We start from the raw sequence: 70971 nt of genomic DNA on the forward strand, positions 1-70971 counted from the left end.
TGCTGTTCTTTCTCTAGCGCGTTTAGGTGTAGGGTTAGGTTGTGTACTTGAGAGTTTTCTTGTCTCTTAAGAAAGGCTTGTATAGTGCAATCATATCTTAAGTGTCATTTCCTCCGTAACTTATTGGCTTCTACTTAAAAGCCTTCTTTTATTTCCTCTAAACTGGGGATTCTTAATCTTTGGTCCCAAAGACTCACGGATAGAATTCTTGGGTGGAAAAGGGAGGATATACATATGTTTGAATTTGAATCGGGAAAAAAATGGCATTTTTGCTGTTGAGGGTGGAGAGTTTATCGTGTGCAGTAGTTCTCAACCTTGATTTACATTAGAACCACCTGGGAGCTTTTAAAATTTATTTTATTTTATATATTATTTTTTATTTTTATTAACATATAATGTATTATTTGTTTCAGGGGTACAGTTCTGTGAATCATCAGTCTTACACAAGTCACAGCACTCACCATAGTACATACCCTCCCCAATTTCCCCATCCACCCCTCCTCCATCATCTCCAGCAGCCCTCAATCTGTTTCCTGAGATTAAAAGTCTCTTATGGTTTGTCTCCCTCCCCAGTCCCATCTTCTTTCATTTATCTCTCCCTTATCCCCAAGACTCCCTGCCCTTCCTCTCAAATTCCTCATAGCAGAGAGATCATATGATAATTGTCTTTCTATGATTGACTTATTTCACTTAGCATAATACCCTCTAGTTCCATCCACATTGCAAATTATAAGATTTCAGTTTTTTGATGGCTGCATAGTATTCCATCGTGTGTGTGTGCGCGCACGCGCGCACGGATACATCTTCTCTATCCATTCATCTATTGATGGACATCTAGGTTCTTTCCATAGTTTGGCTATTGTGGACATTGCTGCTATAAATATTCAGGTGCACATGCCCCTTCAGATCACTACATTTGTATCTTTAGGGTAAATACCCAGTAGTGCAATTGCTGGGTCGTAGGGTAGCTCTATTTTCAACTTTTTGAGGAACCTCCCTGCTGGTTTCCAGAGGGGCCGCACCAGCTTGCATTCCCACCAACAGTGTAGGAGGGTTCCCCTTTCTCCGCATCCTCACCAACACCTCTCGTTTCCTGACTGCTTAATTTTAGTCATTCTGACTACCACCTCGGAGCTATTAAAAGGGCTCCTCCCTTAAGATGAATGAAGAAAATCACAGTCTCTGGGGATGGGTCTGGAGCATTAGTACTTTTTTTTTTTTTTTTAGGATTTATTTTATGGCTGCCTTTTTAATCCTCATAGCCGTCCTACGAGATGGATACTGTCATTATCCTCATTTTACAGATGATTAATTTCTGCATATTTCACTTACTCCTGAATTTGTTACATGGCATTGAACATGTGATTTATTTTTTTTTTTTTTTTTTTTTTTTTTTTTGAACATGTGATTTAAATACATTTGGTTCTCCAAAGTACCTATCACAGTGCCTTGCTCTAATGAACTAAACTTTTTTTTTTAAGATTTTTATTTATTTATTTGACAGATAGAGATCACAAGTAGGCAGAGAGAGAGAGAGGCGGAAGCAGGCTCCCCGCTGAGCAGAGAGCCCGATGTGAGGCTCGATCCCAGGACCCTGAGATCATGACCTGAGCCAAAGGCAGAGGCTTTAACCCACTGAGCCACCCAGGCGCCCCTGAACTAAACTTTTTAATGCTTACTAAAATAATCACTGTACTCAAGATAGTCATCTTTGGGTTGCTATAAAGCAGTGACAAAAAATATTAAGTACTTGGACAGGTTAGTTTTCCAGGATCCTCCATGAACTAAATTCTGGCTATTAGGAATGACAGGTTGGTTCACGGGTAAAAGTTCAGGATCACTTTAAGGGCTGACTCAGTCCAGAGCTCCTCTGGGATCAGCTGAGGCCTTCACTGAGACTGTGTTGTGGTTCACTCTTCTCCCTTTGCCCATTCTTCTTCCTTTACTCTATCTCAGGGCTTGATCTCAAAGACTCTCTCCAATAAACCTCCCGCACACAGGTGTCCATGTCTCCATATTGAAGGACCCAACCTAAGACAAAAGGAGCCTAAGAAAGATGGACCACATTTATTAACTTTATGTTACTTTCATAGACATGGTATGTGAGAGTAGAAATTGTACATGCTTTATGGTCAGAAAGATCAACGCTTATTTGGGATCAGCTCAGGGAAGCTACTTTCAAAGATCCAGCTCCTCATTTTGTTGATTTGTTCTACTGTTCTTTTGGTTTCTATTTCGTTGATTTCTGCTCTGATCTTTATGATTTCTCTTCTTAACCATTCCGCTACTCCATCTTCCAGAAGCTTGAATAAGCAAGAACGGTATCCTCCCGATTCATTCATTTAACTCATAATACTGAAACTTTGCTACTGTGAGCCCAGGACTCGGGTTTAAAAAGAAATAATGCTTTATTTTATTTAAGAGTAATAATAACCCAATTCCCTTGGATGCATTCATTCTTAATTCCCCAAATGTTCCTTCATAGAGTAAAGTCACCTTGCTTTATGACAAAGGAAAGAGGTTCAGAGAAGGCATGTTGAAGAAGCAGCTAGCTCAGTTCTCACCAGTCTTGGACTGATGGGAGCTGGAGAGAGGGCCTGCCAGGAGAGACGGGATGTGAGCCCTGAGTCACCTGTGACAGAGCACAGGAGGAAGAGGGGGCTACCTATCACGTGTATAAGAAAGCAGCTGTGTTTCTTTAATAAGTCACTAGAGGTCAAGTGTAGGCTCCTAGGAAAGGTGGAGCCTCTGGGAACCACAGACACTAGGAGTTTCCACCCACTCTGGATTCTTCACTATGAACACCCATCGGGGCCATGAGAAGGACGGAGGCAGGGCCAGGGCCGGAGAGCATCATTCCCTCAGAGGTGCCAGCCAGCTGCAGACAAGTTGCGAAAGATCACTCAGACCCCTTCCCCTAAGAAACAAAAGCCTTAAGTTGTCTGTGGGAGGGCAGCTATCCCTGTCACCCCCAGAACAAGAGTAAAGACCCATTAGGACTGGGGGAAGGAGAGCAAAGCTCCGCTCCTGGGTGGAGGAGAAGGGGCATCCCTGGGCCACATCGGTAGAAGCACTCTCTGCTGCTGGTGGGGCAGGACCAAAGGGAAAGACCCACCCCGGCAATCTGAGCCCCAGGACATGCCTACGAGCAGGTGGCAACAAGCATCAGCAGTCTGGTGTTGGGGACGAGGGGGAAGCAAGGAGGGGGGTCCGCTCCGGTGCATGAGCACACGGAAGAGCAGGCGCTGCAGGGGTGTGTGTGGCGCCAGGACGCTGAGGTCAGCCCCCACCGAGGATGAGGCCAGAAAAATCTGAAAATAACCACAGCAACATCAAAAGGTAAATCTTTCCCGGGTGGCCTTTGGGCTTTTACTCATCAGGTCATAAAAATGGCGTTGCCTCCCCTCCATTTCCATTCTGGATCTCTGACCCTTAGCCAGTCATCCCGTCTGCATCGTCCATACACTGGCATTTTCCATCCCACCGTGTCTCTGAGCTGCACCCCGCCTTATTTCTGCAAACCTCCCCTTGACGTCACGTCTCCTCTCAGCCGCACGGAATCTGCTGCTTCGACTGCCCGTGAGCGTGTAGGTGTCGAGTATCTCACTGTTGTAGAGAAGTTCTGTACGCTCCTCTTTGACTGTCCCTTGTCATCTTACAGTCTCTTATTCCTTGCCCATACTTCTGGCACTCCTTTTACGTATTTAAACACATCAAATATACACATTTTATAAACTGCTACTAATAAATCCAGTATCTGAAGTCCTGGTGGGTCTGAGTGCACAATCTTTCTGCTGGCTCTCATTCATGGCACCACGTTTCATCCATGCTTTTTGGGTGAATTATTGTTTGATTTAACTTTATGGGAAAGGGGTCCTGCTGAAAATATATTCTTCCATAAAGAACTTGTTTTGCTTTAGCCGGAGGATGGCGGGGGGAGGGCTGCTGATGGAATACCACCTAAAAATAAAATTTCAGTGTGAAGGTTTTTTTTAAAATTACATAGGTAATATAAATTAGGTATGAAACCTTTAAGAAGGCCAGCTTTCAGTTAAAAATTCTTGGGAAACAATATTTTTTCCTTCTCCATCTATGGCTAAGTATAAGGCAGATAATTTTCCTTATAGATCCTCTTTGTGGAGTCCTCTTCTTCTTCTTTTCTTTTTTTTTCCTTTTAACCTAGTGTATTCTTTTGTTGAGAACAGGTGATCCTTTAGCATTCTGGCTTTTTTTACCCTCCTTAATTGAGTAGGTTCCTACAACACGGGTAGTCACCAGGGTAGTCACCAGGAATGAGCTGATCGTTTCCAGGATAGCTGGTGGTTTAGAAACTTACTCTCCTTTTGGATTCCTGTATTTAATTTGTTTTCAACAAGCTGAAATTGCTTATAAAAAATAAAGGAGCAGAATGTCCTAATCATGCCTGTTAATCTATTCCTGGGTTTGAATCCAAGGTCTGCTCTCTTAATTATTGTGCAACCTCGGGTAATCTATTTGCTTTCCTGAAGTTGTTTTGTCATTTGTAAAACATAAATAAATAATACTTAGCTACATGTTTGACTCCCACGCAGATTTAAGAATAATGAACCACAGTGCCTAGAACAAAGAGATCTTGCCTGGCACTTAACCACTGGCAGTTATTACAAGTTTTGTTAGCAGACTCCCTTGGGACATTTCAAAATGTCCCGAAATCTTTAAAAAACTACAAACTGGTCATTTCCAGGCAGATCTGCTGCCCACTCAGCCCAGGGTGAGAATAATGAAGGAGAAGCGTGATTTGGAGTCCACAGGGCCATACATTAAGGGTGAGGGCGGTGGTAAAAGGGATTTTTCTTCTTCTCCATCTTCCGTGTATCATGCTGTGTCCTGACCAGAAATGATCCTGTACCAGAAATGATGATGTACCAAGGATTGCCTGTGAAAAGAAAATGGTAAGTAGGGTAGGGAGACTCTCACCCAAAGAGCCAACTACTGTCGTTCAGCAACATCTTGAAAACAATGGGAGTGTGAGCTCGGTGGTGTTTGGGCTGTGAAGCCAGCATTCCCCATCTGCCAGGTGAGGCCCTAATGATTACACCCACAGCATCCAAAGAGTAATTTAATTCACACAGTCCTGATCCACTTACACTAATGTAATTTGAACCTGGCCTGATGTACACCGCGTCATGCCCAGACTGCCCTCTCTCCTTCTGCTTAATTTGTCCAGAGGAAAATTAATGAGAATTTAATGTCCCTTTGAAAATTGTTAGGCCGATTGGAGAATTTAATGTCCCTTTGAAAATTGTTAGGCCGATTGGATTTCCCACGTGGCAAAGCATCTCTAGTTTGAAAGGATTTTTAAAGTTTGTCAACTGATGGTTATGGGATCGTGGTCACTTTGGACTTTTTTGTTGACGGTGCCCTACAGCGATGATTCAAAAGCCTGTCTTTCAAAGAAATAATGCATTATGGCAGCATCATTAATCGGAGGCCATCCTCTGTCTTATGAAACAGTGACCCATGAAACTATGGAAAGGGGTCATGGTCCCCGTTCCGGCTCCTCCCCTGAGCGACGTTAGATTAAATGGACAAGACAAGACTCTACAGGCAGCTCAGCCTCTCTCCCGCGCGTCCGGCCTTCCACAATCACTCCGTGAGTCCTGCGACGCGCGTCTTCGCTTGAGCTCGCCGGGAGACAGACTGAAGTCCAGATGCGCGGGCAGGTGTGCCGAGGAGCGCTTTCAGGCTCGGCGTCTGGGCGTCGGGAAGCAGACCTGGGCCGAGGCTGATTCTGTCAGCCAAGGCCCCGCGGCCCCGCGGTGCTCGGAAGCCAAGGGTGGGCCTCCGGAGCCGGCCCGACGGAAGGCGACGGCCCGTCCTTCCCGCCGGGGCGCTGGCCAGGCCTCACGCTGCAGCCGCGGACTCGGGGCGAGGAGCCGGCTGCCTCCGAGGCCCTTCCTGGGGCGGCACTGAGCTGGGGGCGGCCGCGGCCCGCGCGCTCGGCGGCGGGGAAGCGTGTGCCTCGTCCCGCGGTGGGGCCGGCGGTGCCTCTCGGCTTCCCCTCAGGCCGCCGTGGGTCGGTGAGCGAAATCCCGCAGGGCCCGGCTTCTCGGAGCCTGCGGTCCGGTGGGCGCTCGCGGCGTTTCTCCGCTTCCTTTGTCTGGACCCTGGAGAGTCACTCTCCGTCTCGCGCCTGGTGCCGCCGCCCCCCGCTCTGTCTTATTCCAGCTCGTCCAGGTTCCTTTTGCCCGCGGCGGGGGAGACAGTTAGGATCGTGGGTAATGAGGGTTGGGGCGGCCCTGGGGCACCTGCCAGTGCGAGCGAAGGGCTCCATTCGCTCCGTGGCTCGTTCCCAGTGGTTCGGCTTCCCGCAGTCCTCGGCGTGGGGGGCCAAAGGGGAAGATGGGACAATGACTTCCCTGATCCTCGTAAAGAACAATCAGCGCCGGAGAAAAGAGGTTACACGTTCCGGAACGGCCCTGGATGTCATCTCAGTGGCCAGAACGTTCCTCCCTGAGCCACTGTCCTTTACAGTAATCAGGCACAGCATCTTATGAAGCTTTTGTAAGAATGGATGAGACAGGCAGGCGACCCGGGTTATTTCTATTCTGCGGGGGAGGAAACGGAGGCACAGACATGCCCCTGAGCCGCTCGCCAGCGAAGCGGTGGGAACGGTTCGAACAGTGACGCGTCACCAAGAATCCACTGTTCGCCTCACGGTCAGGCCAACGTTGTCATAAACGTGATCACCGTTTTCACCTGGACTCTGAGGGGTACGTGTTAGCACAAGGCTGAGAGGTGAAGTGACTTGCCGAGGCCACACAGCAGTTACGTGACAGGATCTGGGACCTGCCTGACTTGTTCCAGAGCCCAGTTCTTTGCACTCGCTGGCGGGCAGGCATCCCGGTCTGCGGCTGAGAACGGGCTGTGAGGTCGGGAGGCAGAAGGGGCCTTTGGAGGACGCGTGTGGGGTCTCAGAGAAGAGTTCCAGGCGAATTCTGCCTCCGGCCTAGACTGCTGCGAAAGCCGGTGATCCCGGCACAGCCGGTGTCGCTGCGCTGCGGAGGGTCGCGGCCCGGGAGGAGGGGGCGCGGGGCCTGCCCCCGCTCCGGGGCGCAGTGGGGCCAGGACCCGTGCTGGGCTGGAGGAGGGGGCGCCTTGCCCCCCTCGCGAGCATCCTGCGGGGACCCCGGGGCGAGCGGGCAGCTCCTGCCTCCTCACAGCCCCGCAGACCGGTTGTGGGTGTCGCACCCGCCGCCTCCACGGCTTCCCCGACGGGAGGCCCGGCGCCCGACTGGGAACGGGGACGTTGTGCCCGTCGTCACGGCGACCTGAGAGAGCTGAGATGGGACGACACGGTTACCATATGGTGGAACCCCACTTTTGACCTGCGTCTTCTGGAACGGCTGGGACTCGGACAGCCGGGTCGCTCCCCGGGGCGGGGGGGACCGAGAGCAGCCCGGGCCGGTCGGCTGTGCCCCGTGCAGGCCAGGCCCAGCCTCGCTCCGGCTCTGTGGGAAGGCGGCGTGGCTCGAGCTCACCGGCTGGCGCTGGCGGTTTCCACCCGGCCGCCTCAGAAGAATGAGGCCGTGAGGACAGGGACTGCCTGGGGCCAGGTCACCTCCCGGCGTGGGGCCCCGCCGCCGCGCTCCCAGCCCGGGCAGCAAGCCGCTGGGGGGCCTGGAGAGGCCTACGGGGCGCGGGCACGGGTGGAAGGGGAATCACCCGCCTCTCAAGGCCTCTTGCGAGCTTCAGGCGTTCCCGACGGCACCCACGGTTTTGAGCAGGGCACAGAGCAGTCCCCGCCTGGCAGATGGCCTCCTTGTGTGCTGCCTCCTGACCTGCAGGCTCTCGGGGCACGGCTGGTGGAGAGTGACGGCCTCCCGATTCCAGACTAAAGGGAGCGAGCGCGACACCGGAGCCTCCACGTTTTCTGTTACTCGGGAACCTTCAGCGCTACTGTAATTTGCAGTTAAGGGGTGACCTGTTTCTCGCTTGCCCTCGACCCTGACTGAATGCCCTCTTCTAGCCCAGCACGAACCGCTCGGCCCAGGACGCCGGGGTCCCGACTGAGCCACAGCTGGCGACGGGCTTGCTTTGCCCGGCTTACTGCCCCAGCCGCCTTCGGGCCCCTGGACGTCAGCTGCCGCGTCTGTAGAGTGGGAGCGCCGTGAACCGCACGTGGGGTCCGGTCCGCGAACTGTTCTATTATCGGTGTGGTCATAATGAAGAGCAAACAAAAAAAATTGTGTGTACGCGTGCATGTGTGTGTCAGCGTGGAATTCAGAGACGCCACGACTAGGAAGGACCGCGGGATGCAGAATTACGGAGAATGACCTTAAAGGCATTTATTTCTGCCAGATGGTCATGCTGGTGCCGACAGAAGTCAGTCGGCCAGCTCCAAGGGGACCTCAGCTTTAGAACCGCATTTTAACAAGAAGGATTTTTAACTTCGTTATCATATGGCTCTGGGGTGTTGGTGATAATTTCATTCATTCCACAAATATTTTTACTGCCTACCATGTGCAAAGTTTTCCAAATAAAATAGCTGCCACATTCAGACAAGAGTGACACATACAATGTCTTGTTAACCGGTCAGAATCCTGTGGGGCGATGCTACAAAGAAGGCAGATTGCCCCGTTCCGTGTGTGCTGCTCTCCCAGCACCCCCCTTGCTCCGGGAGCCCTCTCCACCCACCACATCCCGCCTGGGCGTGGAGGCCCTCGCTCGTTTCTTGGGGTCTCCCTCCTTCCCTCATGCAAGTCAGTAGACGCTTCTCCTTGCTCATCCCATCCTTGGCTTCCTCAATGTCCCAGCCTCAGCGAGTTCTGGAACATTAAACTGAGAGACCGCATTTCACATTCTAGTAATGACCATAATCCCGCTGAAGCCTTAATCATTCCAGAAATACTTACAGTGTGAAGAAGGGCGGGTTGGGCGCAGAGCACCTGGACCTCGGGGGCTGAATCTAACGGGACTGCGGACACCGCTCTGGGAGAAGAGGCACGGACACAGAGTTTTGCTTCCTACTCTGACAGTTTTGCCAGAAGGTGGGAGAGGAGAATCTGCGGGAAGAAATGGGCCAGACGTTGACTTAGGCATTGGGAATAAGCAAGCGAATAATAAGACAGTCTGAACAAATGTCTACGTAGGAAAAAATGAAGTGATTTGAAAGGTGCTAAGATACCTAATGCTTTTTCCTCCAAATAGAGACTTTAGCCATGCCATGACTCTGACATTTTCTTGACATTCTCCCCTCTGCTGGAATCTCCAGGGCTTGTCATCTCCCACCTCCCACCCGACTTATCTCCTGTTTGACCTGTCGGATGGAATCTTGAAATGCCCCAGGTCACTAAGCAGATTTTTACAAGGGAATTTGTGATCATGTGAACACCGTGCTTCATCAAGTGGTCACTCCTTAAGTCTGTTTTCCTGGCATTTTAAGACAGTGGTCACATGGGGTGGTTCCTTCAACCAAATTCGGCCAAAGGGCTTTCACAGAATATTAGTTTTCATCAAAATATGATTATTTTCTTTGCTTATATTCATAGTCGGGGATCAAAATATTTTTTCCCATGGGAATTCTTTCAAATCATAATGCAAGTAGGAAGGTTAATTCATTAGGAAAATTTAATTTAGTTTACAAATATACAGAAAGAAAACTAAGGCTTATAATCTGAACCTGTTTGATTAAAAATTTGTACTATTCTATGGGTGGAAAAGCAAGAAATACCAGATTCTCAAATTTTAACCTGATCCTCTCTGAAATATTGAATCTAAAATTAATGTCTTGAGGGCAGGAGTAATGCCCGTGTGGTTTACTCCCTCCTGTAATGAGTTCGTGGCCCTATAACATTAGACGAGGGAAGACAGTACCCGGAGAGTGTCCTTTACAGCGGGGACCCGCAGTCTGTGGACGGATTCAGAGTGCCCACAAATTCCCCAGAAATGTATGTTAAAAGTCTAATGTGCATGTTCTTTTCTGGAAAGAAATTTCAGTATTTTCACCAGATTCTCCAACTTGCCTATGATCTTCCAAATGTTGAGAATCACTGTTGGAGGAAAACTACATCAACCCTCATTCTAACAGGTGGGCACCTGCCCGCCCCTTCCCAAACCTGAAGGGTAAACGACCTGCCTAACTTCTCCAGGAGTGTAGGGCCGACCTCGGGCATGGACTGCCAGGAACGTAAGAATTAAAACCATCCCCACCAGCCCCAGTATCCCCCCGGGCCTTTCAGGCAAACAACAGATACTAAATTTAGCTTTTAAGAGATCATTTCCACCATAACTTGTAAATGGCCCGTGAACATTGATGGGGAGCCGGGACCAGATCAGGGAAACCCTGCATTGCCTCCTGTTCGGTTCTGATTTAGGACAGGGGCTGCACAGGTCCTTGAACCAACAGTCCCCCCTCCCTTTCTCTAGACCTGCATCCCGCTCACATGCTTGGTCTCCTTTGATGACGCTCCTTTGGGGAGATGCTGTCTGCTTTAGTTTCATGGAAAAGTACTCCCACATCTGCCGTGACACCTGAAACCCCATCCACGGCTCTCATCCAACAGGTCTTTCAGGCATCAGGCCTTTGCAAAACAGTCTGTTGGATAATAACAGAGAAGATAAAATTTCACAGATAAGGAGGAAGTGGTGGGAGTGGAAACCTAAGGGGTGAATTTTGTACTCCGTGCTCCCCTCCACTGGTCTCCACCGCCCTCCAGCTCTGGCCCCGGGACCCCTGCCTGTCCAGACAGCTACTACAAGCTGCAGAGTCCACATATACTAGCTGTGAGCCACCCACCACGAAATGCTTCCTCTGCACGTGCAACGTGTAAACTGCTTTGTCATGAGCCGTTGGGAGGAAGCAAAGCTGGGTTTGAAGGGTTAAGCTAAATTACCGGTCAGCCTGACGTGGGGCTCGATCCCAGGACCCGGAGATCATGACCTGAGCTGAAGGCAGAGGCTCACCCCACTGAGCACCCAGGCGTCCTACCTCCAGGCTTTTAACCATGACTGTCCCTTTGCCTCCTTCCTTTCTCCAACCCAGGACCAAAAGACAAATTTGAGAAAATCCTAGATCCCTTCCATCGAGTTGGCTTCCTGTCGTTAGCTGGAATATTGTAGGTTGAATTACCCACTGACAATGGGAAAGAAATGGGAGTAGTTAATTCGCACCATCGCCTCCCAAAATTCGTACCACACTCTCTACGTTACACATGAAAGAACTCACACTCAGCGAAGAACCTTGGTTCACGTCAGAGAGTCATGAGACAGAGTCAGTGGGGATGGATTTGTCGTGGGTGATGGAGATCGGCTCCCCGTGAGGCGCCCCACGCTCCCATACTGACCCCCGCCTCCTCGGGCGGTTCTTTGGAGGGACGCACAGTCCGAATTCGTAGATGGTCCCTTTCTTCCTAGTTTGGAATCGGGGTCTTCTATTCTTTGTGGGACTTGGGGAGCGTGTGTTGGACTTCCCTTTCACGGTTCCTCACTGAGGTGCTGGAGCAGACCCCGTGGGAGGCCCCTTTCACAGCCCAGCTCTACAGAGGAGGCGAGGAAGGGCCCCAGGATTGCATGGCCTGGGGGAGACCTGCAGAATGTGCTTCCTTCTCCGTCTCAGAGAGGCGAGAACAGCATGTTTCTCAGCAGGTCATGGGGTGAATGTCCAAACGCCTGTCAGGTAGCCGTGCCATGCTGGTGATTTATGGGGTGGATCTCAGAGGACAGCGGCTCTCAGAGAACCAACTGACAACTGCAGTGTGACAATCTCACTCAGAGGGACTAACCTCTTACACAACGCTGTGTGACGGAAACCCCGTATTCTCTAACAGCGACCTGCGGATTTATCGGGCACCTATCCCTGGGCCAGCTGCTCTGTGAGAAGCGGATGTAAGGCTGAATAACGTAAAACTTCCACCTTACGATCTGGAAGCGTCTGAAAAGCAAGCAAGCAAGCAAGCACACTCGAGTTCGGGACGTGGCGTCATCGGGGCACTCGGAACAGGAATGCCCAGGGTGCGTTGTCCAGATGGGAGGGTCCGGGAGGGCTTCTCCAGAGAGCTTCACCAAGTGGGAAGGGGAGATGGAGAGGCCTTCCTGGGCCACCGCGGGACATCACAAAGGCCATCGCGTAAGAACGATCACGGTGGTTTTAGAGAACTGGTAGTCATCCGTGTGGCCGAATCATACAGCTCTGGGGAAGAAGCAGGGGGAGACGACCAGATGACATCTCCTGTCTTCTCAGTCACTGATTATTTTCCATAATCAATAAGTTAATGGTGACTTCAAAGTTTTAGAGACAGAAGCTTTGTCAACACTACACAAAATATTTATTTTTTTGAGATTCTATTTTAATACTTTCCAGATTGGAAAGGGCCTCTCATCCAAGGCCATCCCCTTCTGTAACATGTGAGGAAATGGAGGCTCTGCGAGGCTGGGTGAATTATCCAAGGCCCCTGACAAGCTTTAACACATGCTTTTGCTTTAGTGAACGTGCGAGCGTAGTACATTGCTGGACGGAAGGACGGCGTATTGTCGGAGGGAATACCTTTTCCAGATCCAGGTGTAGCATTCACACAACCCCAACTCAGCTCACGAATGGTTATTCATAAACAATTCAACAAAGTCACTCTAGAAATCCGAGACCCTGAAGTCCTCCAGTCATTCGAGGTACTTGTCTACGCCATAGTACATTCTGTTGTTGGCTTGTTTGTTCAAGAGAGAATGCACACACGTGAGTGGGGGAAAGGATGGCCGTGGGGGGAGTCTTAAGCAGACTCTGTGCTCAGCACGGAGCCCGACAGGGGCTGAGATCATGACCTGAGCCAAAACCAGGAGTCAGTTACTCAACTGCCTGAGCCACCCAGGCTCCCCTCCATAGTACATTCTAGACAGAAAGGTCGAATGTTGGAGATATGAACCCTTTCCTCCTAACACGAGGTACTTTCTCGTGTCATATCCGCCTTTTAAGGAATGTGAGTACATGCTGAGGACACACCCCCGGGGAAACGCTCTTGTCCTTGGCACCGTCCGTCCGTCCGACTGCCGTCTGGCGAGCTGACTTGCGGGCGAGCCGAGCCATGCTGACGTCAGCCACGAAAGGAAAGCAGCCGAGGCTGCGCCCGTGACCCTGACGAGAGCCTCCACTCAGCCCTGAAAATCCTGTATTAGCTCTTCTTTCCAACCGCAAGAGTAATGCTTATATAATGTCCTTTATCCCAGGAGCGCGGAGGGATGTACCAGCGTTACAGCTCTTCGTTCCTTTCTGATTAGCCACGGGAAAATGCCGGTTCTTATTGTCAGGAAAGTTACTGGCCTTTCCCTGACACACACACAGGCTAAGCCATCATCACCAGGCCAGGACAGGGGGTTCCTACGTCCTGAAGGCAAACCAAGGCAGAGACAAGGAGGGACCCCTGCAGGCCGTGGGACACCATTGCTGGGGGGTGGCATTGACAGGGTCAGTGCTGGGGATGGTCTGCTGTTCGAGGACCTGCTTCCAGAACTATGCAGTCCCATGGGCAAGGTGTCCGCGTGGCTGGAGCAAGTAGATTATGTTTACGGGGAAATTAACATTTCAGACCCCACTCCTTGGGCACTTTCCCATCCTTGAGTCGGCATCTGGTTTCGTGTCTAGACCGCGGAACTTTGAAGTCAGAGTTCGGAGTTCAAATCCTGTGTGCTCTCCGACCCGACGGTGGGACCGGGGGTGATTTCCTAGCTCCTTCCTGTGAGTCTCTTTCCTCATCTCTGCAGTGTGTCCAGTCCCATCCCGAGGGTTGTCGTGAGGATCAAACATGGTGAACACGAAGAGCCTGGTCCTGTGTCCGGTGCGGAGCTGTGCGGGTGGCGGCTTCGTTCCGTCCGTGTAGCGGTTGCGGCTGACAGCCTTGCTCGCACGGTTAAGCCAAGTACCCTTTGCTTTTGTGAAAAGGAACAGGAAACTATTTTTTCCTCCGTTATGATAATCAGTATTTTTTTTTAAATTTATGAACTGAGACTTAGTAAAAACAGGATTTGCTCTCTCAGGTCCTTTCCGCTAATAGCTCTTCCCCACACGCTAGCTTTCCATCTCTTGTCTTCCAGTTTGATTTTGTTTTCTGTTTTTGCTGATGTCTTTGAAGTAAGATATTTATATAATTATCATATTGTTCCTCAAAGGTTGAAGTTTAATGGAGGATTCTTACTAGCTTCGTATCAAAACCCGAATCTCCTGACAGCCTGGAATGGTTAGCGTCGCTTACCTCTTATTACGTGCCTAACGGCTTTCCAGGGCTTTACATCTGCCGACGTATTTGGTTCTCATGCTAATTGTACGAGGCAGGAACTATTAATTTTCCCATTTTACAAAGGAAGAAACCAAAGCACAGAGACATTCATTAATTTTCTCTGGTTATGCCACCATGTCTTCCCAGGGTTGGCTAAAACTCAGAGCCTGAGGTAAGCAATAAAACTTTTAGTTCACAGGGGATGCAAACCTGAGTGAGGATGAGATGAGATGAGATGAGCTGAGGTGGGATGAGGTGAGGTGAGGTGAGGTGGGATGAGGTGAGGTGAGGTGGGATGAGGTGAGGTAAGGTGAGGTGAGGTGGGATTAGACGAGATGAAGCACGGGCAGGCATGTTCCCTGGGAGCCTGGACTTCTCCAAAACGTTTGCAAGGAGAAATGTACCTCAGAGCTCTCAACGAAAGGGAGGACCCCTTCGCTCCCGCTCACTCCCCTTTGACAGCAGTGCCTCTCGCCTCCAGGGCTCATTACCCCACACAGTCCCTCAGCTCAGCAGCTGCTCAGGAGATCAACACTGTGATGTTGCATCCAAGTGACGATGTGGAAGGGCCACTCAGAGCAGGTGCGGTGCTGTCAGAGAGGAAGAAGGAGGCGCTTGAGGGAAACTGAGAAGGCTGGTGGCGATGGTTTCTCATGCAGGAGTGCAAGGGGGGCAATTCTCACCGCAGTGGCAGAACTCCTAGAACTTAGAGGCGTTTTTCCTGGGACTGCTCCAGTAAACAACCACAAACATGGGGGCTTAACACCATGGAAATTTGTCATCTCACCCTTCTAGAGGCTGGAACTCTGACATCGAGGCGTCATCATAGCCATGCTCCCTTGGAGGCTCCGGGCAGGGACACTTCCTTGCTTCTGCAGAGCTTCTGTTGGCTCCTGGCAATCCTTGGTGCTCCTTGGTGTTTCTTGGCTTGAGATGCATCACTGCAGTCTCTGTCCCCGTCTCCATCACCTTCTTCTCTGTGTCTGTGTCCTCTCTTCTTGTGGGGACACCAGTCATTGGCCAAATCCAAGACGGTTTCACCTTGAGACCCTTATAACTGACCACACCTGCAAAGACTTTTCTTCCAACTAAGGCCACATTCTGAGGTTTTGGGTGGACAGAAAGGTGTGGGGGACACTATTTAACCCACTTCCCCGGGCCTCAGGAAACCACCACTGCTGTTGGTTTCAGTGAAATAAACAGAGTTAAACATGCCCTGCCTAAGAGAGAACAAGTCCACATGGGGCTCTAGAAAGCTTGGAGTCAAAGGCTTAAAATCCATATACCTCAGAATGTACGGATAATTTGGTTTTCTGAGCTTATTAGAATAAACCACTTGATAGCTGCTGAGAATTTTGAATCAAAGTACATATTCTTTGGCATTCCCACTTGAAATGAGCTGCATGATGTAGCCACACGGCTGCAAAAAATGGATCCCGTGGTGCTGAAGGCATCTAAGCGGGTTATGGACACTTCTGTACACACACACACACACACACACATAGATTGATACATAGGGGATAGATAGATGATAGGTAGATAAGGCAGGTAGAATAGGTCTGGTAGACATCACTCCCAGTATTATTACATACGAACAGAGAAGAAGACCCAAAGCCCTTTGCACTGGTGTACGACCGGAGGCTTCCCTTTCAGTTGTGCTGTTGGTCACTTCATGGCACAGTGCGAAACTTCATTGTCTCTTCATGCCATGAATTACATTTTGTCCCAAGTCTGTCTTCTTTTGGAATTTGCTGCAGAGTGTACAGAGTGTACTCGTTGGAGCCCTGCAAGTAGAAGAGAATAAATACGTGCCGGGGGCCTTCTCCCTGCTGGGTGGCATGGTTTCTACCAGGTCTGAGCATTCGTAAAGCCACTTTGAAACTAGGAACTTTGGCTTGGAGTGACATCACTTAAGACCTCCTTCTCCACCATGAAGCCTCCTCCTCCTGCCTGTTGCTCCCAGACCTCCGGAACTCTCCTCCCTCATTCCCTGCCTCAAGTGCCCAGCCCTGTCCTCCTGACATCTGCAAACTCACTCTCTCGGTGACCTCTGCCATCCGCACTCACCTGTGTGGTGTACTGAAGCCCTTGGGTGGTAAAACATGCATTCCTAGCTTCACCATTCCCAAACGAGTTCCTCCTGGCACTCAAGTGCTCAGGAGTACTGGGCTGCTGGCGGAGTCGGGCTCTCGTTCCGCTGCCTGGCATGACGAGCCCCTCTGCTCCACTAGCTAGTGTTTCTTCGAGGCGACAATGACAATGACAACCTACATTTGGGGCAAGCTGTGCAATCCACAAAGGCTTTGCAAGACCATTATCCAGTCTTGCATTATCTAGTCACAGCAATCTCATGGTGGGGGGAGGGGCAGGTCCTGTGATCATCCCCCATCTTACAGATGATCAAACAGGTTTTGTCTAACTCCATGGTTCTCAACCAGAAAGGATTCTGTCCCCCAGGAAATGTCTGGCAATGTCTGTAGGCATTCTTTTTTTTTTTTAATTTATTTATTTGACAGATAGAGATCACAAGTAAGGAGAGAGGCAGGTAGAGAGAGAGGAAGGGAAGCAGGCTCCCTGCTGAGCAGAGAGCCCCATGTGGGGCTTGATCCCAGGACCCTGGGATCATGACCTGAGCCGAAGGCAGAGGCCTTAACTCACTGAGCCACCCAGGCGCCCCTCTGCAGGCATTCTTGATTGTCACATTGTGGGGAAGGGAGGTGCTGCTGGCATGTAGTGAGTGACAGAGACCAGAGATACTGCCCAACATCTTGCGGCGTTCAGGACAGCAAAGAATTATCTGGCCCAAAGCATCACTTGTGCCAAAGTCAGAAAACTGGTTTAGTCCTTTAGTTTACTGGTAGAACCAGGATTTTGACCCAAATATGTGGATGCCAAGCACCTCTGCTCATTTCAGGATCATCTGTCCCAGCTCTGAAGTCCTGCCATGACCATTTGGGACCTGGGATAATAGAATCAGATCATTAGAAGAAACAGACTGATGAAGTCAAGCCCCCTTTGTGTCTTGTACCATCTGTAAAAATTGGGGTGAGTTACCAATCCCCTCTCGGCCTCATTTTCTTCAACCATAAAATGATTATCCTGGAACTGTGGGAAGATGAACTGGCCAATCACACGTAAAGTCATAGCACAGGTCCCGGCACACAGTAGGTGCTCTGTGCTCTCTCCACTCCTGATCGTCCCTCTCCCCTCTCGTTAACCTTGGTTCTCACTCTTTCTCCCGCTGTCTCCAATACAAGCATCTTTAACCTCACTGGGAGCTCGCAGGGCTCACCTCAAGTGGCAGAATGGTGGGGGCCCCACAGATCTTAGGAAAACAGTGGGGTCATGCAAAGAGTGGCAAGCTGGAGGGACAAGGGGAAAGCCCGGGAACACAGAGGCTCTTTAAAACCTTCCTCAGCTAAACTCTGAAGCTGGAAAGTGTTCTTTCTGGGAAGAGAACACGGATGGGAAAGAAAGTGTTCTTTCTGCAGCAGACACGTGGGATGGGGTTCCTCACAGTATGTGTGCAAAGCCCTTGTACAGAGAGCTGCAGCTATATCCCGATTATAGGCAGTAGTTAAAAGGGGGAAAAAAGAAAGTGTGCAAAAATGGAATCTTCCCATAATTTCCAGCCAATATTTCAGGCTCAGCGTCTGCTCGCTCATCCGGGGCAACCACCTTCATCCAAGCACCACAGTGAGCTATGCCTCCCGCCTTCCCCGTAGCTTGTCCATGGAGCCAACAGGTCTTATCAGAATACTGCAGTGGATTCGGTCTGCTCGAGAGTGACACCATGAGTACACACTGTTTTTCTTGCCAGCGTGCAACGAGATCTGTTCCAATCCAGAAAGTGTAAAAATAACTCACTCAGAGGGGTGAGTTGGTTCCAGGATCATTCTGGGGGCTCCCCACTGACATCAGGCCAAAAGAGGATACTCAGCCTTTCTCGAGAAGGAATTACCTCTTTGAGGAAGCTACCAGATTGGAGTGGATCCAGACCCCAAAAAGTGTCACCAGAGCGGCTGTGGCTTTCCACAGCTTTCCGGAGAAGCCAGACCTACTAAAAGTCTTGGTGAAGACGTAGAGAAATTGGAACACCTTGCACACGGCTGGTGGTTCGACGGTCTTGCAGAGCAGACTGACAGTTCCTCAGGAAGTTAAATTCGGAGTGATTCTACGCTCCAGCCGTTCCACTCCTGGGTGTATATCCCAGAAAATGAAAACCTATGGTCCCTCAAAGACTCGCACGTGAATGTTCATAACAACATTGTTGGCAGAAAAGAAACTTCATTTCTTTTCGTTGCCGGACGACGATGAAAAGAAATGAAGTCCTGACACGTGATGCAACAGGGACGGAGCTTGGAAACAGTTACACTAAGTGGCAGCCCAGTCACAAAAGACCACAGGATTCTGTCCACGTGAAGTGTCCAGGTTAGACAAATCTGAAGAGACAGAACGTAGATTAGTGGTTCCCCAGGGTTCACTGGTGGGGAGAAACGGGGAGTCACTGCTAATGAGTACGGGAGTTCTCGTCGGGTGGCAAAAGTGCTCAAAAACTGGCTGTGGTGATGGTGGCACAACGTGGTTACACCAGGAGCCGTGGACATACGTGGCTTAACTGACGGATCGTGTGGTACGTGAGCTGTATGTCAGCAAGGCTGTTGGAGGGAGCCGGAGGAGGAGGAAGAAGAGGCAGAAGGCGACTCCTCCTCCTCACCATCCAGGCTCTGGAAAGCTCGTTGGCTGAGTTTCTCCAGAGTAGCTCGGGTTCGTTACTACTAGGAAACGAGATAGTCCAGTCATTCCTGTGTGGGCTCTGGAATAAAACGAATGATTTCGACGCAGGTAGGCCTCAGTAGCATTCATAACCGGACGAATACTTTGTGTGGCAGCTGCTCTAAGTGCTGACGCCCAGTCCGTGGCTGCGGCTTTGGCAGAATAAGGGAAGGGATCACAGGAAGGCCCGAGCGCCGGGTCGGAACCTCCCAGCTCTAGAGACCAGAGCCGAAATGCCCCCTGGCCGCAGCGCCCCCATCTGTGGAAATGAACCCGAGGATGCCTCACTGACGTTCGGTACAAGGCTGTGAGAGAGAAAGATCCCCCAGGTGGAAGTGACGGCCACGTGCGCGTGGGTTTTACAGGTTCCTAATGTCCGCTCGGGAAGGCCATTCTCTGCGAGGCCTCCAGCAACTCGCCCAAAGCCCTCGGCAGTTTCTGGAATCCCCGGAGCCATCGCGTAAGTTGGGACGCTTTCAGCTCCAGGGAACGGGATCCGACACCCAGACTGGCCTAAACGATCCAGACGTTTACTTCCGCGCGTCGGAGGGAGTCCGGCCGGGTAGCTCTGAGCGGCCGAGGAGAGAGTCTGCCCGGAAGAGGGAACAGGCAGGCCCCGGAAGGGTGGGGGGAGGAATGTACCGCCAAGATAGGTGCCTCGATGGCTTGCATTGCCTCTGGGAGTTCTTTAAGGGTTAGGATTACTCAGACGTCATACCCAGAATGCAGGAGAGGCCTCTGAGCACCAGGAGGCTATAATTTAAAACCTCCAGGGGAAAGGGATGGAGGAAAACCGATCGATCGATCAGTCAGTCGCTCGATCCTCTCTGGTAGTGGTTCTCAAAGCTGGTTGCGTGTGAGACTCATACAGGAGCCCGGGCCCTGCTCAAAAGCTTCTGGTCTGGGTGGTCTGGATGAGGCTGAGACCCTGGTGTACTTCACAAGCTCCCCAGGTAATTCTGGAGTGCTGATTTTTGACAAGCTTGAGAACGATTGCTCCAGCATGTTAAAAATAATCAAAGGGGTCACCCTAAGCTTGTCACCAGCGGTCACCCAGCAGCCAGTGGTGAGCAGTTACTTAGGGATGAAGTGGTGAGAAAAGATGATGCTGGAAACAAAACTGAGGCTCCTGTCCCTGTTCGGCCCAGAGCCTCTTCCCCTCCCTTTGGTAAACATAACCTCAGAGCAAGCTGCATGCCCAACACACACGTGCGCGCGCGCACACACACACACACACACACACACACCTGCTTTCCTCCCATGTGGGACGTTCTTTCTCCTCCAAGGTCATCGTGATTAATGTAGCCTGAATGCCATCTGGTAAATGTGCTGTAGGTCGGACGTGGGATTTAGGATTTACAGTGTGATTTCTTTTTCCCCAGCTCCACATTCCTTTAGGAAAGTGGTTCTTTAACTTGGTTTGAATAAGAATCACCTGGTAAACTTTGTTTTTAGCTGTGGTACTTGGGCATCCCCCGTGAGGCTACGGTCAACTGGGTTCCACAGTGAAGCCCAGGAATCTGCATTTTAACAAGCTTCACAGGGGCTGAAGAGATAATTTAAAGAAACTTCTTTAAGGACAACCCTGATGAAAAATGAGATACACAGTGCACTTGGGAGACACTAGAGGCTCAACAGATCTGAATGCTAAATCACCAAAGAAGACATATGGTGGCTGATAAACACATGAAAAAATGTTCAAGATCCTTAGTCATTAGAGAAATGCAGATCAAAACCTCACTGAAATACCACTAGAAACCTGTTACCCTATTAAAATGGTTAAAGTAAAGAAAGAAATGGCAATTTTCCCGTAGGGAAGCACAATGGCTCAGGCACTCTAGAAATCTGGTAGTTTCTTAAAAATTTAAACATACACTTACCTTACGGTCCAGCAAGCCCACTCCTAGGTGTTTGCCCAAGTGAAATAAAAAATCGTCCACACACAAAACACCTGTAGATGGATGTTTAGAGCAGCTTTCCGACCCCCCATTACCAAACCTGACAAAACAACAACAAAAAACCAAAAGTCTTTCAACTGGTAAATTTATAAACAGCCTGTATACCACCACCGAACCACAGAGCAGCACTCGAAGCAGCACGTGAAAGCACTACTCTTTTTTTCTTTTTTTTTTTTTTAAGATCTTTATTTATTTATTTGTCAGAGAGAGAGAGAGAGTAAGCGAGCACAGGCACAAGCAAGGGGACACGCAGGCAGAGGGAGAAGCAGGCTCCCCGCTGAGCAGAGAGCTCGATGCAGGATTCGATCCCAGGACCCTGGGATCATGACCTGAGCCGAAGGCAGACGCCTAACCGACTGAGCCCTCAGACGTCCCTTGAAAGCACTATTCTCAGGGAAAGGAGTCAGACACAAAAGACTACTGAGGTATGACTGCATTTACTGGGCATTCTGGAAATAGCAAAACTGTAGTGACAGAGTAGATCAGGGATTCCCAGGAACAGAGCGTTGGGGAAGATTTGACTATCAAGGGGTGTAAGTGGGATTTGGGGGGTGGGGGTTGGTGGACCTGTTCTATGTCTCAGTTACGGTACTGGTTAAATGACTGTGTGCTCAATATTTTAAAAGATGAATTTCAGGGGCACCTGGGTGGCTCCATCAGTCAAGCCACTGCCCTTGGCTCAGGTCATGATCCCAGGGTCCTGGATTCGAGCCCCACATCAGGCTCCCTGCTCGGCGGGGTGTCTGTCTGCCGCTCCCTCTGCTTGCGCGCTCTCTCTCTCTCTCTCCCTCTTTCTGTCAAATAAATAAATAAAATCTTTCTTTTTAAAGATGAATTTTATTTTCTGTACATTATACTTCAAAGAAAACCACGAACATGGAGGAAAACAAAAACTCTGAAGGACGAATTCAGATGATTCGGATTAAACCCACTACACACTTGGGAGCAGAGCTCAGCTTGTAAATGTGGCTGGTTCCCATTCCAGCAGCTTAGGAGGGGCCACAAGGGCAGAGATCGTCCCGAACGTCCCCTCCCTGGGGCCCACAGCACCTCCACGTGTGACTGACAGTCCACAGAGCAGCCTTGCAAGCCGGCACGCCGTCCGTACACTCACGGTCAAGAGGCAGCAGGCTGAGAACCTAAGAGAAACCAGGCACCTCGCCCTGCAGAAATCTTAACGACTCCCCCTTCACCCCACGACTTTGGTGTTCTGGAATCCCTCCGGGTGTCTGGGGGTCCCGGAAGGCTAGTTGGGAGAACACAGGAGGGGCTTGCCGGGGGAGGGGAGCCCTCCGCGGGGGTGAAGCATTTGCTTGTCTCATCTGTCTGCAGAGCTGGTCTCTTTCCAGGGCGTTTCTTTCATTTGCACGTTCCTTACGTTTTCCTAGAATTCCACCTTAAAACGAGCTGCATGGACTTGGGGCCAGGATCTCCACGCCGAAGAGTTCTGCCTGAACCATGACACAGAGCAGCTGGAGCCTGTTCACCCACATCTGCAAGCCACATGTCGGCGGCCGCCGCATAAAACGGTCAGCCCAGCGGCCCAGGGTGACAGTGCTTGCCAGAGCCCAGCAGCATGGACCTCACTGTGCTCTGCGTGCTTCTGCCCCTGGTCACCGCGGCCTGGGGCCAGTACGGAGACTACGGGTACCCGTACCAGCAGTACCACGACTACAGCGACGACGGGTGGGTGAACCTGAACCGGCAGGGCTTCAGCTACCAGTGTCCCCACGGGCAGGTAGTGGTGGCCGTGAGGAGCATCTTCAACAAGAAAGAGGGCTCGGACCGACAGTGGAACTACGCCTGCATGCCCACGCCGCAGAACCTCGGGGAGCCCACGGAATGCTGGTGGGAGGAGATCAACAGAGCCGGAATGGAGTGGTAAGGGCAGCCTGCGCGCGGCCGGGGGGCACGGCCGTGGTAGCTATCCCTCCCCCGGGAGCACCTCGACCCCAGCCTCTAGGGATGGGGGCCAGCAACTCGTTCTCTGGGGGGCAGGCCTGCTGCCCAGTAGCCTTCAGGACAGACAGAAACCCAGGATGGGGAGTGCCCACAGCGGATGGGCTCCTCTGTGGTTCTGTTCCTTCCAGAAGCAAGCCCTCCTCTCAGTTTGGTCCAGGGACGGCCATGGGTCTGTGAAATGTTTCCTAGCCTGCAAAAAGATAAGTACAGAAATTGACACTTTACAAATTTCTTTTTCTTAAAGACTTTATTTATTTGACAGAGAGAGATCACAAGCAGGCAGAGAGACAGGCAGAGAGAGAGGGGGAAGCAGGCTCCCCACTGAGCAGAGAGCCCGATGTGGGGCTCGATCCCAGGACCCTGGGACCATGACCTGAGCCGAAGGCAGAGCCTTAACCCACTGAGCCACCCAGGTGCCCCAAAGACACTTTAAAGACAACAATTTAACATTGTTGTGATGTCCAGATGGCATTTTCATTTGGCAGTAACTTATTTACTGTTTTGCGACGGTGTTGGTCTGAGAGAGTGTGGGGACAGTGAACACGGGACACGGACAGTTTGAGAAACACGGACTTGAAACAAGTGTCTGGGGAAGAGTGGACAAAGAAACTGAGGCAAAGAGAAGGGAAATGAAGTATGTCTTTGTTGCCCCAGTAAAAACGTGCTCTCTGGGTTGTAAGAACTGAGATTCTCCTCTCTGTGAATTTAAAGTGGGTTTCACTGCCAGAGAATAGTTTCCTAAAGACCTTTAGGGGGAAGTGCTGTTCTCGCCCGAATGGACTCTGCCACAGTCAATGGCGTGGAAATGGTCCAGGCTGGGGCTCCGCTGTGGGTGTGATCGTCCTAGCCCCGGAGCCTGGTCAGGAGCCCGTCCCAGCACTACCGCCTGCGGGCATCTGGGAGGGGAGGGCAGGACCCCGGGGGCTGAGGTGAGGGAGGGGGATCTGGGGGAGGCAGGTCCAGGCTGCCAAGCAGGGCTCTCTGAGGGTTCCAGAAGCACGTGGCGGAGAGCGGGTTGGGGGTGGTCAAACTGGGGGATCACGCAGCCAGCAGACCGCACCGTGATGAGATGCCGAGAGGGACAGGCGCCGACATGCGTGTGGAGGGGCCGGCAAGAGAGGGGACTTCTGAGTCGTCCAAACGGCCGCCGTTCGGGGAGGGCTCACCCCGGGCTAGCGCCGTTATCCCCCCAGCGCTCAGAACAAATCCGTAAGTCGTTATGCGTAGCCAGACTGCGGTCTGCAGACCCAGGGGTCCCCTCAGCCAGCAAGTGGCAGAGCCGGGATTCGGCTCTAGAGCGTCTCAACCCCAAAGTGCATGAGCTCGGCCGCAGCGACGAGAAACTTGACAGCCTGCTGCCCCCGCCTGCTGTGGGCCAGGGGCCGGCGCTGGACCCAGGGAAGGGCTTCTCCCGGGGGGTGGGAGCTGCGAGGTCGCAGAGGAAGCAGAGCCTGCAGGAGTGGGGACCGGCGTGGTGACCGTGACGGAGGAGGGGCCCAGCCAGCTTGGGGAAGGGGGGGGTCAAACGTGTGGCAGCAGGTGTGGCCCTTTCCTGGGCCTTCGTTGTCCGCCCGACTGTCTCTGTTGAGCAGATTTAATGACCCAGACTCCTCCGATGGGAGTCCCCCTGGCCTCGACGATGCCCGCAGCCAGGCCCACTGCTCGGCCTGGAGCACGGCCCACCTGGTCCTCCCCTCGGGGGCTGCTATGTGGGCGGTGCCCCCTCTGATGCCCTTTTTTAGAGCCGTATGGGAAAACGGCGCTCAGAGCTGAGTTCTGGGCTCTGAGTCAGAAGGCCTGCATTCGGGTCCAGGCTCCAAGACCACATGACCTTGCCCCGGGGGCTCAACTCTCTGGGCTCAAACCTCATGTGGAAAATAAGTGTCATGCTGCATGACCTCAGAAGGATCCACGACCGCCGTAGCCCACGCTCGTCTGGCCCCGAAAGTGCACTTGGATTTCTCTCGCGCTCTGCTGACCCTTGTGTCTCCCTGCTGGGACAGAAGGCAACTGGTGTTTAGCCTGAAACGTGCCAACTTGCGTCTGGTGTGTCCGGAGCTCCCGGGCTGCTGGAAGAAAAGTGAAAGAAGAAGGGAGTGGACGCGATGTGATTCTGTTTGGCCGGCGGGAGTCGAGGGAGAGGCTGACAGACGAGACCACTCCCCCCTCCCCCACATCTGGGCTGCGCTGACTCAACGGGTCTCCTTCCCCCTTTCCACCCTCTGCTGCCTCCTACTCTGCTAATCACAGAGTAAAAAATGCCCAAACATGAAAAACAGTTCCTTTACAGTAAAACTCTACTGCCCCAGGTCTGATACCAATTACCACAAAAGCACTTTTTAGATGATTATTGGTTTGACTTTAGACTCTGGTCTCAGTGAAAAGTCTGGAAGGAAAGAATTTGCTCCTCGGCCGACGAGCAGTCCCACTCCCCGCGGGCTGCAAGCTTGCGATCTGCTCTGGGGGCAGAGCTGGGGCGGCTCTGGGACTCTGGCTCGGTCCCGTCACGGAGTCCCCTTGCGGGTCTGCTTCAGGAGGGAGAGGAGCTCAGGTGCCGATTTGACAACAGGACACACAGGACCTGCAAAGACGCTTGCGAATGGAAGCACAGATATAAAACGGGCTCCACGGGGCGACCGGTGGCTCGGTCTGCTAAGGGTCGGACTCTTGGCTTTAGCTCAGGTCACGATCCCGCCGTCGGGGGATCGAGCCCAGCGCCGGGCTCTGCGCTCAGCCTGGAATCTGCTTCAGAGTCTCTCCCTCTACCCCGCTCACTCTCTCTCTCTCTCTCAGATAAATAAGATCTTTAAAAATAAATAAATAAATGAAAGCAGTGTCGAGCATGGCTGAGCGGCTCGTAACGCTGCCGTTGGCTACAGTCTCTCGGGAGAAAACCACCTCTTCAGGTGCCAGACTCTGGAGCGCGCCGGCGGCCCCCGGAGCCCAAGAGCGCCCCTCTGCCATTTCAGGGCTGGCCCTGGTTGTTCCCGGGAATCTTCTCTCATGTGATGTGGCACAGGCTCTGGGGCACGTGGGTCCTGCGTGGGGCAGACGCAGCTGCGATGGTCCGGTAAGGCTGAGCTGTCACGTGGCAGAGGGAGCTCTGGCCTTAGAGTCAGGACACCCGGATTCACGGCCCCAGTTTCCGTCCCTTCCTAGCCCTGTGGTCCTGAGCACCCGAGTCCTCAGTCTTGAAGAAGGGAAGGTGCGGCGCCCGCCACGGCAGGGGGTCCCCGTGCAGGAGCAGCGGACAGAGGACTCCGTGTGAGCGGCGCGGCCCGTCGCCGGCGTCTGTGGTCTGGCGAATCCGGACGCGCACGCGGCTGGTCCGGGGCGAGCTGGGCTTACTGGGAGCCTGAATTCAAAGGAACAGCTGTGGGCACCTGCTTTCCTCTCCCGCTCCCGGGTCTCTGGGCTTCAGAGGAACTTGGGAAGGTGTTTTTTTTTTTTTTTTTTAAGATTTTATTTATTTATTTGACAGAGAGAGGTCACAAGTAGGCAGAGAGGCAGGCAGAGAGAGAGGGGGAAGCAGGCTCCCCGCTGAGCAGAGAGCCTGATGCAGGGCTCGATCCCAGGACCCTGGGATCATGACCTGAGCCAAAGGCAGAGGCTTAACCCACTGAGCCACCCAGGTGCCCCGGGAAGGTGTTTCTAAATGGCAGCTTCTGTTAGGGCTGACAACTGAGATTTAGGAAGTCGCCAAGGACGAGCCATGTGGCAGAGAAGAGGAGAAGGAAACCCCCAGAGCCAGGTTAGCATCAAGGCCAACGTGAGGCAGAGAACAGAGGACAGGAGCTCGGGTTTCCGTCACCTGACTCTCCCCGAGACCAGGGTGCTGGGTTGTACAGAGCGATTCCCCGATTCACGGTTCCGAGCCCTCAGGACCCACAGTGCCGCCTCCTCTGAGACCTTCTCAGACCACCTTGTCCAAACGCACGTTTCCCACCCTCTACTCCCTGACCTGCTTTGCGTTTGCTGCGAGGCCCCGTCATCACCTGACCGGTGTTTGTGGACTGTCTCCTTCAAACAAGCTTTACGGAGGTAGGGACTCTGTCTTATTTGACACAGCCCAGAATATCCCCCAGGGCCTGGAGCATGTGGCGCATAGTAGGACCATTAAATGCGGACACACCCCTACATCGGACCAGCCGGTGTTAGAGCGGTTCGACCCAGCCAGTGTCCGCGCCGCACCCACAAAGAAGCCTGCGGATGCGCCTGCGGGGAAACCGATTGTTGGTAGTTTCGGCTCTCGGTGTCCTGTTGCTTATAGGGCCCGGCTTTACTGTTGGCCTCACATTCTGGCTAGTTGTGTTGGTCACCCTGAGACTCCCTGAGGTTCTCTGAAATGTGCACAGAGGACATCGGACTCACTTACCTCCGATGAATTCTTTATTGGATCTCCACAATCCCCAAATCTTACTGTCCTGGTAAACGTTCAAAGATACAATCATGAGCTCTTTATCTCAAAAACCACATGGGCCAAATGCCACATTCTGGTGTGGATCTTGGTGCGCGCGCACACACACGCGCACACACACACACACACACACACACACAGAAAAAGACATTCGTGAGGAAACATGAAACCCAGATGAAGTCTGGCGCTTACGTTTGCCGCGATCGTAACTCGGCGCGGATCCAGGAACGAGAGTTCTGAGAGACAAGGTCAGGGGACAGCTCTTCTGTACATCTACGATTACTTCAATCTAAAAAGATTTTTATAAACAAGGACCCACACTGGTAGTTTAAAGGCAAACAGCAGCGGAACCAAGGAAGCTGAACCCGGGAGAGGCCTGAGAGTCAGCCGCGCCAGCGTCCTCGCATCACGGAGGAGTGAAGGCCGCGGGAGTCGGCGACCGAGAAACCCGTGAAACAGGTGCGTTCCGTGTGGTGCTATCACCCTAGGCCTAGTCTCTGTGGTGCGGGCTGGTTTATAAACATGCGCTCCTTTGCTCATTCACTCACTACAAGATGCTTATTGTCACAGACTTTGCCAGACTCCCGGAGCGTGAGGATGAATGGCATGCGGTCTGTGGCCTTGAGTCACTCGGTCTAGTCCTACTTGATCTTCACGGTGACGCGGGGAGGCGGCACCGCTATACCCCGGGTTGGCAGCTGAGGGAGTGTGGCTCAGAGCATCGGGACGCTTGGCCGCTGGGAGCGGGTGAGCAGCAGAGGGAGAGGCCCAAGCCAGACATTTCGATGCCCCAGTGCTGCTGGCCGACGGGAAAGGTTGGCTTCGTTTCCATTCTTGGATAAAGCCAGGCTCAAGAAGATATCGCAGCCCCGTAAGAGTGACTGCTGAGGGCAAGAAGACGAGTGTGGGAGAAGGGTGACGGCCGCCGCGGGGTTCGGGAGAAGGGTGACGGCCGCCGCGGGGTTCGGGAGAAGGGTGACGGCCGCCGCGGGGTTCGGGAGAAGGGTGACGGCCGCCGCGGGGTTCGGGAGAAGGGTGACGGCCGCCGCGGGGTTCTTGCCAACTCCCCATCGTGGTCACCCTTCTTCTAAGTCCTGGGAATCAATTGTCTGGGGGAACTCGAGTTTTGCAAAAATGGCTCTTGGCTGTGCTCATAAGGATGGCAAATGTCCACTAATCCTAGCAGAGGGTTTGCTTCTGCGGACGTGCCTGCCAGACATAATCTTCTCCTTAAATAAGAGATTCCCCAGAGTTACGAGATCTTCCTCTTAAAGTAATGGAAAGATGATTTTTGCAGCCAAACAGGACAGCGCTCCAAATGCCACCCTGCTACCGCTGAGGCAAGCTGTGTCCTCTTTCCAAGCCCGTTTCTACCTCTACAAAGACGGAAGTAGGTGGGATAACATCTAGGCGTTACTGGCTGTGCATCCTTGAGAGGATCCCATAATGTCTCAAAACCACGTTTCCTCAAGGTCGCACGCTGGTGGCGGCAGGAACTGGCCAGGCAAGCCCGTGCCATGAGACGGTTTCGGTGACCGAAGGAATGAACGGGGGTTACGGTGCCGAGCACAGCACTGGGCACGGCGCGGCAGGTCCCTGACAAAGGTTACTTGTTCTACTCTCCTGACCGCTCTGTGGGAACTGAAACTCAGATATCACAGTCCATTTAAAAGCTGGAGATGAGATGTAAATTGGTCCATTACAAAGGCCCCTGGTGTTACCGTTTTGCTTAGGGACATGTAATTCAGTTACGATCTAGGAAGATTTAAGCGTGCATTATGAGTGTCTTGAATATCGCTCACATTTTCAGAGACGTTGAAGCACTGTTCGACCTCTGGGTTAGCAAATGTTGTGATAGTTGATGTCTGTGGGCTCCTGTCCCCGAGTCTGAGATCCCCACCTGACCTGGGCTTGCTCTCGAGATATAACGGACCTCAGGACATTAATATGTCACATAAGATCATCTGGATCTTCTCAGATGCCTTTGGGATCGTCTCTACTGGTCGCATTTTTCCAAAACGGGGCAGGAGTTTGTATTTTGGGGAGAACATGTTTTTCTCCCTCCGTCCTGCTGTGTTTTTTTCTTTCATCCAGAGAAGCTACTCAGCAGCTCCTTGTGTGTCACCGTCTGGAACCCTGGAAGACAGGCAGGTGGACTCGAAACCAGACGCAGAGAACACAGGACAGTCTTCCTCAGAGGCGGGTGGCGCCGCGCAATTCAGGCCGAGGGCTCACGTCCCACCTGCGTGGCAGAAGTTACCTCCAGAAACGGCACTGGCACGCCTTGTCCCCGAACCACCTCTCGCCACTTCCTCTTGCCACTTGCCCGTCCCAAAGTCCGCACCCGGTCTCTTGCTTCTCTTCTCCGTCTGTGGTGCCGATCTCCTTCCCTCCGACCCCCGTAATGCCGGGGCAGGTGCGCGCGGGTACAGCTCTCTGGAGAGGATTCCAGGCCAAGCACAGAACCAGGCAGAGAATAGTTCCGATGAGTGTTTGCCGGAAGCTTTAATGAACATTCTGAAACCCTGTGGACTGTGTTCTAAATGCGTTGGGTGCAACTCAAAGGCTTATTCTGGGGAAAAGAGAATTAAGAGGCATCAAAACTTTATTCTAAAATAATGAATCTCTCTTGGTGGAACTTAAGCCCTCATCAAGCTGGACTGGGAGGAAAACTGCGGAGAGTCAAGGAGGCGGTGTCACGTGGTCTCCCCAGTGCGGGGAGCTCTTACTCCGCCCCTGCTGGCTGGCCGGAGACCCGCTGACGGGCCTGGAGCACAGCGCACGTCTGCGGGACTGGAGGAGAGAGACCGGGCAACCCGCCCGTCCATGCGATGTGACTGTGGAAGCCTGACCCGAGGGCGCTGCTTTACCCTGTTCCTACGACAGACCCGTCGCTGTAAGAGCTTGGACTTCTAAGTTTGGGCCCAAACCGGCCGAGACTGTAAGGAGGGACCAAAACCCCACGGAAGAGTTCACCAGCCAGACCAGACATGGGCACCCCCGCCGGTCCCAGCCTCCATCACTCGGCCTGACGGACAGCCCTGGACCCAAGGAGGACTCCAGGAGACAGAGAAACCCCGGCCAGGGGATGGGCCGGAAGCAGAGGACGGTCTTGATGCAGCGCTGTGCCCCGAGAGCTCCCGTGCAGAGATCTGGCCTCAGAAGAAACTGCGTTCGGGTCCTGCTCTCCCGGTTTCCCCGAGATGGGGCTCTGGTGAGGCTGCACAGCGTGGCAAGGACAGGGCGCGGGCGGGACCCGGCCTGCTGCTTCCTCGACAGGAGGCCGCCCTCTCAGAGCAGGTCCCCGCGTGCTGTCCGGGGCGGGCTACTGGCTGCCTGTGAGCCGCCTTCTAGAAGTTTCTTCCGTCCGGTGCAGCAGGGCCCACGACGACCGGGTTTGTGAAGCAAACGAGCCCTCGGCTCCGGAAGGGCGGGGAGCGGGAGAGTCCGCCCTCGGCCGGGGCGCAGCGGCCCGGGAAGTCGGCGCCCGGGGACTCGGTTCTGGGGGCGCCCGTGCCGCGGCTCGGCCGGGTCGCGCAGGAGCGCCGAGCGGCCCCGAGACGTGGGGCGGAGGCTTCGGCCTGTCTTCTCGCCACCAGCCCCTTCTTAAAAACTGAGTCTGAGTCGCTTCACCGGCGCCGGCCCTCTGCGGCGGCCCCACGGCCCTCGTGCTCACGGCCGCGCTCGCCCCTCTTCGCTCCTGCCGGCCCCCTTGGTTGGGTCCTGCCGCTCGTGGCCACGTGCGCGAGCGAGTCTGGTCCGCGAAGCAGCTTTTACAAAAAGGGGATCGAAAGGGACAGGAGTGGAGCAGGCTTCGTTCCCGAGGGAGAAGGTGATGTGGGGAGAGCTTCAGTCCCTCCGCGTCCTGGAAACTTCTGGGGGGAGCGGCAGGGCCCTTTCTGGATCGGAGCGGGGGCTCTCCCGTGTCACCTGTGCCCCTGGGGACGGCAGACGCCTGACCAGGCCCCCGCCCGTCCGCTCTCCCGTCAGACGCCTGTCAGAGCTGCCGTGCCGGGCGCCGTGGGGCGTTCAACCTGAGGACGGAGCGGACTTTCCCCTTAAGGTCTTCACCATCCACTCACGTGTGCGCGCTGCCGCGGGCGTGTGTGCCAGCGGCTCCCCAGCCCACCTCCGGGAGCTTCGTGTCGGGCGATCAGCTGCTCGGGGCCACACTGGAGTCCGCCAGCTTTGCTCCGACTGGAGACGTGGAACCAGGCAGCTCTGGCCCAGAGTCGCGGCTGTCGAGTGGACACTAGGGTGTCACTAGGGTGACACTAATAAATGACGCATCGAGTGCCAGGAATCATGGGCATCGTCTCATTAACTTAAACGAGTATGTGCTATTATTATGCCCATTTTACAAAAGAGAAAACTGAGGCCAATACAGAGTATGAAGCCTACACCTAAGACGTCAGCCAGGGGCGACTGCAGCCCGGTCCAGCAGCACCGTCTACGCTCTTAGCCGTTCCGCTCACTGATCCCCACGCGAGTGTGACAAGGTGCCCCGGCAAAGCTCCGGGTCTGGAAGGAGTGATTTCCTGCGTTGACCAAATGCCCGACCGAACTCCAGAGCCGCTCTCCCAGAAGGGGAAGGCCACAGGACAGAAGCAGGAGGAGAGCTCCGCTCGGTTCTCTGGTCTTCACGGGCAGCGTCATCGGAGGTGGCGTGTGAGGGAGTGACACACACACACACTTCCCGCACAGGGTCGCGGGGCCAGCTGCCTGGCTGACAGCCGGTGGGAATTCACGGAACTAGGGTTGAACCCCGTGAAACAGCTCAGCTTATCTTGCTACACTGATGTTTACTTAAGGGAACTCACACCCCTGGGAACACTGTCCCCACAGGACAAACCCAGACAATGGAACAACAGCCACAGGGAAACCGCAGCCTGGCCTGGTCTCGAAAGGGCTGTTTTGGAGGAAACCAGAATTGTTGTGACGGGAAGAAGGAGGACGGCAGAAGCCCGTTTACAACTTCCGGTGCTCCCTCTTGAACGGCTCTCACTCGCACTGCTAGGAGGAGGATGCGACAGGCTGTCTTGGACCACGCACTGCCCCAGACCCGAGCATCCGTTCCAGTCACGGTCCCGAGTGGGGCAGGTGTTTTCCAAAGTGGCACAACTCCCGCTGAGCCGTGAGCAATGTTAGAGCAAAGAAGGTTAGCGCCTCAGGGGCTCGGGTCTCAACGCACAGTTTAACCCGCATTCCTGATCTCCCATCGCCGTGTCTGGGGTCCGCCAGAACCTCTAACACATCCCAGGGACAGGCAACTCCGGCTGAGACGCGGGGCTGCCCAACACCAAGCCACTCCTCAGTGCCCTCAACACGGTCACGTGGTGACTGGTGCAGAAGGACCGCCGGGTGCGAGTGTGCGGAGCGGATGGACAGACACGTGCATACTGGAGTGTAGCTACGCATGAATGAGTGAATGAGGAATAAATGGATGAAAAGGGCAGATGCCTTCGCTCAGAGGCAGGAAATGTATTTAATACCAGTTTCATCAGATCCACGGGGTCGTTTTCGGCGATTACAAAGAAACCATCATTGGTTTTATAGTTTGTGTCTCAGCAAGGTCCCTCTCACCGTTCAGCACGGAGCACTTATTCTTGCTTTATCTGCTGTATTTTCTGGGAACTTATCTGTACTTGGGAAACGGGGCTGTGTTCCGGAACCGTCACGCCATGACACGTAGACACTGTCCTGCTCCGCTTGTGAGCATGAGCTTGACCAGTGGCTGGGAGGTGGGAAACATGGAGAACCTGACGGAGCTGAGGGCTGGTTTCGGAAGGACTTGTGAGAGATCCCACCCCGCACAAGGCCGGGTGGACACAGCATCCCCATCATCCAGCAGAAAGTGGCAGCCTTCGGGCACTGGTGGGATTTGGGCCGGAGCCGGGAGAAAGCAGTCGTGGAGGTGGGACAAGGGAAGACATGGTCGTGGCGTCCACAGCCAAACTTAGTTAGGAAGGTGCCGTGACGATGACAGGGCCCATGCCTGAAGGCCTCAGCAGACCAGCTAGAAAGAAAGAGGCAGGGTCTGTGGACCAGGGAGGAGGGTTTTCCTTCTCTGAAGAAATAGAACAGAGCATCTAAGACAGGGAAAAGGTCCCTACAGGGAGGTCGAGGCAGTCAGTTGGCCTGTCACCACCCTGGAAGGAGTGTGCCGTGTGCTGGGACCCACCGTGGGCCCTGGGGATAACTCCAAGCCAGCCACCCTGACGACGTACAGTCTAGTGGGCAGGAAGAAGATCCCTGCTAAGTGCTGAGAACCCAGGCATGTGGTCCAGCTTCCCACGGGTGCCCCGTACCACATGCTGTCTGTGCCCACCTGGGCTTTGAGGGTGCGTGGGCTTGAGTGAATGAGTGTCCCGTGCAAACTCCCGGGGCTCTGCTCTTGAGCAAGAGAAACGTTTGAAGTTCATCGATTCATTGTTTCTCTTTGTCGCCTTATTTTAAACTCCAGTAAAATAAAGGGTATTTATTCTCTTTCAAGTGGCAGGAATAATGTGTTATTTTGTAAAAGATGCCTCTCTGTCGGTCCGTGTGTGCATTCTTGTAAGTGTAAGTTCATCGACGTCTCTCCGGAGCTGGGCTCCCCAGTTTCCTTCAGCGGAAATACTCTGAGTCATCTGAGTTGTAATGGTGACCATATGTCACTTCTACAAGTACAGCGAAGTCTTTATCATCTGCATTACACTGGGAAGACTGGAGCACCTGCGTGGCCCGGTCGCTTAAGCGTCCGACCCTTGATTTCGGCTCCGGTCATGCTCTCAGGGTCCCGAGACTGAGCCCCGTGTCGGGCTGCGCGCTGGGTGTGGAGCCTGCTTAAGATTCTCTCTCCCTCTGCCCCCCTCCCAAAAAGAGGCACGAATTGCCAGGAACTTAGGTCGTCAAAGCGTGGGCTGGCTCGGGGGCTGCGGGAGCCGTGGGAGCCGCGGTCGCCGCGGTCGTGGTGTCCTTGCCGTTCGCTCACTCGTTCCCGTCTCTCCAGGTACCAGACGTGCTCCAACAACGGGCTGGTGGCCGGCTTCCAGAGCCGCTACTTCGAGTCCGTGCTGGACCGGGAGTGGCAGTTTTACTGCTGTCGCTACAGCAAGAGATGTCCCTACGCCTGCTGGTAAGCCTGGCCGCCGAGCGTAATGCCCGGAGACTCCTGGGGCTAGAGGGGAGCTTGGGAGGGCGCGGTCTGGTCCCCGTTTCTGACGTCAGACAAGCCTGGGCCGTCACGCAGGAGCTTGGAAGGCAGCGGGCAGCAGGTAGAAGGGAATGGATGCACAGCATTCACGAAAAGGCTAGAATAACGTTTGCACTGGGAGGGACCTCCTGGCTCATCGGCCAGCACCTCCACATGCCTCTTTTGGCAGGAAAGAACCCAACAAACCCACAGAACAATGAGGTCACTCGTCTGGAGTTACACAGCGTTCCACGGGGGTCACCCCCGCCGCTGGGATGTGCTGACTCCCGATGCAGTGCTCTCTCCCTCTACCACAGTAATGTCTCATCGCAGCCTTGGCTGCTGGACCTGTCCGGGAGCTGATTTTTCCCTTGTCACAGGTCAGAGCAGCAAACAGTCTATAATTACAGACCCGAGAGAAACACTAGTGTTTTCTAGATCCATTCGTAATTCCAGCCTGTATAATTTTGCCCCTTTTGTGCTCCCTGGGCTGAGGCCAGACATCCGCCGACCCAGGCTTCAAACTGACTGGGGGAGGTGGGAACATATTTTTTTAGCGGGAAACTTCCAGCGGGGGTCGACGACACAACTCGTCCCAAGTTCTTCAATCTGAACACCAGCCGGGCATTTCTGCCTTGGACCGAGGGGTCCCAAAGTGTCCATGTTTGAAGTCTGGCCCCCTCGAGGGACTGGGCTCTCTGCGGTGTGGTGCTGGAGAGGACAGCCTCGCGGGCCACGCTTTCTCCTGCCACCAGACAGCATGACCGCAAGCTGCCTGAGCAGGACGCCCTGACACTGAGCGCGGGCAACTCCAAAAGCTAAGAGTTTTCTGTTCAAAGTAACGAGAAACAGTAAACGCGGAGCTCGAAGCCCCCGATACCAGTAGCTGTAGGACGGAGCAAGGCCTTACGCCTGCTCTCCAAAGCCGCCACCGTCAAGCAGTCCTCACCCCACCACGACAGGGGAGCAGGCGTGGCGAGGGTCCTAGGACCGTGACAGGTCCCGAAGCAAAGACCTGAAGCTTGCACGTGCTGGGGTGGGGTGGCAGAAACAGCGACGGAAGGGGCAACGAGGAGCTTGAGCTCCTGTCTCGGTATTGACCCCTCCCCCCCCGCCACCCTCCCCCTTCCCTCCCTCCTCTCTGGCTTTAACTGTGCTGTCTCTAGAATGTCACCTCCCTTCTCTTTGGGCCTCAAGTCCATCCTTTGGAAGACGGCCGCCTTTGCTGGGTCTCTGAGACTTTTGAGAATCCGATGAAAGCTGTAGGTCTTGGCCTCCAGAAAAAGAAAAAGCATGTCACCGTATTCAGACCAAAAAGTTACACAGAATCTCCAGGAGCCCTCGAACTCCCTGAAGGCCGCCGAAAGACCTTTGAGGCTGTTTGAGCCCTAAAACTTCCTTGACGCCGAAGATGCTTCTGCAAGAGGTAGTCCAGACGCCCAGAACTGCTTTCAAAGATGGGGAGACGTTCCGTAGGATGCCCGGACCCCACTGAGTGGGGAGAGATGGCAGGAGCCTGCCTGCTGCCCAGAGAAGCACTGCTTTCCCCAATCTTCCTGTCCCCAGCCTGCCAACAGGAAGCCCCCTCCCCTGCTCTCCACCCCCGGGTGAAATCCGCCTCCCTCGTTGAGAGGCAGGGAGAGCCGGTTAAAATGAAAATGAATTCTCTGAGGAGTGAGAGTAAGCAACAGACTAATAGTCCGTCACCCGATTAGCAAGACGTCCCCTTAGGCTCCAAAGGAAAACATCTGGGCCTCCGTACCCCATACCCCGGGTGGTCCAGAGGAGCAAATTCTGGAGAGAAGGGATGCGGCCATCGGCCCTGAGCTGCTGCGGGGGGGGGGGGGGGCACGGTGTAAGGGCAGGGGGAGACCGGGTGTGGGGCTGCCTTCTGTCCCTTGTGGATGCCTGTCAGTGCTTAGAGCGCTGCCTCGGCTGCTGTAGACTAGGGGCCTCTGGGCGCACGTCAGCTGGGCATCCCCAGTGCCGCGCGCCATGCTTGGAACGGAGTGTCTGCTGGATAATTACGGGACGAGTATTTGCAGAAATGATTCCGAAGGGCATGCAGAATAAGGTGAAGAGGCCCAGGAAATATAATGCACTTACTTACTCTAAAAGTTTGTTTTTTTTTAATCTGTTTTTAAATCCCACTCTCCCACCCCTGCCCTAGAATGTAAGCTCTGTGCAAGCAAAGACCTTTGTGCGGATATGGTCCAGCCCTTAATTCATGCCAAGCACTTCAACGTTTGTTGAACGAGCGATAGCTCTGGCCTCTTCCTAATTCTGTGAGGATAAAGCGAGATAATATATGTCCGGAATTGGCACTGGCCGTGATCACACCGAGCTGACCCGTCCCCTGCGACCTTCCCAGATCCGGGGTAGACCCAGCCTCCTCGGTAAAAGACAAGCCTTTCAAAGGCTGACTCTGCCCAAGGTCATCACAGTCGGGGTGGGTCGCCCTGCAGGAGGCAGAACAGGTGACTGCAGCTGGTTGAGCAGAGAAGCAAGAGACAGTCCATGCGGATAGTCCCCGGGGGGGACGCACCCCGTGGTCCCCCGGCAGAGGAGGAGGGAGCTGGGGGAGCTGTGCATCCTGTCACTGCGGGGACAACTTCTCTCCAAGACCGGCGGGAGCGTCGGCCCCTCTAGTGGTCACCCAGTCACTGGCTGGCCACCTGGCTTCCGGCCGAGCAGGGCAGAAAGAGGGAGTGGACTTAGGGCCACGGCTTTTGGCAATAAGGCAGGTAAGAAACAGTCTCACTCGTGTTGGAAAAATTGTCCAACAGCCGAGGTGGGGGTGAGGGGAGGTAAGGAGGGGACAGAAGGGAAATACCTAATCTTCCCAGAGTCCCATATTCTGTGGCATCTGTGGTCTGTATCCCTGTCCCAAACATCGTCTCCTGACCTTCACCCGTGGTGCTGAGAGCTGAGACCCAAAAGACACGCAGGTCTTTACGTCTCAAGATGCCGGTCACTCTCTCACGCTGCCCCTGACGTCCGTGGTCACCTGCGGGTAGGTTCCAGCCCCGTCCCGCTCCCCAGCACTGCTGGTGGTCCTTCCTCGCACGTCCGTTAGAAATGACCGTTCAAGTGCTCCTACGTGCGCCCGCCAGTTGCTAAGACGTGAAGAACTGAATGAGCCTGGAAACACGCGTGTGGGAACAGAGTCCTGAGGTGAAAGATGAGCCACTTCTCGGTCACCTGAGACACTCGGGTCCCTGTGGCAGAATGTCCCCAAGCCTCGGTCTGCCAGGGCCCGCCTCTCCCCCACCACTCCGCCACCGAGAGGTGTCACTAACGGTCTGCAGAAGCCAGTGGGGGGACGAGGAGAGAATTACTCAGGAAGACACGGCCGGCCCACTTGGAAGCCGGCCTCCTGAGGAAGACGTGGCTTGGTGGCCTCTGGCTCTGACCACAGGGCGCTGGAGCCAAGGGCCACCACGGTTGTCCAAGGAAACGGAGCTTTCTGGAAGGGGAACTGGGAGCAGCCGCGGAATGAGCCGCACCCTGGTACGCAGCGTGTGACTCGCTCTCCCCCCGGCTGTCTGGACGCTTCAGAGCCATCGCCAAATGGCCTGAGTCAAGATGTCGCATGTCCCTGTACGTGCGGCCTCCGGGGCGAAACTTAAGTCTTCTTTCTGCAGCATCTCGGCCTTCCGCCGGGCACGAACCCGAGCCTGGCCGCGCTGCTCCCCATGGGCGACGCCGGCGGCCCGCAGGAGCGGTCGCAGTGTGGGACCGCCCGTGAGGGGGACGCTTCGGCGGTGACAAGGTTCTCCTGCAAGCGCCGTTTCACTCGTTCCCTCCGGCGGCCCCTCACGGTGCGTCCCGAGCCTTCCCCCTGCGGAAGCTGCCGCCTGCGCGACGCCTTCCGTCCGGTCACTTCACCTGCTTGAATTAGCTCCCGGGGACCCCGACGCGGCGGGGGGACACGCGCTCTGCCGCGCCACGAGCCACCCGCGGCTCTGAGCCCGACCGCGCTGTGAACCACACGTGCGGGGACAGACACGGCACCGCCACCGCGCAGGGGGAGCGGACAGACCGCCCAGCCGGCGCCGAGTGAGCACGAGGCTCTTCGGTTGATGGGCCCGAGGCGCTGCCCTCGTTCCGGGCGGCGAAGCTGCTCCTGGACGTTATGTCTTGGCCGGACTCTGGCGGAGGCTGAATCTCTGACACACTCAGACGTGCTGTCGCCAAACAGGCCGCACCGGGCGGGAGACGTACGTAGGTTTACACGTACTTATCTATGTGTGAGGATTCAAGGGCTCAGTGCCGTCACCTGCAAACCACAGACACGTGTCACCGAAGAAGCCCCCCGCCTCAGAGCGTGCTGGCACCGAGTCCCCGGTCTGGGAGCAGCGGTGGCCGCAGCCGGCCGTGCGCAGAACCGTCCCCGTCAGCCTGGGCGGCCGGCCGCGGGCCCTGGTCCTGGGAACCGGCGGTTGTGAATCGAGCTCGGAATTCCTTTTCCATGCATGGTTCTTCTCCAGACCCGTGGCCTTTCATCAGATTCACTCCAAGTTATGTTTTGATAGAAAAAAATGTTATTCTCAGAATCCACAGAGATAACGTTTCAGTTTTCTTCCAACCTTGACATCCTGTGACCTTACAGGTCATTTTCTCTGGGGCCCATCATCCCTCCCTTCCTGAAGCTCAGGTCCTACACCAGAGAACATGGTTCTTAATTCCTGGGTAGCTCTAGTTAGCAACGACAGAATCAGCTAAACTAGAACATCCTTCTCCTGTCTGCACCCCAAAGCCTCAATCTAGGCTAATCTTTAACTCCTCATCCCAAGGTGCAGACTTTTTTTTTTTACTTGTATATATTCTCTGCATTACTTTTTCTTTTTCTTCAATTAACATATAATGTATCATTAGCCCCAAGGGTACAGGTCTGTGAATCACCAGTTTTATACACTTCACAGCACTCACCATAGCACATACCCTCCCCAATGTCCATAACACACCACCACCCTCTCCCTCCCCCCTCCCCCTGGCAACCCTCAGTTTGTTTTGTGAGATTAAGAGTCTCTTCTGGTTTGTCTCCCTCCCGATCCCATCTTGTTTCATTTATTCTTCTCCTGCCCCCCAAACCCCCCACGTTGCATCTCCACTTCCTCATATCAGGGAGATCATATGATACTTGTCTTTCTCCGATTGACTTATTTCACTCAGCATAATCCCCTCTAGTTCCATCCACGTCGTCGCAAATGGCAAGATTTCATTTCTTTTGATGGCTGCATAGTATTGAATTGTATATATATACCACATCTTCTTTATCCATTCATCTGTGGGTGGACATCTAGGTTCTTTCCATAGTTTGACTATTGTGGCATTGCTGCTATAAATATTCAGGTGCACGTGCCTCCTTGGATCACTACATTTGTATCTTTAGGGTAAATACCAGGTAGTGCAATTGCTGGGTCATAGGGTAGCTCTATTTTCAACTTTTTGAGGAGCCTCCATGCTGTTTTCTAGAGTGGCTGCACCAGCTTGCATGTCCACCAACAGTGGAGGAGGGTTCCCCTTTCTCCGCATCCTCGCCAGCATCTGTCATTTCTTGACTTGTTAATTTTAGCCATTCTGACTGGAGTGAAGTGGTATCTCACTGTGGTTTTGATTTGTATTTCCCTGATGCCGAGTGATGCGGAGCACTTTTTCATGTGTCTATTGGCCATTTGAATGTCTTCTTTGCAGAAATGTCTGTTCACGTTCTCTGCCCATTTCTTGATTGGATTATTTGTTCTTTGGGTGTTGAGTTTGATAAGCTCTTTATAGATTTTGGATACTAGCCCTTATCTGATATGTCGTTTGCAAATATCTTCTCCCATTCTGTCAGTTGTCTTTTGGTTTTGTTAACTGTTTCCTTTGCTGGGCAAAAGCTTTTGATATTGACGAAGTCCCAATGTTCACTTTTGCCCTTGCTTCCCTTGCCTTGGCGGTGTTCCTAGGAAGAAGTTGCTGTGGCCGAGGTCGAAGAGGTTGCTGCCTGTGTTCTCCTCAAGGATTTTGGTGGATTCTCTTCTCACATTGAGGTCCTTCATCCATTTTGAGTCTATTTTCATGTGTGGTGTAAGGAAATGGTCCAGTTTCACTCTTCTGTATGTGGCTGTCCAATTTTCCCAGCACCATTTGTTGAAGAGACTATCTTTTTTCCATTGGACATTCTTTCCTGCTTTGTCAAAGATTAGTTGACCATAGAGTTGAGGGTCCATTTCTGGGCTCTTTATTCTGTTCCATTGAGCTGTGTGTCTGTTTTTGTGCCAGTACCATACTGTCTTGATGATGACAGCTTTGTAATAGAGCTTGAAGTCTGCAATTGTGATGCCACCAACTTTGGCTTTCTTTTTCAATATTCCTCTGGCTATTCAAGGTCTTTTCTGGTTCCATATAAATTTTAGGATTATTTGTCCCATTTCTTTGAAAAAAAATGGATGGGATTTTGATAGGGATTGCATTAAACGTGTAGATTGCTTTAGGTAGCATCGACATTTTCACAATATTTGTTCTTCCATTCCAAGAGCATGGAATGTTTTTCCATTTCTTTGTGTATTCCTCAATTTCTTTCATGAGTACTTTATAGTTTTCTGAGTACAGATTCTTTGCCTTTTTGGTTAGGTTTATTCCTAGGTATCTTGTGGTTTGGGGTGTAATTGTAAATAGGATTGACTCCTTAATTTCTCTTTCTTCTGTCTTGCTCTGGGTGTATAGAAATGCAACTGTTTTCTGTGCATTGATTTTATATCTTGACACTTTACTGAATTCCTGTATGAGTTCTAGCAGTTTGGGAGTGGAATGTTTTGGGTTTTCCACATAAAATATCCTATCACCTGCAAAGAGTGACAGTTTGACTTCTTTGCCAATTCAGATGCCTTTTATTTCTTTTTGTTGTCTGACTGCTGAGGCTAGGACTTCTAGTACTATGTTGAATAGCAGTGGTGATAGTGGATATCCCTGCCATGTTCCTGACCTTATGGGAAAAGCTCTCCATTTTTTTTCTATTGAGAATGATATTCACTGTGGGTTTTTCATAGATGGTTCTGATGATATTGAGGTATGTACTCTCCATACCTACACTGTGAAGAGTTTTGATCAAGAAAGGATGCTGTACTTTGTCAAATGCTTTTTCAGCATCTATTGTGAGTATCATATGGTTCTTGTCCTTTTTTTTTTAAATAATGTATTTTATCACATTGATTGATTTGCAGATATTGGACCAACCTTGCAGCCCAGGAATAAATCCCACTTGGTCATGCTGAATCATCCTTTTAATGTGCTGTTGGATTCTCTTGACTAGTATTTTGGTGAGAATTTTCGCATCTGTGTTTATCACGGATATTGGTGTGTAATTCTCCTTTCTGAGTGGGGTCTTTTTCTGGTTTGGGGATCAAGGTAATGCTGGCCTCATAAAATGAGTTTAGAAGTTTTCCTTCCATCTCTATTTTTTTGGAATAGTTTCAGGAGAATATTTATTAAATCTTCTTTAAATGTTTGGCAGAATTCCCCTGGGAAGCTGTCTGGCCCTGGGCTCTTGTTTATTGGGAGATTTTTGATGACTGCTTCAATCTCCTTACTGGTTATGGGTCTGTTCAGGTTTTCTGTTTCTTCTTGGCTCAGTTGTGGTAGTTTATATGTCTCTAGGAATGCATCCATTTCTTCTAGATTGTCAAATTTGCTGGCATATAGTTGCTCATAATATGTTCTTATAATTGTTTGTATTTCTTTAGTGTTGGTTGTGATCTCTTCTCTTTCATTCATGATTTTATTTATTTGGGTCCTTTCTCTTTTCTTTTTGATAAGAGTGGCCAGGGGTTTCTCAATCTTATTCTTTCAAAGAACCAGCTCGTAGTTTTGTTGATTTGTTCTGTTCTTTTGGTTTCTATTTTACTGATTTCTGCTCTGATACTTATTATTTCTCTTCTCCTGCTGGGTTTAGGCTTTCTTTGCTGTTCCTTCTCCAGCTCCTTTAGGTGTAGGGTTAGGTTGTATATTGAGACCTTTCTTGTTTCTTGAGAAAGGCTTGCATCACTATATACTTTCCTCTCAGGACTGCCTTTGCTGTGTCCCAATGATTTTGAGCAGTTGTGTTTTCGTTTTCATTTGTTTCCATGAATTTTTTCAATTCTCCTTTAATTTCCTGGTTGACACATTCATTCTTTACTAGGATGCTCTTTAGTCCCCATGTATTTGAATTTTTTCCAACTTTCCTCTTGTGATTGAGTTCTAGCTTCAAAGCATTGTGATCTGAAAATATATGGGGAATGATCCCGATCTTTTGGTACCAGCTGAGACCTGATTTGTGACCCAGGATGTGATCTCTTCTGGAGAATGTTCTATGTTCACTAGAGAAGAATGTGTATTCTGTTGCTTTGGGATGGAGTGGTCTGAATATATCTGTGATGTTCATCTGGTCCAGTGTGTCATTTAAGGCCTTTATTTCCTTGTTGATCTTTTGCTTGGATGATCTGTCCATTTCAATGAGGGGGATGTTAAAGTCCCCTAATAATATTGTATTACTGTCAATATGTTTCTTTGATTTTGTTATGAATTGGTTTATATAGTTGGCTGCTCCCATGTTAGGGGTATAGCTATTTAAAATTGTTAGATCTTGTTGTTGGACAGACCCTTTGAGTATGATATAGTGTCCTTCCTCATCTCTCATTATAGTCTTTGGCTTAACACTGAATTTGTCTGATATAAGGATTGCCACCCCAGCTTTCTTTTGATGTCCATTATCATGGTAAATTGTTTTCCACCCCCTCACTTTAAATCTGGAGGTGTCTTCGGGTCTAAAATGAGTTTCTTGCAGGCAGCATATTGATGGGTTTTGTTTTTTTATCCATTCTGATATCCTGTGTCTTTTGATTGGGGCATTTAGCCCATTTACATGCAGGGTAACTATTGAAAGATACGCACGTAGTGCCGTTTATTGCCTGTAAAGTGACTGTTACTGTATGTTGTCTCTATTCCTTTCTGGTCTGTTACTTTCAGGCTCTCTCTTCTCTTAGAGGATCCCTTTCAATATTTCACATAAGGCTGGTGTGGTGTTTTCAAATTCTTTTAATTTTTTTTTGTCCTGGAAACTTTTTATCTCTCCTTCTATTTTCAATGACAGCCTGGATGGATATAGTATTCTTAGCTGCATATTTTTCTCGTTTAGTGCTCTGACTATATCATGCCAGTTCTTTCTGGCCTGCCAGGTCTCTGTGGCTTGGTCTGTTGCAATCTAATATTTCTACCCTTCTATGTTACAAACATCTTGTCCTGGGCTGCTTTCAGGATTTTCTCTTTGTCTCTGAGACTTGTAAGTTTTACTATTAGATGACGGGGTGTTGACCTATTTTTATTGGTTTTGAGGGGAGTTCTCTGTGCCTCCTATTTTGATGCTTGTTCCCTTTGCCGAGTTAGGCAAATTCTCTGCTATAATCTGCCCAATATACCTTCTGCCACCCTCTCTCTTTCATCATCTTCTGCGATCACAATTATTCTAATATTTTTCTGTCTTATGGTGTCACTTATCTCTCGAATTCTCCCCTCATGGTCCAGTAGTTGTTTGTCTCTCTTTTGCTCAGCTTCTTTATTCTCTGTCATTTGATCTTCTATATCACTAATTCTCTCTTCTGCCTCATTTAGCCTAAAAGTAAGAGCCTCCATTTTTTTTAATGTTTTATTTCTTTTCAGCATAACAGTATTCATTGTTTTTTCACCACACCCCGTGCTCCATGCAATCTGTGCCCTCCCTAGTACCCACCACCTGGTTCCCCCAACCTCCCACCCCCCGCCCCTTCGAAATCCTCAGGTGGTTTTTCAGAGTCCGTAGTCTCTCATGGTTCACCTCCCCTTCCAATTTCCCTCAACTCCCTTCTCCTCTCCATCTCCCCTCGACCTCCATGTTATTCCTTATGCTCCACAAATAAGTGAAACCATGTGATACTTGACTCTCTCTGCTTGACTTATTTCACTCAGCATAGTCTCTTCCAGTCCCGTCCATGTTGCTACAAAAGTTGGGGATTCATCCTTTCTGATGGAGGCATAATACTCCATAGTGTATATGAGAGCCTCCATTTTTTATTGCACCTCATTAATCGCTTTTTTGATTTCAACTTGGTTAGATTTTAGTTCTTTTATTTCTCCAGAAAGGGGTTTTATTTCTCCAGAAATGGATTCTCTAATATCTTCCGTGCTTTTTTTGAGCCCAGCTAGTGCCTTGATAGTCGTCATTCTGAACTCTAGTTCTGACATATTACTAATGTCTGTATTGATTAGGTCCTTAGCCATTGATACTGCCTCTTGTTCTTTTTTTTTTTTTTTTTTTGTGGTGAGTTTTTCTGCCTTGTCATTTTATCCAGGTAAGAACAGAAGAATGAGAGAACAAAATATTGAAATGTAGCAATGACCCTAGAAAACTATACACTAATCAAATCAGAAGAGACCTGAAACCAGGGGAGAAGATGGGGGGGGAGGAAGGAAAAAAAAAATATATATATATATGTATGTAAGTATGTATATATATTAGACTGGTGAATAGAACAGAGCCACACACTTGATTTTGGTTTCATTTTGGTTTTAGAAGAAACTACCTCCCAAATTTTTAAAAAAAGAAAAACTTATGTATATACACAAATAAGGGTAAAAAAGATGAATGGATGGACTATGACTGTAAAGATGAAAATTTTAAAAGATTCTAAAAAATGAATTGATAAGATAAGTTGGTTGGTAAAGAAAGAAAAAAGGAGAGAATGTGATCATGCTGCAGGTTGGAACAAAGCCATGTGCTAGATTTAGGCTATATTTTGACCTATTAGAAGAAATTGTATCCCAAAATTTTAAAGAAAAAAACCTATATGTATACAAAAAATAAGATTAAATATGATGAAGGGATAGAATATGACTATAATAATGAAAATTTTAAAAGATTTTCTTAAAAAGGTATTGATAAGAAAATAATTAAACAACATTAAAATAGGAAAGAGGAAAAGTTTAAAAAGTAAAATAAGAAAAAAAAATTTAAAAATTTTACTTTGAAAGACTAAAGAACCACAGGAGAAAAGCCATGAATTCCATGTGCTACATTCGCCTTGCTCTGGAGTTCCTCAGTTCTCCATCAGTGAGCTTCGTCTTGGCCAGATGTTCTTGCTGATCTTCTGGGGGAGGGGCCGTGGCCGTGATTCTCAAATGTCTTTGCCGGAGGCGGAACCTCACCGCCCTTGCCACGGCCCGGGCTAAGCAATCCGCTCGGGTTGGGGTCGGAGCTTTTGTTCCCTGAGCGCTTTCCGTACCGCTTTGGAGGACGGGAATGAAGATGGCGCCGCCCAGTCTCCACCCGGAGGAGCCGAGAGCTGGGGTCCCGCTCCTCAGTGCGCCTCGAAGAAAAGCCGTGAGTCCCTCCCGTGTCCCTGGTCTCTGGCCGCGCTCCGAGCTCCCCCGGCCTGTGACCGAGCGTTTCTGTCTCTGGCGCGGCCCCGCGTGGCGTCTCCAAACCCAGCGGCCTCCTGCCCCGCGCAGCCACCGGCTCCTCCTGGAAGAGGACGGAGGGGTCTCCCCGGACCCGCCACTGGTGCGGTCCCCGCTCGAATCACGGTTTAAGGTAAGCCCCAGCTGAGAACTGACTCCTCGGCCCGACCCCCGGGAGCTCTGCCGCACTCGGACACCCCCTGTCTTTCTGTGACCCTGTGGGTCTTGAGCCGACACTGTACTCACGTGGGCTCCACCCCCCGCTTCGCCTCTGGAGCGACGTCCTTCAGTGGAGCAGACTTGTAAAGGTCCTGATTTGGCTCTCGGCGGCTCCACCCTCGCCGGGAGCCGGCCCTTCCCCCTGCGGTGTATGTTCCTGTGGCTTCGGATTCACTTCTCCACAGGTCCTGCCTTCTGGAAGGTGGTTGATTCTCTGTTCCTTGAATTGCTGCTCCTCTCTTCGCTCTCCTGCTGGGCTGGTAGGTGTTCGGGATGGTTTGATACCAACGCAGCTGACCTTCTGGCACCTGATGATAACTTGGTCTCCCACTCCTCCGCCATCTTGCTCCTTCCCTGGTTCAGATTTTTAATACAAGATGGGTGGTGTTTGCATAACCAGTCCCTCATGGTATCACAGCAGGGACAGAAATGACATCATAGGCTCCCCCACTGCTGTCTCTGCCACCTCCCGCCCCTGGTCAGGGGCTGCTCAGCCCTGTGCCCAGAGGTTGGTGAGAAGACTGGCCTCTATGCTGGTTCCTCTGAGCAAGATGGAAGCTGTTATTACAGAGATAAAGACACCCTCACTGCATTTTAGCTGGTCTGCTCGCCTTTATTGGAATCTAGAGACAATCATTCATTCCTCCATTCATTAATTTGCCTGATCAGCCAGGCAGTGTGAATGGATATAAAGTAAGTTCAATTCATAGATGTTGATTCGATGTGTTCCCTGTAATGATGACGATGATACTCGTATTTATTGAGCTCCTAGCGTGTGCTCACTTTACTTCTCACACACTGAAAATGTGACCCTTTCACACAGATGAGGGAAGTGAGGCAAGGAAGTTGTTCCAAACAACTCTGTTCAAAGTTCCAAACTCTGTTCAAACATGTCTGCCTGCCTCCCCACCACAACCCTTCTGCACAGTACTGAGCTCTCTCAGTCCAGGGGAGAAAGTAAGACCCACATGGGTAAAGTATCAGGTAGTAGGCATCTGGAAGAAAACAAAGAAGAAAGGGGTTATGTTATTTGGAGTAGAGATGTTGGAGGTGGAGTTGTCCCCATCAGTGTTTAGGACGAAGGTGACCATGATGTAATGTGGCTGATGAAAGCCGGTAGGAATGGAAACAAACGTGTTTGCTGAGCAGCCCTGGGCACCGATAGAGAGCTAGAAACTCGGTTCCAGGAGAGGAGTTTGGAAAATATTTAGAGGTTTTCCTCCTTGTAATTTAAGTCAGAGATAGCTCTGGAACTGCGTTTCCCTGTATGGTGACACGTATCTGGATCATTTGAAATACAAATCTGCAAAGTACTGCAAAGAGACAGACATGAGCATGGAAGGTCCTTTCTCATCTCCTCCAGGGTCTAGAGGAGGGCTATGGGGACCTGGTCATTCAGCCCCATGGGCTCAGTTCCCCAGCAATCTGGGGGACAAGCCAGGTGGCTGCTCCTTTGCGGCTGCTTTCCTTCATGCATAACTGCACTGGGGTCTTAATTTTCTCCTTTTTGCAAAAATAATTCAAATAAGTTCTGATGCAATTCCTATTGTGGGTGCCAGGATTAGCGAATTAGTCTAACCTGAAAGAGGCTAATTCCTGCGAGCTTCCCCAGAAAAGCAGTGTGCAAGAGGATGGTCATGAACAGATTGTTTATTTAAAAACTTCTCACTGACTTGCGTGTCCGCGAGGGACATACTCCTTGTCGCTGGAAGTAGAATGTGGGGCAGCCTCAACACCTCCACTCTACAGATGCTGAATTTCTCATCCAGGCCGCCGTGATCGAGACCACTAAGGTTATGTGCTGCCAGGTGCCTCTGACCCCTTAAGGAGCCCGCCAGATTGGTCATCATCATGAAACAAGATGCTTTCATTGGATCCCGGGGGGTTTTGGTTTGGTTTGGTTTTTTGGTGGGTTTTTTTTCTTGTCGTTGTTTTTTGTTTTGTTTTGTTTTTTGGTCGGGGGCGGAATCCTGTTTTGTGTTTTTTTCTAATCAAATGCTACATATTTGGTGCTAACAAGTAAGAGGACATTAGTATAAGATACTTAAAATAAGGTGGTGTTTGGGATGTGGAGAAAATAGGGGCAAAACAGAATTAGAGGTTGGCCTGACCAGAAGAAGCTTCTCGAAATTGTAGTTTGAATGTGGGTTGCTCACCAAAGAATGGGTCAGAAAGCCTCAGTTTGTACTCGTTTATAGAAAAGCTGACGCTTCCTCGGGCACCCCCATTCTGGTTTGTTAACGTGGAAATGATGGGTGTTCTTGGAGTTCCTACAGCACGGAGGCTGTGGGGTGTGCCTCTCTGGTGTCCCACGACGCGGGATAAGGTTGAGGATGTGATTCTCGCTCACTATGATCCAGTTGTCCTCTCTGCCAGCAGATCAGACCTGTGGTGTGAAGTTTGACTTTAGGTCTAACTGCTGCGTAATCAATAGTAGAAGTGGATTTTGATACAGTTTTACACTGAGTCACTGTCTTCTGAGGAACAGATTTAAAACCCTTTCTTTTGACTATTAAAACTGGTCCTCAACCAAACCTCTGACAAGTAAACTCGCCTCTTTAGCCAACTAAGTTGTATTTCCACTCCCGTTTTTAAAATGAGTGTGAGAGGGGTGCCTGGGTGGCTCAGTGGGTTAAAGCCTCTGCCTTCGGCTCAGGTCATGATCCCAGGGTCCTGGGATCCAGCCCCGCGTCGGGCTCTCTGCTCAGCGGGGAGCCTGCTTCCCCCCACCTTCTCTGCCTGCCTCTCTGCCTACCTGTGATCTCTGTCAAATAAATAAATAAAATCTTTTAAAATGGGTGCAAGAGCATATCTCCGGGCCGCCTCTGCCCCGTTCTCCCAGCGCAGGAGCTGGGCCCTCTCCCCGGGGAGCTCCGACTCTGGTGGCCGACCGCTCAGCAGCCATGTCTTGATTCTAGTGGGGTCTGTGGATAACTTTGAGAACCTTAGATGAGAACATCTTCTCTCTTATAAATTGCCTCTGTTTGACCGGGTTGTCTTCGGCTCCTAAGATTTATTTAATTTCCTTGCATCTCATTCAACCCCATCTAAGAAGCTGCACAGGTGGTTCTGTATCACCAAGTTCCCACTGAGCTTTTCTCATACCCTTGTCAGGTCTCATCTTTTCTGCAGATGACAGAAAAAGTATTATGGGGTGAGAAGGTGCACCCCAATAGTCACTCATCTAGAAGTGATGGCGGGACCACACACACACACACACACACACACACACACACACACACGAGTTCTTCCTAAAGGGGTACGTGGGGACCCCAACAGAAGAGCTTCAGCGATGTACCTGTTTCAGTGCGTTGAGTAAAGGCGCCTCACTGACTGGCCCTACCCTTCACCTTACCAAGCTGAGGGCTTGTTCGATTGTTGTCGTTGGTCTAGGAATGTATGACAGTGTTCAGTAGGAAGTGTGCTCTGCAAAAACGTTACGTGGAGTGACCAACACTCACACGGAAGCTGGAGCCACGCGCAGCTCTGCCCCCAACCCCCGCCTTCAGGAAGCCTGATGCCGGCACTTAGGAAACCCTGGACTTCTGCTTCCTCGTAGCCTCGTTAAACCTCCTGACAAGGCCCTTTGTCCCTATCTCAGTGTCTAGCTCTGACAGTTTAAGTTCCGTTTCTTCTCGGAGGAGCGAATACTGGGGCTTTCATTTATTAAGACATTTGGTGTGTGCCTGATGTCATTGAGAACCGAACGGAGACGCATCTCTCTGATTCTAAAACTCAGGGTCCTGGATCATATGGAAACAGTGGTTCCCTCTGTGGATGGTCTTGGGGAGGTTTGTTTTCCACTAATGATTTGGGCCATTTCCCTCTCTGTTTTTGGTTTCATAAAGCAGGCATCATTTCCACCAATGTCCAAATTCCTTCCCTGGCTCCCTTCATCCAGGGTTCTGTAAGAGGGTATAAACTTATATCACGGTTTTGTAACAAAACAACCACCACCACCACCAAAAATCAAGTAAAACAAAAACTGGGCTGGGACCCAGATGGAAATGTACCAATTACCACATACCAGGCCTTCTCTAGGACACTCTAGAAATCTACTGGACAGCAGTACCCCCCAGAGAGGCCTCCAGACAAACTGTTAATTGGGGGGGGGGGCAGCTGTATCTGATCACTACCAAAAATGAACCAATAGAGAATGACAGGTAAAGTATTGAATAAATTACTTCCCTTTAAAGCTTAAAACTTCATTTTTTTAAATGCAAGCCTCTCTTTTCCACTTTATTCCAAGTTTGTTGAACTAACCAAGTAATCTGACATCAAATCAGCAAACACTTATTTTTTAAGTATCTAGACTGATTATTTCCAAATAATTTTGGCACTTGGATCTAGCATAGTGCAGTACTGCCATATGAAATTTCTGCCTTAGAACATATAAAAACGGCAATTAGCTTTTACATATTGACTCCCGAGAGTGCTTCAAAGTTCTGGAGAATATTTTGTATTCTCTGAAGTAAGGAAACCACCTCCTACTCCATTTCTTTTAATCCAGAAAGACCACAGCAGACCTACTCATAGGCCTGGGATGGACTTAATCTTGGAGGGGAAAGAAAGAAGGGACAAGAGAAGGGGGAAGAAGAAATAAAACTGCCGCTAGGGTCCAACTGCCACCGCTTACGCATCACGCACATCTGTACTAGTCCCACTGACCGGCCTATAAGGCACTTCCGTTCTTCTATTGACCAGGAAATTAAGATTAAGGGACTGTCCCAAGGGTATTTATTTATTCAGCAAACACTACGTAGCAGGAGCTATTTCAGGTGCCACAAAACAATGGTGAACAAGGAAAAGCCAGATTTTGTGGGGATTAAATATTACTTTAACATTTTCATACACTTTAATCATGACTCAAAGTAAAAAGTACATATTAAATGATCACACCACACATTATGAATACACGTATACAGTACATTTGAAATGAAGTTTTTACACGCGTCCATGAGAACTTATCTGATATGTCTCTACTTTTTCTTTTTCAAAGCTCATTTGGTAATAACCAATGAAACTGATTTCATGACCCACTAACAATCACAATCCAGTTGGGAAACCTGATTCCAGCAGACTTGAGTGGCGTGGACTAACATTGATATTAATATTTCCTCAAGGCCTGGGGACTCATCTCCATCTGCTTCAGTGTGTAGTTTAATGACGGGAAGAAAGGAGAAGCCAGAGGAAACCAGCCACCTGTCCGCAGCCTGAAGTGGTTTGGCGGAGACCGTCTAACTCGGGCTTGGGCTTCCCGCGACGTTCAAATACCATCTCTTCTTTGTAATAATAGTGTGTTTTATCTTTTTCCTCTAAACTTTTTCATTCTTCCCGCATAGGCTGACCACAGAATACCCAGGCCACTATGGGGAGGAAATGGACATGATTTCCTACAATTACGACTATTATATGCGAGGCGCAACCACCACGTTCTCGGCAGTGGAAAGGTGAGCGTTCCCAGGGCAAAGACCCGTCAGCAGGAGTCTCCGGGATTTCCCCTGCTTTATTTCTACGTGGTCTAGAATAACCGGAGAGTTGCCTGGGGGATGGAAGGCCCTGGGGGGGTGGGAGGGTGGGGGTGTGGGAGGGGGAGCTGTTCTCACAAACCCACTTCATGGAGAAGCTCAGCTGTGGGGAGGAGGACGGGCTCCAGGCCGCTCAGAGCAGGAAAGCCTCAGCGTGGTCTCCTGGGACGTTCTAAGCTCTGCCCGTCGCTCAATCTCAAAGAGCACTTTTTCTGACCCAGTGTCAGGAGGAGAGGGCAAAACTGGTCGAAGGAGGATCCACTGTCAAATTAGACCCCCGTGGCTGCCGACGATCCCCACCTTGGGTTGCAGGGAGGGAGAGAAGGGAAGGGGCAGGGACCCCCCGTACTCAGAAAGGCAAGGAGAGGATTTACGTAACCTGAAGGCAGGCAGAATTCCTCCACCCCCTTTCCTAATAAGCTCCCCAATCCTATCCCAGCCACTCAAACAGAAAACAGTAAGAACACGAGACGTCTTCGCTAGTGTAGACGGCGCCAGCAAAGTCAGGTGCTTCCCGCCAGGTGAGCACATGAACGCGCCACGTGAATCCCTGAAAAGCCACCATAAACCTTTTACAAACAGCAAAACTTACCTTCACTCATTAAATAGCGGACTTTGATGAATGTGAGCATGACTCACCTCTCAGGGATATTTATGTTTTTCAATGAAATGACATCGTACTAACCAAAGTTAGCATAGCCCAGAATTTAAACAACCAAAACAATAGAAAAAAAAAAAACATTAAATAGCTCTGAAAAGGCGCCCGACATGGTGCAGGCTCCACAAACAAAGACCTTTATATTTACCCCCAAGGGGCCCCTCATTTCTCACACATTAGTCACTTTTATTTTACATCCATTTCTAAGTAGCTTACTTAGCTGTTTTGTAGAAGCAGAACACTAAAAACTGAACAGGGAAGAGCATACATAAAGTGGAACTCTTCACCAGTGAGAACAGCTAAATGACCGAGCACTCACACAAAATGTATTTAAGAAAAGGAAAGACTTAAGAACTCGAAACCGTGGAAGCCTGGTGACAATCCACAGGTGTGTCTCCCCCAAGGGCGGACTGGATGACAGTGCAGGGGGGCATCCAGTATTCTTAACGATGTCTCCAAGTCAATAAGAAAATTAGTTCTGCATTGCCTGGTTAAGAAGGAAAGAAGGAACGTAATAAAGGAAATACCGTCCAAAATTACGACTCTCTCTCTCTCTCTCTCTCTATATATATATATATATATATAATAAAATTATGACTATATACAGTCATAATTTTGGATGGTATTTTCTTTATTTTATATATATACACATATATGCATATGCAGTCTAAATATCCAATTCCCATTGGCTTGAAATTTTTCAGTTACGGGAGTAACCCAGAACCTTGGAAAACTGAGATGCCATGTCACGTATTTGTTTAAAATGAGCAGACCCGTGCGGTTTTACTGCTGTCATTAACAATCGGTGGCTTAATGATCCACAGCATGTGTCCCTTCAGCTCTGCTGAAAGATGCTAAGGCCACCGGCTTGGAGAAACGGCACCAGCATAGGACCTACTGGGAGGGACTTTTGCGCATCTGGTGGGTTCCTCCTGGCACCCAGTCGCTCAACCTGAGCGCTACTGACAGATAAGTTCTCTGTTGCAGGAGCCTATCCTGTCATTCCAGATGTTTGGTGGCAGGCTTGGCCCCAGTTGCTGGATGGCAGTAGCAACCTCCCCTCCCCCATAGTTGTGACAACGAACACTGTCCTCCGGAGCCAAAGCGCCCCTGCTTGAGAGCCACTGCCCTGGAAAGAAATCAAAGGCTGAGTGTGACTGAGTCCCTTGGTTCTCTTAGGACCACGTCTAAAACTTGCTCGGCAGTGATCACAGTCTCCTACAGGAGTGGCGTGAGCGTCTGGCCTAAGAGCCTTTCTAGCTGCCTGTCGGTGCCACGGTAACAAATCATTATAATCACGCGCCACCAGTTTGCTCTCCTCCGTCCGGAAGAGCCATGTCCTCTGCTGGCCGCTGCAGGAATAAATACTAGCACGTAGCTGGGCACAAGGCTCTCGGGACCTGTGCCAGGAGACCCTCTCCCTAGTCCTTTCACACAAATGACTCGGAGCAGCAGACTCAGAACCGCAAAGCCTTACGCACGTGCTGGCCGACCGGCACGTCCCATAGCTGCTGGCAAGAGGGTATCTCTCAGAGCTAAGTGTGGTCAGGCCCATGGTCCAGATCAGAGGCTGGATGGAGACCTTCTCCGTGCTGGTTGTCATTTGGGATAAGCCGACCTAGGAAGAAGCCTTGCAGGCTAATTCAAAGATTAAGGGACCCGGCTGTGCTTTGGAAGGATTTACATGATTGTACAGAATGACTCTTTATTTTCGCTCTTTGTTGGGACTTTGCAAAGGATGTGACCGCCATGTCCTCTAGTGGGGTTATGGGCAGGTCATCGCGGGGGTGTTGTGGTGTAAGAGAAAGAGCAGGGTCAGTTCCACACACTTGGACCATTGTCTTACGGAAAGTCACACGTTTCCGTGTCTGCCTCTCCGCCTAACGATGACGGCTGGGGAAGGTCACATGAGCACACTTGCCCGGCGCAGCGCTGGGTGTGCCGCACTCACCCGGAGCGCAGCGGCCGCGGTCCACGGGGCGCCGTTCATCGCCTCGCTCAGCGGGGCGCCGTGCAGAGTAGGCAGCGAGAAGTTTCCGCCCAGTAGGTACACGAAGAACACAGGCTCACCCTCAGCAAAGAACATTCCCTGAAACGCATCCGCACCACGTTTCCCAAACCTGAGCAATCCCATGGCTCCCCCTCCGCGCCTGACCCCCGGACACAGACGCAACCCGGTCTCTGTTCGCAGGAGCGGCGGGCGCTTTCCTATCCAGTCTCCGGGGACTCCGAGCTGTTTCCCTCCGCTTCCTGTCCCCACAGTCGTGTTTTCTGCCGCACGCGTGTATAGTGTGGCATCTAGAACGTGGTACACAGTAAGAGATTAAATGAGCGAACGGGTGGCCTAGTTAAGAGTCTTGACCACAGGATGGAGACAAGGTTGAATAAATGCTTGTATTTCAAGCTGTTAACCTGTATGTCCTCGACGTACCCGTGGACAGAGCGGTGCAGCGGACCCCAAGGGACGGGTCACCGAGTGCCCTGGGCCGGAAGGTGTCGAGGGTTACGCCCCTTACAGATGAGTACCTGATGGTTTTCGAGAGGCTTCCTAGAGAACCAAGTGAGATCAGGCGCCCCTTCGGTTCCCAAACCCTCCGAAGGTCATTCAGCGCTTTCCGGGCAGCAGGGACCTTTCTCACTGGCCTCGGCTTTCTGACTCTGTCCCCACAGGGACCGCCAGTGGAAGTTCATAATGTGCCGCATGACGGACTATGACTGCGAGTTTGCGAGCGTGTAGGCCCGCCGCGCACCGAGCGCGGGGGAGGCCAGGGAGCCAGGAGAGCCGGCGTCCGCCCGCGTCGCCCTCAGCTGGACCTCGGGTGCGTCTGCTCTGCCCTCCCCTGACCTGGTTGGCGGCTCCCGCGCCAGCTTCCTGGGCCTGACGAGTATCACACTTACAATAAAATCCACGATTAAAGCGCATTCTCACTTTCAACCTGTTCCGTAGCGACCGTTGTGTGTGACTGACGATGGCTTCCTTGCACGCCGCGTAGACGTCGCGTGCTCACTGCCAGACAAGAGCCGGCTTCCAGGAGCACCTGCCGGAGCCTCGCTACTGCTTTTGCCACCAAATGAGCCGCAGGCAGGCCTGGGGCCGAGCAGTATCTGTAGGAGTTCAGGGTAGTGGAGTGAACGGCAGAAATTGGAGAAGGCGGCAGTGGACGTTCTTTGCAGGTCCGTGTGTTTGAATGGAACCCGGGGTCCTCACCAAGCCTTGAGGGGACGTGTGCCCACTGCCCCCCACCACAGCAGCCATGCTTGTCTGCAAGTCCCAAGTGCAGGGTTCTGAGCTCCAGGAGGGAGCAGACAGGGAGGTCAAACGCAGGGATACAAGGGTCTGGGCAGAGCCGGACGCCTTAGCCCTGGAAGAGTTCCCTGAACTGAAGGAAGGTTCTAGGCACCAGTAATGACAAAGATGCAGAAACACAGAAGCCTAGGCAGATGCGGCTCAAGTCCGACGGGAACAAGGGAGGAGAGCGAGTGGGACTTGGGCTAGGAGCTGGCGGCAAGGGAAGAGTAGCGGGTGGCTTTGGGAATCAGAAGTGGGGTTGGGTCACAGGCACCTGGACGTGGTCCCGGGCTCCTGGACAGAGTCATGGCTCCTGGAGCCCTGAGAGTCACGGGCAAACTCACCTGCATCGGTCCCCATTTTCTGGCTGCGGAAGGCTACCCTGAGACTCCACTTCCCTTCTCTGCAAAGTTCAGGGCTGCTTTCTGTGGAGGTGACATTACCCTTCCTCCTCCTCGGATGTCTCTGTCCCCAGCCCTTTGTACTGTCTTCATCATAAAAGGAATAAAAACATTAACCTTCACTCTGCTGCCAACGTTGAGGGTCAGTTTTTGCTCTCTACCCCCCCCCAATTATTCATCTGGAAAATGTGGCTTAGCATTGTGATTTGTGCCAAGCCCTGTGCCTTACAGCAACGATGAGGACAGAGTATGGTCAGCAAGTCTAGCGGCCGAGACAGAAAGTGCCAACAAAGGACAGAACCACAGTTTTGGGCGTTGAACCCAACCTGATTTGCCGTCAGCATCCTTCAGCCCTCCTCCCACCCACGCGCCACATGCATTTTTTAAAGAGTATGATTATGTTCCCTGAGCCAGCACATGGTGCGCTATTCGTTTTAGATGTAGCGTCCACAGCACTTTTGGACACGGGGAGCCCCCGTTCCCTTTATCCGCAGTTTACCTTTTGTTTTCAAATCCGGGCCGCCCGTCCCTCCTCCTCTCCCCCAGTGGACCCAGGAGAGCGGTGGCTAGGCAAAGCCACGGGGTTACCTCCCTCGCCGTGCAGGTGGCCGAGATGGTGAACCCCGGGCAGTGCAGGTGCGTCTCCCTGGCGACACCCTGGGACGGTGAAGGGGAAGGCGGGGCTCCGAGGTCCTCCCCTCCTCCTCTTTGCCCTGTGAGGCCGTTTTTCACATTATGGCTTTGCTCTACTGGCTCCATTTCAGCGTTTGCCGCCTCCCTGGCAATTTTCACTTACAGCAACCTTTACCGTGGTATCGTTCACAAAGGCAGCCATTAATATTTCAGCGCTTACCGCGCCGGTGCAGGATGGCAGCCAGGAAGCGGCCTTAGCTGGGCCTGTGGAGCACAGCTGGGAGGCAGCCATGAGGAGAACAAAGGGCTGGTGAGAGGGGCCACAGGGGGAGGGGGAGCGGGCTGGAGGGCTGCGGCTGGGAGGGGCCGTCCCGGGGCCTGCAAGAGAGCAAAGCCCAAAAAACACCCGATAAAGCCATCCGGTAAGTGCCTGCGCCAAGGACAGTGAATAGGTTTTTACTACAAAAAAGCCACTTTGGGGCACCTGGGTGGCTCAGTGGGTTAAAGCCTCTGCTTTCGGCTCAGGTCATGATCTCAGGGTCCTGGGTTCGAGTCCCGCATCGGGCTCTCTGCTCAGCGGGGAGCCTGCTTCCTCCTCTCTCCCTGCCTGCCTGTCTGCTTGTGATCTCTGCCTGTCAAATAAATAAATAAAATATTCAAAAGAAAAAAAAGCCACTCTTTGCATGGAGGCCAAGGACAATGACAGTAAAGACATCGTTGCCTTATTCAAATCTGAGCGACTTACACTTTGTATCGCACGTCACGCGTCGGCCGGGGGCTCACCCTGCGCTCTCGCGGCTCCGGAGCCTCGGACACGCCGCCCCCCCCCCCCCCCGCTTTCTGTGAGGACATTTACTCAGGTAACCTTGGTGGTTTCTTGCAATTCTAGAATTCTGTAAACTCTGCTGTTGGCCCCAAACTGTTTGGAAGGACCCTTGCTAAGACATTTTCTTCCAGACTGGAAGCCCGAGATGAGAGCTGAAAAGTGGGGTCTGACCTCTGACCCTGACAGGGGGCGGCCTCGTCCGATTAGACAAATCCCCAGGCCGCCGTTTCCTCCTCTGCCCGGTACGGACGGGAACCCCTGTCCCGACAGCCTCCCGAGACGGCGGCCACACAAAGTGGGAAGGAGAGAGACGGGATCCCCCCTCCCAGGGACTACGGTCCTGGACGATGGACAGCGAAGCCACGCGCGTAGCGAAGTTGCCTGAGGAAGCGAGGTCTCCGCCCGGCCCCGAGGGAAAGGGGGACTGCCCGGGTAAGTGGTAGAGCACGAGGGGCTTCCTTCGGACCGTCCAGGCACAAGTTCCCGCTCCGTGACTTACCAGCTTCATGACCTTGGCCCGGTCACCCGCCTTTCCCGATCGACTTTCTTGCCAGCGGAGTCGTGGGGCCCGCAGCCTGCTGTAAGGGCTCCGTGAGATTTCAAAGCGTCTCGCACGTGAGCGCCCCGTAAATCCAGCAGGAGGAGCGGCGCTATCCCTGGACGGTCGAAAGCGCGTTCCTCGGGTAAGGGGATGTTAGGAAGGTCAACGTGGAAACGGTTTTCCAAAGAGATGGCGCGTCCTTTCTGCTCTCGTGGGCTTCTTCCCTTCAGCTGCTCAGTCGATAGCGTAGTCAGTGTTTATCCCAGGCCAGTCCCTGTTCCAGGACCATCCCGGCGCTCCAGGGGACCAGAGGGTGAGGGAGCCCGACAAGCAAAGCACCTTCCAGTCCGGGTGGAGGAGTCAGGGACAGGCAGCGCTTCGGGAGAGAGGACAGGGCGGGGGGCGAGAAGGCACTGTGGCATTTCAGGCAATGGGAACGACGCGGTAGAAGACGCAAAAACACGGACGGGCCTGGGAAAGCTTCCCGAGGGAACCCTGGCGTCGGCGGAGTCCGGCCCAACACGCCGTCGTGACGGCCTCCGGAGGGACCGGGAGCGCACGGGAGCGCCATCGCGGGTTCCACTGTTTGGGCAAATGAGTGGCATTCGCCCAACTCTGTTTTCGGCTGGGGCTTCCCACAAATCTAGGAGTGGGAATTCACCCCGAGCTCCCTCCCCGCTGCCCCCCATCCCTTCCTCCCACGCTGCCACGGCCTGGGGAAGTCCCCTCTCCACGCTGGGGCCTCGTCCCCACGTACCGTCTTTTTGATCAACTGTCTTGACCCAGACACGAAACTCGACACTTTTTCAGTTCCTTCAGAAGACTGTATTCTTACAGAAGCATTAGTGAACGCGAAACCCAAAAAGGTAAACCTAGACATTCCCTCCTTCCATGGTTTTTTCCTACTTGCGTGCGAACCCTCGCTACGCGGGCTCTTCCTCTCTCCAGCTGGTCTCCATCTAGCCCCGGCCTGCTCGGCTCTCCTCACCCTCCCATCCTTTCTCCCCCTGTTAGCAAGGGAAAATGTTGCTTGGTGCAGCCCACACCCAAACAGCTGGGCCAATGCAACCGAGGTCACACAAAGTCAACAGCATCCACGCTCCCTACAAAGCCTCAGGTCAACTTCAGTTAACCCACTTCTGCCGAGTTCTGTTACGTTAAAACCCGGTGCTGAGAAGTGACGGCTGAACCCGGCGGCCGTGGGGTCCACAGTCAGCGAGTAAGGGAAGCCTTCACACAGCGCTAAGCCCAAGTGGGTGTGTGAAGCGGGCGTTGGTGGTATAGTGGTGAGCACAGCTGCCTTCCAAGTGGGTGTGCGAGCCTTTGCCTACTGAACTGCTGGGTTTCTTTTTATCAGTTCACTCCTTTTTGCGAAGCAAGGATGAGAAACACGCCGACTTCCAGAGTCATTTTTAATGACTGATAATACAGTCACACGGAGCTCAGTTTCACGGAACTTACAACTTTGGCACAGAATGGAGATTCTGCCCAAAGAGTGGGAGAGCTGTCCAATCTCGTTGCTCAAGGAGACTATGTCCATTGTCTCCTTAAAACTAAAAACCAGTCAAAACCCCTCATGTGCTTCAACCCCATGTATCAGAGCCTGCTGTGCCTTGTGAACGCTGGAAACCTACGGCTGTGTGACCCCCTCCTTCCCTCCCTGATGCGGCCACAGGAGCCGCTATCAGGGTGAATGTGCATCTGTGTCAGTGAAAATCACAGACCAGAAATACTCAAAACCACAGATTATTACATCGTCCGCACTGTGACATCGCTCTCTCTTTTTGTTCTCTCCTTTCCTGCCTTTCTCAGCTTCAAACACAATCGCCACTGACTGTGTTCATAATCGAGAAAGAAAAGTAATTTTAATCTTATCAAACAAGAACAGTCACCAGGGCCCAACAGTTCGGCCCCAGGACCGTCCCGGCCAAAAGGTGAGCATATGGCGGCTTCACGGCAAGAGATCACAAAACCAGACCCTTTCATCTAACCAGCCGCCTGGTGGCTTATAATTTAATATGCAGAAGTACCTGCTCTTTCCAAAGCTGCTCACCACCCCCAGGGACAACGGAACAGATGTTCGGTCTGTCAGGTGGCCAATGGGAAACTGTCATTTAAACGTCCTCCACTCACCAAAGTCCTTGGCGTCCTTCAGGGCCAAGCAGACACTCGGCTTCCTCAGAAAACTCCCTCCGCCTTCTGACACCTGCCCAGGGTCCCTTCCTTGCCCCCTCGATACCATCTTCCTTCTCTCTCCCATCTCTCTTGTTCTCTGGCAGGTTTCGAATGCCTAGTGAGGGGTCTTACATATAGCGGACGTCCGACACATGGGTTTTTAAACTAATCTGCATTTCTGACTGTCGGTTTTTACGAGCAGACCTCTCCCAATGGGGGTTGATGCCATCTCCCACTTTCCTTTTCCAGCGGCATTAGGTGACCATTAATCTTACCCTTTAAAGCACTACTCACTAATGATGAGTGAGTTGGAAAACACACCAATCTGTCCCCGTTGTCACCGACACGTTCAGGAAGTGGATGTCACTGTCCTAGGGTCCTGAATGTCAATTTTGCTGTTGTTCTGACCCCTGAACCGCACGGAAACCAGCATGTGAGTGGTCGGCACCCGGCTGGGCGCTCGGTGAGCCTGGCGTAGGGCCTTGCTCGCACCCCTGAAGTGACCGGGGCGCATCGGTTCAGGTCAGTTAAATAGGAGCGGCCCTGGATGAACTCAGACGCTGTTCTTAAATCCGATGACGGCACATGAGCCCCGGGGAGGTAGAGTCGTGATTTCTGTTTGACGTCCCCCCCACACAACGGGCAGTCAACGAAGAGACAGAAGCAGACATGCCCTGAGACGAGCCCCGACACAGACTACGACCGCACGCGTGTGCACCACGTGACCCTTGCGGCCGCCTGTTACTCCCACTCAGAGTTTACTTGTGGAATCACACCGGAGCAGTACAACTGGTTTCTCGGAGTCAGACGGTTTCCTGCTTCCGTGGCCGCCCGGCAGGCGCTCACAGCCCACGCCGCGGTCCGGCATCTTCCCGGTCTGGGGCCGGTGCATTTCCGCTGGTCGGCGTCTCCGGGGCCTCTTTTGTTGGCAGACTCCGAGGCGAGCTCATCGGCCCTACCCCCGGGAAAGACACTCTTGGAAACCGAACTCGCTCTGAGTCACATCTGCCTGTCCCCTACGGAGACCGTACAGTGCCACGCGGATTGGTTCTGCCCACCGGCCTCCAGGACAAAGGAACTGACGCTCTCTCGTGGCGACAACAGCTCAGCTTCATCTGGAGAAGGACTCACTCGGCCCCACGGGAATTCAGAGCGAAGCAGCTCTCAGTTCACTGCGCGCGCAGGTCAGCCCACCGACGCGGCCGGTCTGTGCAGCGGGGTGTGGGGGGAAGGAAGGAAGGATCGGGGTGAACGAGCAGCTTACTGGTGCAGAGGAACAGGAGCCGGCTCTTCCCCGAGTGGGCCCACTCCTCGTTCTGAGGTCAAAAGCTCCGCCCCCGCGCTCTGCACACGTGGGCTGTCGAGGCCGTCGCGGCGACGAGCCGTCATCTGTCCCGTCTGTTGCTCGCGGCCCAGAGCGAAAGAAGCCGGAGCACACGGCGCACCCCGTTACTCCGGGAGACTCGTGTTCCCGATGGGGCGACAAGAACTAAAACCTGGGAAGGTTCCTAAGTAAAATAAGGTTGTTTGTACTCGAGTGTGCAGGGAGAGACGCAGGAAACCCGACGCTGCTGCCGACACAGGAGGGTCGCCCTGGGCGGACAGAGCAGGGGGCTGTGGGACAGGAGCGAGAAAGCTGGGCTTCAGGCCAGCAGTGAGCAAAGCCCGCAGTGAGGGTGTCCCCCGGGGCCTCGGGGGTCTTGGGGACTGTGATGCCCCGTCTCCCATCTTCCCGACAGGGAGTGAGAGCCCACCGAGGTCCCTGGCGGGCTCACGGCGCCCCGGGCGTTAGGGGCAGGGCGGGTCTCCACTCCCAGGCTCTTGGTGGCGCGTCTCCAGGTCGCAGGGCAGTGCATGGGGCAGCCGAGGCGGTGGGAGCTTCGGGCCCTGTGCTCGGGCCTGAGCAGCTCCGGCTCGCGGCCACCGCAGGCTCTCCTGCTCCCACGCGGCCGCGGTTACGGACACTAGAGGAGGCCTCAGAGGCTTCGGAAGTAGGAGGGAACTGGCCCAAGCTCACCCGTCGGGGGAAGTGGATTTTGGACCCAAGTCTGGCTGTTCTCAAAGCCCAGCCTCTCCGCTCCGCCGGCAGTCAAGGGTCCCACGGAGGGCGAGGAGGGACGGTGCTCGGACACTCGCGGGTCACGTCCCCGCCGACGAACGCCGCACGACAGAAGAAGCGACTCATGCCCGGTGGCTTCCACGCGGCCCTGCGGGAAGAGCTCCGACGGGGAGCGCCAGGCCCCAGCAGCAGCCCCGAGCCGGAGCCTCACCAGGCCGCTGCCCTACCTCCGCCTGTCGCGTCGGCCGCCCCGTCCCCGTCCCCGTGAGGTCAGGCACCGACCGCGCCTCCTGCGGCTCCGGAAGCGCTCGCCGTCTGCCTCTGAGACGTGTCCACGCAACACACCCTCGAGTCCAGAAAATCCGTCGAACCCCGGCGAGCAGGACCGCTCCGGCCACGGCACGCGACGGCTCTGCTGGGCCCCGGCCGCACGGTCGTGTCTCTGCAAGGCCCCGGGGCGACCCGCCGCCGGCTGTGCTCCGGGAAGCGTCCGGCCGGGCGGATGCGCAGCTCAGTGCGCGCCTGTCCTCCCCGGTCAGACCCCGGGACGCCCCGTCCGCCCGCAGGATGCGCCGCAATCGCCTCCGGCCTCCCGCCTCCCGCCCACCTCAGCCAGGAGGCCTCTGCCCGCACCTGCATCCCTGACCCTGGCGATCGCCACCGCTCCGCGGGCGACATCAGTCCTCGTTAGCCGGAGTCCCCGGGGAGCGAGCGCCGGCACCGAAGCGAGGGCAGCGGCTCTCGGTCCGGGCAACGCTGTGAAGACTGACCGCACCGGCCGAACCGTGAGCCACTTTCCAGAAAAGGCCGATGCTGAGGTCCTTCTGCGGGAAACGCGTCTCCGCGGCCCTCCAGGGAGCTGCTTAGGTGAGCGCGGCCTTGGCCCCCGCGGGCCCCGGAGGAGCCGTAGCTGGACCCGGTGCTGCGCCCGCAGGCCTTCGAGCCCTTCCGTGCCCCTCATCTGAGCCTCACAGCAGACCTGTGAGATGGTTGTCACCGTCCTCAGTTCACAAACGAACAAGCCGGGACTCGGGGTGAATTATATTCTGGAGGCTCCACGCCGCACACATCAAAGCAGACTCAGGCTTGGCTGAGTCCAGTATAGACGCTGCTCTGCCGCCGCTCGTGGGCGCCCCCCCCCCCCCCCGCTGTCCCAACCAGCACGGGCACCAGGTCAACTTAAGGTCGGGCTCACCCGAAACCACCGGGCCAGTCAGTCCCTCCCAGTACGAACGGTGCTCCCCGCGCTCCCTTCCCCTGGCAGAGTAGCTCGTGTACTGTTGGCGACTGCTGTGTGTTTGTCGAGTGAACAAATGACTCCCTTGGTCGGTGACTCACGGCCGGTGCTCTGACGGCCACTTTACTCACCGGTTTCCTCCCACACTCTTTATCCTCTCCCAGTCACAGCCCTCCTGTGGCTCTCCTCCTCAGTCCCCAAACATGCCTACCATCTAGGCTCCTAGAACTTCTATCCCACAGCTCAGGGTCATCCTAATCTTATCACCCACCTTCCCGCTTTGCAGAGACCCACGCCTCGCCTCCTGGTTTTATGTGGATCTAGTTTTTGCCCGCTGCCCTCTCAGGCGGGGACGTATGCTCACAGGTGCTCTGAGTGCTGTGGACTCCTTTCCTGCTAAGCAATCCTTGAATTCAACCTCTTTTGCTTATTCTCCAACGACCACCTTTTTTCTGACCCTTATCACTACTTAGCTGTACTCTTTAACTCAGGAACTCCATACATCTTTCTGAGCATAAATGCAATATGTTGCATTCCCTCCTTAAAGTCCTTCTGTAACGCACAATAATATGGTCAATCAGTCTTGGACAAGCAGGAGAGAATATGCAATGGGAAAAAGACAATCTCTTTAACAAATGGTGTTGGGAAAACTGGAAAGCAACATGCAAAAGAAGGAAAATGGACCACTTTCTTTCACTGCGCACAGAAGTAAATAAAATCAAATAAAAATGCACAAAAATAAATAAAATAAAATAAATGGATTAAAGATATAAATGTAGACAGGAAACCATAAAAATCCTACAAAAGAACACAGGCGATAACTTCTTTAACTTCGGCCATAACAACCTCTTTCTAGATATGTCTTCTGAGGCAACAAAAACAAAAGCAAAAATAAACTATCAGGGGGCGCCTGGGTGGCTCAGTGGGTTAAAGCCTCTGCCTTCGGCTCAGGTCATGATCCCAGCGTCCTGGGATCGAGCCCCGCGTCGGGCTCTCTGTTCAGCAGGGAGCCTGCTTCCCTTCCTCTCTCTCTGCCTACTTGTGATCTCTGTCAAATGAATGAATAAAATCTTTAAAAAAAAAAAAAAAACTATCAGGACTTCATCAAAACAAAAAGCTTCTGCACGTTGAAGGAAACAGTCAACAAAACTAAAAGACGACCTACAGAATGGGAGGAGATCTTTGCAAATATATATCCAGTAAAGGGTTAGTATCCAAAATATATAAAGAATTTCTATAACTCAACAATAAAAAAACTCCAATTAAAAAAATAGGCCAAAGACACGAGTAGACATTTTTCCAAAGAAGACACCCAGATGGCCCACAGACATAAAAGAGATGTGCAACGTCACTCACCGTCAGAGAAATGCTAAGTCAGAGAAATCAAAACTACAGTGAAGTATCGCCTCACAGCTGCAGAACGGCCAATGTCGGTAACACAGTGAGCAACACATCACATATGTGATATCACACACACGTACATGTGCGCGTGCGTGTGTAACGGAACACTACTGTTATCATGCACACATGTACGTGTGCACATGCGTGTGTGTCATGGAACACTGCTGAGCCACAGAAAAGAATGGGATCTTGCCAGCTGCGAGGACACGCACAGGGTTAGAGTGCATTATGCTAAGCTAAACAAGTCAGTCAAAAAAATATACCATATAATTTCACTGATCTGTGGCATTTAAGAAACAAAACAAATGAGCAAATGGGAGAAAAGAGAGAAGCAAACCAACAGACTCTACTACAGAGCAGACTGACGGCCACCAGCGGGGAGGCGAGTGCCCGGGCTCCGTAAGGCCGGGGCCGCGGAGGCGTCGTCAGGAGCACGGGGTGTGGTGCGAGGCACTGAGTCACTACACGCACACCTGAGCCTCAATCACACTGTAAGCTACTGGGATTCGATAAAAACTGAAAAAAATCCTTTCCTAATTCCTGAACACATTGAAGCAACGCTTCCGTTTCCCCGATGACGCGGTACCCTCCACACGCTGCCCCGGGGCCTAGACGCCGGCCACGCAGAGTTGGTCCCATTTGCCCTAAGAGACGCATCGGTGACACCGAGGTGGCCCCGCACCCACACCCCCTTCCTGCGCCGACGCTGCGCTGCCGTCCCCGAGGCCCCGCTGCTGCTGCACCAACGCCGAGCGGCGCCACCTCGCAGTGCGCGTCCCACTCGTGCGTTTTCCTGCTGCCACGGCGACCAAACGTCCCCTCTGTCCCTTTTACCCGGCGACCGGCATCAGTACCCATGTGATCCCCACCGACTGTTCAAAGACGGAAGACGGCCCTGCCGCCCCACGAAGCGACTGCAGTCGAACCGCCACCTCTCTCCCAAACCACCGCCCGGCTTTCGGCCTGGGCTCCTCCTCCACCTCCCTCCTTGTCCCCTTCCGAGCCCAGGCTCCCACGACCACCAGCAGGAGCCGGCAGCGGTCCTTCCCCTGGCCTCGCACCCCGCGTTCCCCCTGGGCGCGGTCGGAAGGTCCTTCCCTCAGCACCGTGCCCTGCGCGCCAGTGTCCTCGGCCTGTCCCCGCCGCATTTCCCTGCCTGCCTTGGTGCCCCGGGCGGCGTCCGGAAGCTGCGCGGGGACACTGCATGCGGCCGCTGCCACAGTGCCTCACGGGGGCCATTTAAATGCGGTTCCCAGCGCCGGACAGTGAATCCCTCCAGGACGGGAGCTGTGCGGGTTTCTCCCCGGCTCGGCGGCAGCCGGCGCGGGGCTGGCCGGAGGCTGGGGCTCAGGACACCTCAGCGGGCAGGAAGAGCCGCAAAGGAAAGCGACCTCCGGCCCGAAGCTCGGGCGCTCCGCGGCTGTGAATTTCATGTGTGTCAGGATGTAAAGGAACTTACGTTCTCACCACACGTCTTCCACGGAGGACAATGTTCCATAAACACTCTTTGGTGTAAATGGAAAACTGATTATATCACAAAAAATAAGTAGAAAATTAAAACGCAGATCATCTTCATAATGTCTTTTACTCCCTTTCCTCACTAGTGACACACAGCAGTCGGGGCACGACCGCTGCTGATCGCATCTGACAGCGCGCCCGCTGTGTCGCTGTTCGCCCGCGACAAGCCCCAGCAACCGGCCACGGGCCACCAAGTGTGGACTCGAGACTCCCTGTGAGCGTGGCGTCGCCCTGAGCGGGGGACCGACGGCGTCGGCTCCGGACACTCGGCAGTTCGCGGCGCATCTGGGTAGAACAGAGACGCCCAGAGCAAGACAGTCTGTGGACACAGAGCCCGAGAGCTGGCCACAGGGACCCGAAGCCGAGCCCAGCTGCGGGCGGAGCGGGGGCAGCTGAGAGCCACGGAGAGCTGGGAGAGAGCAGGCTCCCCCGGGACCCGAGGGCCCGCAGACGCTTCCCGCGCGTGTCTCCTCGTCAAATGCCCAGTCGTCTCCGCCTCTGAGCACCGCCTCGGTCCCGGTCGCACACGCTCTGCTCACGGGTGTTACCGTGACCACTAACACGGCACTCCGAAACGGAGCGGCCAGCCCGGCCAGGGAGTCCCTTTTAAAATAGGGTCACGGGGCGCCTGGGGACTCAGTGGGTTAAGCACCTGCCTTCGGCTCAGCTCATGGTCCCGGGGTCCTGGGATCGCGGCCCTCATCAGGCTCCCTGCTCTGCGGGGAGTCTGCTGCTCCCTCTCCCTCTGCCCTCCCCCCCCATCTCTCCGATAAGTACATCAAATCTTTACGAAGTAAAATAAATAAAATAAGGTCACGGCACCTGGGTGGCCCAGTGGGTTAAGCATCTGAATGTTGATTTCAGCTCAGGTCAGGATCTCAGGGTCCTGGGATCGAGCCCTGCGTCAGGCTCACGCTGGGTGTGGAGCTTAAGTTTCTCTCCCTTTCTCTGCCCCTCTCCCCCCTTTCCCTTCCTCCGTCTCCTACACACTGTCTCTCTCAAAAAAAAAAAAAAAAAAGGTAAAGTAAAATAATAAAATAAAACAGGGTAGCAAGGCCGTAAGAGGGGAGGGATTTATACAGATGCTCATCAGGGGACGACGAACTCATCGCCAGCTGCCAGCCTTCAACCCAGCCTGACAGGCGAATCTCTTGCTTTCTTCACTTGGAAAGGAGCCACGGTGATCTGACAAGTTTCAATTCCTCGTTTGCATCATTAATCCAAGCAATCCCAGTTAACCCAGTTTCATAGAGGACCTACGTGTGAACTGGACTTGTGACATTTGGCCTTATAACTCTGCCCCCTCGGTGTCTTCCTCGGAACACCGGTCAGCCTTCTACCTGATTCTGTGTCTCCTGAGCTGCAATTCTCATCGCCCGAATGAGTGCCTGACAGCTTTAATTTCCAGGGGATTTTTTTCTGCGTCAACAACATAACCATGGGAGATAACCATACAGCTCTTCACAGACCCGCATGGTGGGTGTTACCGCCCCTATTTTGCAAATGAGCAAGTGGGCCCCCAAGACTGTGACTTGCCCAAGTACACAGCTACAAGACAAGACGGAAACTTGAATTCACATCTTCTGACCCCCAAGTCCAAGCTCTTCTGACCCCCAGGCTCTTCTGACCCTTCTAAGCTTCTGACCCCCAAGCTCTTCCCAGTATGGTGCAGGAGGCAAATGTCCAATGTTCCAAAAAGTATCATTAGTACTTCCAAATTCCTTCCAGCATGAGAGTTTATGGATGAAACCTGTTAGCATGATTTCATTACATATGTTGGACTGAGAAATCTACAATGTATCTTCTCCTCCAAAAAGTACACAATTCTCCCTAGCCGGGATTTACAGACACCATCAAGGCCGCCGTAATCCAGCCGTTACAGTTGAATTGTTCCATCAAGAGGCCCATCAGGGCAACGAACAAACAAACAATACATCTGATTTATTTGACTAAGTGACTTAAGCACTATGATTAAAACGCTTAAGAGTGAAACAAAGCCACAGTCTTGGCCAAAATAAGTATTACCGCGTTCCTCCAGGGTTACGTAAGATGCCGGATGCCTGTTTACAGACCTCACCGTACCTTCATTAAGCTGCATTTTCTGTGTTAGAGAGTCCATTAAAATATATTTTGGCCATGCGGAAATATTCATATTAGTCCCTTCTGGCTTCCTTCCTATCTCTACACTCTTCCACAATACCCTATTTTGATTTTTTTTTAAGATTTTATTTATTCACCTGACAGAGAGAGAGAGAGAGATCACAAGCAGGCAGAGAGGCAGGCAGAGAGAGAGGAAGGGAAGCAGGCTCCCTGCTGAGCAGAGAGCCCGATGCGGGGCTCGATCCCAGAACCCTGAGATCATGACCTGAGCTGAAGGCAGAGGCTTTAACCCACTGAGCCACCCAGGCGCCCCCCCCCCCCATTTTGATTTTTAACATTAAATTGTTGGATGGATTGTTGCTACGATTTGAGCATTACATACTTATTAAATGTTCACAGAATTCTCCACTTTTCTATGACACTCAAGGTATGTGTTATTTCTTTTTTCAAAGTATGTCTTAAACTGTGAATCTGAATCACTAAAAAGAGAATCTTTGGGAACTTGTAATCTTCCTTTTTTTTTTTTTTTCCTTGACTGGAAGACAACATTCACTGTTTGAGGCAAATTTTCAGCTTTCATCCAACTCTTGTATGGCAAATCTATGTCCCCACGGTAAATCCCTAGAAAGCCAGGGACTGTGGCTTGCTTCTTCAAAGTGCCAACGTTAGTGACAGTAGTTCTGAAGTATCGCAACAAGAGAAAGCTCCTGACTGCCACCCGGGGCCGTTAGCCTCTTGAGCCTCAACGACTCTGTGGAATCCACCAGCTGCTTCTACCGTGCCGCGACTTCCAAGCTTGGGCCCCCAGTGCAGCTAGATTCCAGGACAAGCATCCTCTCTGAAGGACACTGTCCCTTAAAATGCAGACAATCTGGCGTAACCAGGACCACAACTCTCGGGTATATTTAGTGCAGATAAGAAAAGCAGGAAAGGAATTTCTTCACAGTGAGAGTTCCTGCTTCAAAGACAATGGATGACACCCTTACAGAGGAAGTTTGGAAGGGAATGTGTCATCCAGTTGGGAAGGCAGCACCGTGGGGAGAGTGCGGGATAGGGAGTCAGGACACCTGGTTCTCATTCTGCCACTGGAATGTTCAGTCTGCACAACTTTGAGCAAGAGACTCAATTCTCATGAGTCAGTCCTTCTCTGTAAAATGAAGACAGACACCATAATTCCTTCCTTCCTTACTGAGGTGTTGTGAAGATCAATTTAGTTACGGTAAAACATATTATAAATACCATATGCTGATTCAATTAGCATTTATTCCGCATGCATAGCTGCCCTTCGGGATTGCATGAGTACGTCCTTTTAGGATTCCCCACGTGCCCTCAGCTTTGAAGCAGGGAGAGTTGTGAAGCAGGTGTTCGCGGAGCGCCAAGTGGGGGCCCCGTACTCTGACAGGAGCTACAAGGGGTAACAATTAATAAAGAAAAAATGTATATGGTAACCCTAACCTTAAGGACTTCATAATCTAGACATGGAGAAGATACGGATATAAAAGAAATAAATACTGAAAAAATCAAGATGACCTAGATTTAAGGCCACTTAGGTGAGACCTAAGATGATTCATACATCACAGGGGTGAAGGGTGGGTGGTACCAAGGCAAGGCTTTGTGGGAAAATGTCCGCGGGCTGGGTGAAGATGTGGGCATCTGGAGAAACCGAACTAAGGGAAAGCTCCTCCCTTAATTGAGCTGTTCTTAAATTGATTGATGTTCAAAGAAACTGAGGCATAGTAAAATTTTTAAGAGTTTGAGCAAAAATTGATTGGAACTGACCAATATCTGATCTCCAAGGAGCTGTAAGGAGCTGGACAAAAGGAAAGACTTTTATAGACACAGGGGAGTGGGAACAGGGAAATGATGCTAGGGAGGAAAGAAAAAAATTGGGTTGGTTATAACTAAGTTACTCCCCTTCAGGGGATGGCAGGGATCCGCCGGGCAGATCACCTAACCACTTCCGATCGGGTGACTCCTGACGGACCAGATTAAAATTCCATGTCTGGGAGAGCTGAAACCGTAACCAAGTTACCTTTTGGCTTGTAACATGGGGCTTAGCACGCACGGCTCCGTTTCGGACCCGTCGTCTTATTTTTACTAGAGAAGAACGACAAAGTAACAGGAGAGACACCAAATGATGGGATCCAAAATCCAGACCCTGGCACAAGGGCTGCTCTCTTCTTAGACAGAGGTGGACATGGTGGCAAACGTATGAGGAAATGTGGTCAGTGAGGCCTGCTGCAGGGTAGGATAGAAAACTCTAGGTGTTTTGGCCGACGAGCCTGGTTGAGGAAGGGCCTTTGACGAGGAACCACAGTGACACACCCGTGTGTGCAGGTCAGGAAAGAACGTCTTACTGGACCACATTTCATGCTGGCAAGTATCCAAGTCTTTAAAAATGA

The 70971-nt window shown here is 52.3% G+C and overlaps 1 protein-coding gene across 1 annotated transcript; it reads left to right on the top strand.

Annotated features, from left to right (window-relative positions):
• The first annotated feature begins 22089 nt into the window (after positions 1-22089).
• Positions 22090-56200, top strand: DPT (dermatopontin). The gene is made up of 4 exons (XM_080825208.1): positions 22090-22858; positions 34348-34473; positions 51546-51653; positions 55060-56200. Exons 1-4 carry the CDS (start codon positions 22554-22556, stop codon positions 55124-55126), a joined length of 606 nt encoding a protein of 201 aa, XP_080681334.1. The 5' UTR covers positions 22090-22553; the 3' UTR covers positions 55127-56200.
• Positions 56201-70971: the final 14771 nt, after the last annotated feature.

This window comes from Martes martes (assembly GCF_963455335.1).
Source record: "Martes martes genome assembly, chromosome: 15".
Lineage (NCBI taxonomy): Eukaryota > Metazoa > Chordata > Mammalia > Carnivora > Mustelidae > Martes > Martes martes.

Bases quoted from the DNA above. Each gene is read 5' to 3' on its own strand.
- DPT (XM_080825208.1), top strand. From the start codon at position 22,554: ATGGACCTCACTGTGCTCTGCGTGCTTCTGCCCCTGGTCACCGCGGCC. The intron at 34,474-51,545 runs GTAAGCCTGGCC...CTTCCCGCATAG, and splicing joins AGATGTCCCTACGCCTGCTG to GCTGACCACAGAATACCCAG. The intron at 51,654-55,059 runs GTGAGCGTTCCC...CTGTCCCCACAG, and splicing joins ACGTTCTCGGCAGTGGAAAG to GGACCGCCAGTGGAAGTTCA.